We start from the raw sequence: 72,089 nt of genomic DNA, 5'->3' as shown, positions 1-72,089 counted from the left end.
CTGGAGGGACTTGAGGAGTGTGGGAACATGAACTAAATAGTTTTATAGAAAAAAGATCCTGGCAGCAGAGTAAAGAATGAACTGGAGTGGGGAGAGGCAAGAGGCAGGGAGATGAGCAAAGAGGTAGATTCAGTAATCAAGGTGAGATAGAATAAGTACTTGGATTAATGTGGTAGCAGTTTGGATGGAGAGGAAATGGTGGATTTTAGCGACGTTGTGAAGGCTGAATTGACAGGATTTAGTAACAGATTGAATATGTGGGTTGAATGAGACAGATGAGTTGAGGATAATGCCAAGGTTATAAGCTTGTAAGACAAGGAGGATGGTGTTTCTGTCTACAGTGATGGAAAAGTCAGGGGGAGGGTTTGGGTGGGAAGATAAGGAGCTCTGTTTTGAACATGTAAGGTTTAAAGTGTAGATAGTTCATCCAAGAAGAGATGTCTTGAAGGCAGGAGGTAATGTGAGACTGCAGAGAAGTAGAGATCAGGGCTGGAGAGTAGATTTGGGAATCATATACCTAGAGGTGGTAGTTGAAGGCGTGGAAGCAAATGAGTTCTCCAAGGGAGTGGGTGTAGATGGAGAATAGAAGGGGCCCCGGAACTGAACCTAGAGGGATTTCCACAGTTAGAGGGTGAGAGACAGAGGAGGAGCCCACAAAAGGAGACTGAAAATGAGCAACCAGAGAGACTGGAGGAGAGCCAGGAGAGGACAGTGGCAGTGAAGCCAAGGTTGGATAATGTTTCCAGGTCAAGGGAGTGATCAACAGTGTTGAAGACAGCTGACAGGTTGAGGAGGATTAGGATGGAGTAGAGGACACTGGGTTTAGCAAGGAGATCATTTATGACCTTTGAGAGGGTAGTTTCTGTAGAGTGAAGGGAGCAGAAGCCAGATTGGAGGGGGTCAAGGAGAGAGGTGGAGAAGAGGAAGTAGAGACAGCAGATGTACTATACAACTCACTCAAGACTTTGGAGAAGAATAGTAGGAGGGTAATGGGATGATAACTGGAGAGAGCCGTGGGGTAAAGGGAGGGTTGCATTAGGATAAGGGAAAAATGGGCATGTTTGAAAGCAGTAGGATGTTTGAAAGCAGTAGGAAAAAAAAAGCAATGGAGGGTGAATGGTTGAAAATGGAAGTCAGAGAGGGAATAAGAGAAGGTGTAAGTGCTTTGATAAGTTGTGACAGGATGAGGTCAAAGGCACAAGTGGAGGGGGTGGATTTTGAGAGAGGGCAGGAAATCTCCTCTTGAGGTACTGCTGGAAAAGATAGAGTGTTGAAGAAGAGGCAAGAGGAGGTAGAGACTGGAGAGGAGCAGGGGAGAAAGCGATCACCCTGAGAGTTTCAATTTTCTCAAAAAAGGGTGGCCAGGTCATTAGGGACAAGCAACAAAGGAAAGAAAGTTTGAGGAGGGAGTTAAGTGTCTGAAACAACTGGCAAGGACAGTGAGCATGGTAGTCAATAAGGATGGAGATATTCTGTTGCCAGGTGGAGGAGAGGTTAGAGTTAAAGCAGGCAAGTATGAACTTGAGGCGGATGAAATCGGACTAATGTCTGGATTTCCACCAGCAGCGCTCTGCAGCTCGTGCACAGGAACAAAGGATGCTGACTGTGGAGGCGATCAGTGTTGTGGGTTAGTGGTATGAGACTGACGTAGGGATAGGGGAGCGAGTGTGTTGAGTTCAGTAGAGAGGGTGGTATTGAGGGCCTTAATTTGGTCATCAAGGGAAGGTAGTTTGGGAATGGTGACTAAATGGACATGATGACTTGAGAAAACTGGATGGGGTCAAAAGATCAGAGGTCTCTTTGGGAGAACAGAACAGATTAGATATTAGGTGTGAAGGGGGAGGAGGGATGTGGGAGAGAGGACATGAGCAAGGGGTTCATGGAGAGACAGATGAGAGTGATGTACAGTGAGTAGGTTGTTATTAGAGGAGAGAAATGTGTGAGCTGGGTTGTAGTGGGAGAGAGTTGATGGAGTGCCTTAAAAGAGAAAGGTGAGGAGTTTCTATTTGATGTGGAGAGGAACGGGCAATCGATGGAGGTTTTTAAGGAGTGGGGAGATGTGTGCAGAGCAATGCTTTAGAAAAATGATCTAAACAATGAAGTTAAGTATGGATTGCTAAGATGGCCAGTCTGGAGGCAGGGAGGTCAGTGAGGAGATTGAATCAGTAGCCAAAATGGGAAATAAGTGGTTGGACCAGTCTGGGGGTAGTTAAGATAAAGAGGAAGTGATGGAATCTGGAGATGTTACGATACTACCAACAGGATTTGATGATACACTTAATATGCAAGTTTGAGGGAGAGAGCAGAGTCAAGGTTGCAGACTTGTGAGATGGACAATGATGAGAAGCAGTGTGGCTTAGTAGAAAGAATGCAGGCCTGGGAGTCAGAGGACCCATATTCTAATCTCAGGTCTGCCATTTGCCTACTGTCTGACCTTGTGCAAGACGTGTCATTTTTCTGTGCCTCAGTTTCTTTATCTGTGCAATGGGGATTAAATATCTGTTTTCCCTCTTACTTTGATTTTGTGCCACATGTTGGACAGAGGCTGTGTCTGACTGAAACATCTTATATGTAATCTAATTCTTAGTACAGTTGCCAGGTACTGAGGAAGCCCTTAGAAAATACCATTATTTCTATTATCATGATCATTATTGATATTATTATTATTATGGTTTTGTCAACAATGATGGGAAAGCTGAGGGGAGGAGAGGGTTTGGGAGAGGAGATAAGGAGCTCAGTATTAGACTGAGGAAAGAGAGAGGAAGGGGAAGGTGGTAAACAGGAGGGGCAAATTGGGAAGTGAGAAGAGGAGTGAGGGTGTGGGACTGAGAGAAGGAGAAGGAGAGTGAAAGGGAAAGGAAGGGAGGGAAAGATGGAGGGAGGGCAGAGAAAGTTATGAGCCAGCCTTTTCCCTCCTGCAGGACACAGTTTGCTGGAACTAGGAGGGAAGGAAAGGAGCGGATATCTGTGGGCTGATGTTGATCCTTGCTTCCACCTGCAGGGCATTTCTGGTGCCAGTTTGGAAATTCCTCATCACCTGCAGTATGAGTGTCAGTGGGAGGAGCTGAGTGGAGGAATTTGATAAGCCTAGTAGTACCTGTTCTTCCTTGCTGGGGGGGGCAGGGAAGAAGAGAGAGAGAATGAGAAGCTGTTTCCTGCTGTTTCTTCTGCTTCTTAATTGCTTCCAGACCTGGCAAGTTTGGGAGCCTGTGATAAGTGCTTAGGGCTTTCAGGCCAGGGTGGACCTTGCCTCCTGTCTGGTATGAAGCCCATCCATGGCCACTATCATCCTGAGTGGACGCTGAGCTGTAGTGAGAAGAGAGTGGATAAGTAGGATGGAGAGAACTGATCAAGTGCCTTAAATCAAAGGTGAGGAGTTTCTGCTTAATGCAGAGAGGAAAGAGTAACCATTTGAGGTTTTTGAGGAGTGGGGACTGGCTAATTTAAGGAAGAAAAAAGTCAGATTTTTCCTGAACTTTTTAGATTATCTGCCTGAATGGTCCTGATCTCCCTGAATGAATGCATGGCCTTCTATTTTTCTTTCCCTGTGCAACTTACCTGTTTACATAATGTTACAAATTCATTCAATAGTATTTATTGAGTGCTTACTATGTGCAGAGCACTGTACTAAGCACTTGGAATGTACAAATTGGTAACAGAAACAGTCCCTGCCCTTTGACGGGCTCACAGTCTAATCGGGGGAGATGGACAGACAAGAACAATAGTAATCAATAGAATCAAGGGGATGAACATCTCATTAAAACAATAGCAAATAAATAGAATCAAGGTGATGTACATCTCATTAGCAAAATAAATAGGGTAATGAAAATATATACAGTTGAGTGGACGAGTACAGTGCTGAAGGGATGGAAAGGGAGAAGGGGTGGAGCAGAGGGAAAGGGAGGAAAAGAGAGTTTAGCTGCGGAGAGGTGAAAAGGGGAGCTCAGTCTGGGAAGGCCTCTTGGAGGAGGTGAGCTTTAAGTAGGGTTTTGAAGAGGGGAAGAGAAATAGTTTGGCGGAGGTGAGGAGGGAGGGCATTCCAGGACCGTGGGAGGACGTACCCCCGGGGACAACGGCGGGATAGGTGAGAACGGGGGACGGTGAGGAGGTGGGGGGCAGAGGAGCGGAGCGTGCGGGGTGGGCAGTGGAAAGAGAGAAGGGAGGAGAGGTAGGAAGGGGCAAGGTGATGGAGAGCTTTGAAGCCTAGAGTGAGAAGTTTTTGTTTTGTGAGGAGGTTTTTAAGGAGGGGAGTGACATACTCAAAGCGTTTCTGCAGGAAGATGAGCCGGGCAGCAGAGTGAAGAATAGACTGGAGCAGGGAGAGACAGGAGGAAGGGAGATCATAGAGCAGGCTCACACAGTAATCTAGCCGGGATAATATGACAGCTGTAGCAGTAAGGTAGCCGTTTGGGTGGAGAGGAAAGGGCAGATCTTGGCGATATTATAAAGGTGAGACCAGCAGATTTCGGTGACGGATTGGGGTAAAATGGAGTAAGCAGGGTGTCCAACTAGTCCCATAGAGGCAAACCTTGTGTTTAATCTCCAGAGAAGTTAAGCCTTTCAATCCCATGCTGGCTGCTTGTTGAAGACTGATTCCTGAGCCTGCTTCTTGATCCTTCCAGCTCTCAGACCCCCATTGCGACTCCTTTCACCAAAGCCAATTCTCAACCACTCTGCCCCCATCTGCTGCTACCACCCCTGTTTCCATGGAAATGAACATCAGCTCAGCCAAAACAAGGTAACTGGAACTTTAAAGCACTAATTATTTTGAATCACGGTTTCCATGGAAATGGCAGCCAGTGACCAAGTTGTTTTAGGACTTCTTTTTATACATTTCGGCACCACAAACCTGAGGAACAATCTTCAAAGGTCCCACTCCTTTGAACTTCGAAGGGAGAAAATGTGTTTTTTTCTCTATGATAGGTAGACATTCACCAACACAAGGGTAACAATTGTTCTGACTTGGTTAAGGGAGAGGAGAGATTGGATTCACAATAGGGACCCCTGGGCCACGTCCTCCTGCGGTCCTGGAACGCCCTCCCTCCTCACCTCCGCCAAACTGATTCTCTTCCCCTCTTCAAAACCCTACTTAAAACTCACCTCCTCCAAGAGGCCTTCCCAGACTGAGCTCCTCTTCTCCCTCTACTCCCTCTACCACCCCCCCCTTCACCTCTCCGCAGCTAAACCCTCTTTTCCCCCCTTTCCCTCTGCTCCTCCCCCCTCCCTTCCCATCCCCTCAGCACTGTACTCATCCGCTCAACTGTATATATTTTCATTATCCTATTTATTTTGTTAATGAAATGTACATCGCCTTGATTCTATTTAGTTGCCATTGTTTTTACGAGATGTTCTTCCCCTTGACTCTATTTATTGCCATCGTTCTTGTCTGTCCGTCTCCCCCGATTAGACCGTAAGCCTGTCAAACGGCAGGGACTGTCTCTATCTGTTGCCGACTTGTTCATTCCAAGCGCTTAGTAGAGTGCTCTGCACATAGTAAGCGCTCAATAAATACTATTGAATGAATGAATGAATAGGGATGGGGTTTGATCGTCTCTTCTGGTGTTACCCTAATTGGAATGCCCTACTGGCTAGAGAAGCTCCCCTTTGTGAGCCCTCTCTTCAAATGAATTTTCTGTTGAAAATTGAAACTTGATCAATGGCATTTATTGAGCACTTACTATGTGCAGAGCCCTGTACTGAATACTTGTGAAACTGCATGATCCCTGACCACAAGGAGCTGACAGTCTAGTTGGGGAGGCAGACGTCAAAATAAATTACAGAATATGGGAAATGGCAGAGTATAAAGACATGTAACTAAGTGCTGTGGAGCTGGGGGAGCATTGAATATCAAGTGCTTTACAGATATAGGCCCAAATACATAGTTGATACAGAAGGGAGGGGAAAATGAGGGCTTAATCGCACAAGGTTTCTTGGAGGAGATGTGATTTCAGGAAGGTTTTGAAGGTGGGGAGAGTGGTGGTTGGATAATGAAGTGGGAGGGAGTTCTAAGCCAGAGGGAGGTCATGGGCAAGTGGCACCTTCCAAATTCAAGGTGGTGGGGGAAAAACTCATGTGTACTGTCTTAAGGCATATCCAACCTTTGATGTTTTTAACTTGGAATAGCTTGAATTGCCAGTGAGGAGTTATAATCATGATTCTATGATTAAACCTGGGTGTAAAATCCTGGGAAGGACTTGGGAGGGAGCAGACTGAAAGGTAAACAGTGCTTCTTGGTGAAAGTGATCCCAGGGGCCAGAGGGGTGGACTTTATTGGGTCTAAAGCATCCAGACACTGACATAGTTGATGAAGTTATTGGGAATTCAGCCTGTTACTGTTTCCATAGCCTAACAACAATGCCTCCCACTCCTACCTTTAAATTTTATAACACTGTTGTATTGTACTCTCCCAAGCACTTAATGATCTGCACACAGTAAGCATTAAAATACCATTGATTGATTTTTTCCAACCATACCATTTATTGGGAGGTCCCACCAACTTTTCACTGTGGAGCAACTTAACTGAATGACTCAGGTGGCCAAGGCAAACGTGAAGGCTACTGCCATTGATAAGTTCCCAGTTGGTGGAATGGAAAAAGCATTTATTCTGTGTTGATTACTGGGGATCAAGTGACAAAAAGCCAGCAGTCAATGCCTCAAGGACAGTCGTCAGTGGGAATAAAAACGGTTTTCTTTCGATTGTGGCAGCCTGGCCCTATGAGGGTCCTCCAGTTGGTCAGACTCGGCCAGACAAACAGGGAAGAGCCCTACTGACTCTCAGGGAAGTCTAAGTATGGTCCAGCCATCTTGGAGTTTCATTATTACCAAGGCTTGGGGTGGGTCCACTGCCCCTTTCTCTGCCGTAGTCTGTTCGAATACAAAACCCAGCTTCTCTTTTTTAGGCTCCTCTTGCAAGGGACATCATGAGATTGAGGGAGGGGATAATATTGAAGGAATGTGGCCTAGTGGATAAAGCTTGAGCCTTGGAGTCAGAAAGACCTCGCTTCTAATTCCAGCTTCTCCAACTTGTCAGCTGTGTGGGCTTGGGAAAGTTACTTCTCTTCTCTGGGCCTCAGTTACCTCATCTATAAAATGGAAAATGAGACTTTGTGTCCCATGTAGAACAGGGACTGTGTCCAACCTGATTTGTTTGTATCCACCCCAGCGCTTAGTACAGTGCCTGGCACACAGTACTGAACAAATACTTCAATTATTATTATTATTATTATTACATAGAGAATGAAATAATCAATTTCAAAAAGACAGTAATTCTCAAATGTCCCAGGTTCCTTACTTATGCTACCCGACCCCTCCAATTCCTCATCTCCAGGGTCTCAGTTTCTACAGCTAGCCTAATTGACTGGAAGAGGTCCACCTTCCATCCTCATTTTACTTTCCTTTAATATGCCAATTACCCCTCCTGTCAAGTGGCCCATGAGCAGCTTTCCTGTTGCTGCATCTCACTTGTTGTAGATTAAATTAATTCCACCGACTGCAATTAGGGACCTCTGCTTGTCCATTTCTAATTCCTGAGTTACATCGACAGCCTGGTGTGTTTATGATTTCTGCCTACTCTCGCTCTCCCTCAGCTTCTGCTTCATCAAGTTATGTCTGTTCAGCTTCCCCTTTCCATCATAAACCCTTCGAAGGCCCAGAGGGATGGTGTCGAACACTTCTCTCCTTGTGTCCCAAGAACCTAGTGCCTTGCTCTGCCCACAGTAATGGCTCTGTGAAGACTGGTAATGATGTTTCCGGACATTTGGCGAGAAGGGCACATGGGCCTGGTCCTGCCTGTGCTAACAGGCTACCCATCTGACTGCTAAATGGTTCATTTTGTTTTTTCTTTTTCTCTCCAACTATGCCTCTGCTCTGAGTCCTTAAACTTTATTCCATTCCCTCAGGGCAGTAGGAAACTGTTACCCAGCTGGTGCCACTGAATCCTCCCCTGCAGTCAGGGTAACTTCACAGAACATCATTTCCCCTCCCAGGGAAAAAAAAGAAACCCAGAGCAATGGATCTCTCCCAGTTTGGGAAGCTATGTTTCTATTCAAATGTCTATGTGTGCTTTATACATTCCTCCCAAATCTCTCCCCTTAGCAACCCTACCTCAATTCTGGAGAGGGGTCTCTGCTGAAGGAACATTTAATTTGTTGGAGATTTTGTCTAGTAAAATGGAAAGCAGCCTTAGCCCAGTGATAGGAAGCCCCAGAAGCAAAAGCCCAGGTTAGACTGGAAACACAGAGACTAGTCAGTCAATGGAGCACTTACTGTGTGCAGAGCACTACATGAAGTTCTTAGGAGAGTAGAACATAACATTAAGTGGCATGGCAGAGTGGAGAGACCACGGACCTGGGAGTCAGAAGGTCATGGGTTTTTATCCCACCTCCACCACTTGTCTGCTGTGTGACTTCAGACAAATCACTTCACTTTTCTGTGCCTGTTACCTCATCTGTAAAAGGGGGATTGAGAATGTGAGCACCACATGGAATAGGGACAGTGTCCAACCCAATTTATTTGTGTCTGCCCCAGTGCTTAGCACAGTGCCTGGCACATAGTAAGCCTTTAATTACCATATTTTTTATTAAATTATTAATAAATACATACATTCCCATCCCCCAGTGAGCCAATCCAGAAGCCCCAGCAGCAAAAACCCAGGTTAGAGTGGAATCATAACAACTTTAGAAAAAATGGTATTTAAGTGCTTACTATGTGCCAGGCACTATACTAAGCACTGGGGTAGATATAATCAAATCATGTCGGACACAGTCCCTGCCTCATGGAGTTCACAATCTCAGTCCCCATTTTACAGATGAGGTAACTGAAACACAGAAAAGTGAAGTGACTTGCCCAGGGTCATAAATTGGAGAATCTGGGATTAGAACCCAGGTCCTTCTGACTCCCAGGCCCGGGTTCTATCCACTACACCAGAAGCGCCAGCAACAAAACCACAGAGATGAGTCCACACAAGACTGTCCATTCAACTTTCACTGAGGAGGATGCTGTGGGTAGGTATGGGAACAGAGGATAAAGAGCCTTACAGGATTAGGAATGGGATGAGAAAGCAGACAGCCTGAAGGCGGGAAAGAGGAGAAATCTGAAGCCACCTCTATTGTCATTTGGGAAGTCTGTTTTGGGTGGGCAGGACCTATTATACATATTTATGCCAAAAGAACCAGGTCACGAAATTACTCTAGTAACTCTTAAGCATCTATGCCGGTCTGTCTCTTTTTCATCTATGATTCTGTCATTTCTAGTTAATTCATTCATTCGATAGTATTTATTGAGCGCTTACTTTGTGCAGAGCACTATACTAAGAGCTTGGAACGAACAAGTCGGCAACAGATAGAGACAGTCCCTGCTGTTTGACGGGTTTACAGTCTAATCGGGGGAGACAGACAGACAAGAACAATGGCAATAAATAGAGTCAAGGGGAAGAACATCTCATAAAAACAATAGCAACTAAATAGAATCAAGGCGATGTACATTTCATTAACAAAATAAATAGGGTAATGAAAATATATATAGTTGAGCAGACGAGTACAGTGCCAAGGGGATGGGAAGGGAGAGGGGGAGGAGCAGAGGGAAACGGGGGGAAAAGAGGGTTAAGCTGTGGAGAGGTGAAGGGGGGGTGGTAGAGGGAGAAGAGGAGCTCAGTTTGGGAAGGCCTCTTGGAGGAGGTGAGTTTTAAGTAGGGTTTTGAAGAGGGGAAGAGAATCAGTTTGGCAGAGGTGAGGAGGGAGGACGTTCCAGGACTGCGGGAGGACGTGGCCCAGGGGTCGACGGCGGGATAGGCGAGACCGAAGGACGGTGAGGAGGTGGGCGGCAGAGGAGCGGAGCGTGCGGGGTGGGCGGTAGAAAGAGAGAAGGGAGGAGAGGTAGGAAGGGGCAAGGTGATGAAGAGCCTCGAAGCCTAGAGTGAGGAGTTTTTGTTTGGAGCGGAGGTCGATAGGCAACCACTGGAGTTGTTTAAGAAGGGGAGTGACAGGCCCAGATCGTTTCTGCAGGAAGATGAGCCGGGCGGCGGAGTGAAGAATAGACTGGAGCGGGGCGAGAGAGGAGGAAGGGAGGTCAGAGAGAAGGCTGACACAGTAGTCTAGCCGGGATATAACAAGAGCCCATAGCAGTAAGGTAGCCGTTTGGGTGGAGAGGAAAGGGCGGATCTTGGCGATATTGTAGAGGTGAAACCGGCAGGTCTCGGTAACGGATAGGATGTGTGGGGTGAATGAGAGAGACAAGTCAAGGATGACACCGAGATTGCGGGCCCGAGAGACGGGAAGGATGGTCGTGCCATCCAGGGTGATAGAGAAGTCTGGGAGAGGACCGGGTTTGGGAGGGAAGATGAGGAGCTCAGTCTTGCTCATGTTGAGTTTTAGGTGGCGGGCTGACATCCAGGTGGAGACATCCTGGAGGCAGGAGGAGATGCGAGCCTGAAGGGAGGGGGAGAGGACAGGGGCGGAGATGTAGATCTGAGTGTTATCTGCGTAGAGATGGTAGTCAAAGCCGTGAGAGCGAATGAGTTCACCGAGGGAGTGAGTGTAAATGGAGAACAGAAGAGGGCCAAGAACTGACCCTTGAGGAACTCCAACAGTTAAAGGATGGGAGGGGGAGGAGGCGCCAGCGAAGGAGACCGAGAATGACCGGCCAGAGAGGTAAGAGGAGAACCGGGAGAGGACGGAGTCCGTGAAGCCAAGGTGAGATAAGGTTTGGAGGAGGAGGGGATGGTCGACAGTGTCAAAGGCAGCAGAGAGGTCAAGGAGGATTAGAATGGAGTAGGAGCCATTGGATTTGGGAAGAAGGAGGTCATGGGTGACCTTAGAGAGAGCAGTCTCGGTAGAGTGGAGAGGACGGAAGCCAGATTGGAGGGGGTCCAGGAGAGAATGGGAGTTAAGGAATTCTAAGCAGCGATTGTAGACGACTCGTTCTAGGATTTTGGAAAGGAAGGGTAGTAGGGAGATAGGGCAATAACTGGAAGGGGAAGTGGGGTCGAGAGCGGGGTTTTTTAGGATGGGGGAGACGTGGGCATGTTTGAAGGCAGAGGGGAAGGAGCCATTGGAGATTGAGTGGTTAAAAATAGAAGTTAAGGAAGGGAGGAGGGCAGGGGCGATGGTTTTAATAAGGTGAGAGGGAATGGGGTCCGAGGCACAGGTGGAGGGGGTGGCACTTGCGAGGAGGGAGGAGATCTCCTCTGAGGATACTGCAGGGAAGGATGGGAAAGTAGGGGAGAGGGTTGGTGGAGGGGAGAGGGGGAGGGGTGACTTTGGGGAGCTCAGACCTGATTGTGTTGATTTTTGTGATGAAGTAGGTGGCCAGATCACTGGAGGTGAGAAATGGGGTACAGTGCTCTGCACACAGTAAGCACTAAATACAATTGACTGTTGGGATTCAGTAAATAAAATTTAATAATGTTGGTATTTATTAAGTGCTTACTATGTGCAGAGCACTGTTCTAAGCGCTGGGGGAGATACAGGGTCATCAGGTTGTCCCATGTGAGGCTCACAATCTTCACCTCCATTTTACAGATGAGGTAACTGAGGCACAGAGAAGTTAAGTGACTTGCCCACAGTCACAGAGCTGACAAAAATTTATTGAGTGTTTCTGTAAGCCCATCAAAGGGCAGGGACTGTATCTGTTACTGATTTGTACATTCCAAGCGCTTAGTACAGTGCTCTGCACATAGTAAGCGCTCAATAAATACTATTGAATGAATGAATACAGAGCACTGTACACAGTACTTAGGAAAGAGCAATATAACAGAATTGATAGACATGTTTCCTGTCCACAGTGAGCTTACAGTTTAGATTCAGTATCTGTTCTCCCTCCTCTTTAGAGTGTGAGCCCATTGTGGGTCAGGGACTGTTTAACCTGATTATCCTGTATCTACCCCATTGTTAAGTATAGTTCTTGCCACATAGAAAGTGCATGAACAAATGCCACAGTCATCATCACTTCTGGGGTAATGTGATCCAAGCCATGTTCTGGTGGAGGGGAGAGGGAGATATAGAAAAGCAGCAAGGCCTAGTGAATAGAGCAAGGACCTGGGAATCAGAAGGACTTGGGTTCTAATCCTGGCTCCTCCACTTGTCTGCAGTCTGAAATTGGGCAAATCACTTAAATTCTCTGTGACTCAGTTACCTCATCTGCAAAATGGGGATTAAAACTGTGAGCCCCATGTGGGACAAGGACTATGTCCAACTGGATTAGTTTGTATCTACCCTATAGCTCAGTACAGTGCCTGGCACATAGTAAGTGCTTATCTTATGCCATCGAGTCATTTCCCACCCATAGCAACACCACAGACACATCTCTCCCAGAAGGCCCTGCTCTCCATCTGCAATTGTTCTGGTAGTGTATCCATAGAGTTTTCTGGGTAAAAATACGGAAGCAGTTTACCACGGCCGCCTTCCACGCAGTAAACTCGGGTCTCCACCCTTGACTCTCTTCCATGCCACTGCTGCACAGCATGGGTATGTTTTGAGTTCTATCAGATTGCCTTCTACTCCCTAGCCACTGGCCAAGATAGGAATGGAATGGGTAGGCCTCTGCTTGACTCTTCCCTCCTTTAGCCGAGATTGGTAGAGTACTGGAAACTCTCGGTGAGACTCTGAGAGGGGAGCAAGTGCTTCAACACCATAAAAAAGGTGGAGCCTATTTCCACTAACTCTGTCTCTACTTTGGTAATAATAATAATGATGACAATGATAACAATAATAATAATAGTGTTTGTTAGGCACGTAAGTGCCAAGCACAATACTAAGCATTGTAGTGGGCACAAGATAATCAGGTCACAATCCCTGTCCCACATGGACCTCACATTGTAAGTAGGAGGAAGAAGAGGTATTGATCCTCAGGTGAGGAAGCTGAGGTCCAGAGAAGTTAAGTGACTTACCCAGGGTCACACAAGCTGACAAAGTGCAGACCTGGAATTAGAACTCATGTCGTCTGATCTCAGTCCCATGCTCTTTCTACTAGACCACACTGCTTTGAACTCTGCCCTTATCTCCTTCTCTCTCCCTGAAACCAAGGTATCACATTGCACTCCTGGGGCTTCTATAGACAGCCAACATCTCACTCAGTGGTTCAGTAGATTTGGAGAGAGCATGATTTTGGAATGGCCCATTAAACCCTGAGGGCCCCCTGTACCCCAGCCTCGAGGGACAATTACATCAGCACCGATTCCCGAGTGGCATCATTTGTTATTCTTCATTTCTGACTTCTAAAGATAGAGGGGGAAGGACGAAAAGAGGGGGAAGAGAGATGGCACTGCAAATTCCCAACTCAGGCCTCCCAACACAGTAAGTACTCAATTTCAATTGAATGAATAGTAGTAGAAACGAACCCAGGTCCTTCCTAGCTCACTGTGACTGTAGGCACCTGTGAGGAATGAGCCTTAAGTGGAGAATTGATTACTCTTGGAAAGAAGCCAGCAGCAGGACCAGGTATCAGATTTCCCAGAGATGACTCAAGAGCATATTGCTTCCTCAGCTCCCTTGGATCTCTGGCTCAGAATTGCCTGTCAATTATCTGCCAATGTTTTGGGAGGTTCAAAACTCCAGGGTGCTGTTTCCATTTAAATATTGTGACCTTTGTAAACCCAGTAAAAGTCATCCTTCTCAGCCGTTTCTGGCTAAAAAAAACAAAAGCCACAAAAATATAGCCCTCAAATTCAAGCAACCAGTCCTCTACCTCAATCAATAAAAGATCTCCTTAATAACTAGAGTGTCTGGCTTCTCTTCAGATTGAAAACTGTGGAGAGGGGTTCAGAGCCCCATTAACCCATTTTAGGAGGTGGATTGGATTTTAATTTTTTGGGTTGGTCTTAGAGACACCCCTGATGTATTGGAAAGAGTGTACTCAAAGAAATGTCAAAAACACAGTCTGTTTTCCTTAAACCCAGGGATTTGCATTCACATGTAACCTCGCACGAGGGAGAAAAGGCACTGTAGTCCTCCTGTCTTGTCCAGCGCTCCTCACAGGCACACAACCATTTCTTCCAACACTGCTCTGCGTTCTTTCCGGACAGACGGACACTGTTGGAAGAATGTTCCCTAATTCTTCAGTCGTCGTCTTGCTAAAATGAGGAACTAAAGCATCTATTTTCACAGAACCGACTGGAACACACTTTTTGGTCAACACTCAAGCAGTCAACTGTATCGGTTGAGCACGGCAGGCATTCCATATTAGGTACTGTGGGAGTTAATCACTGGTTCCTTAGAACTATCACTCAATCATATTTACTGAGCACTTACTGTAAGCCAAACTAGCTTGTCGCCTGGAGCATATTCAGTGTCTTGGAAACATAATTTGCGCACAACAGCACTCCTAGATTCACCCTAGAGCCTCCAGAGAATAGGGTGGCTTGGATCTTAACCAGCAGCGGTGAAAACCCTGGCCTAGCCCGGACAACTCTGTAGGGATGGAGACAGCAAGATGGACTCATTAGCTGACATTGCTACTTTGAAAACTGAAAAAAATCCGAGTCATTCTGGTTCTTTCAACTTCTGAGTGGCCCAATGCCCCCATCCTTTCAGCCCTGAGTTGGAAGAGATCATGAAGCACAGGCCCCTGCCTTCGAGGGGGATGGCATTCCCTGGAAATATGGAGTAAGGGGATGGGATCCTTTTGCTCTGCTCTTGAGGAATTTACTGTCCAGTAGCAGCAGCAGCAATTGGAGTTGCAGCAGTAGCAAAAATAGTTTTCATTACACACCTGTGTGCAGAGCACTGAACTATGCACTGAGAAGGATTGCTCAGTTTTGGAATCAAACTGGTGGTATTTGTTGAGCACTTATTATGTAAGAGTGTTTTGATGTCTATCTCCACTCTTCTAGACTGTGAGCACATTGTGGGCAGGGATTGTCTCTGTTGCTGAATTGTACTTTCCAAGCTCTTAGTACAGTGCTCTGCACACAATAAGCACTCAATAAATATCACTGAATGAACATGGCAATGCACTACACTAAGTGGTGGGAGAGCACAACACAATTAGTAGATAGGTTCCCTACCCATAATGAGCTTACAGTCTAGGGGGGTACATCCTCCCTCATCGACACCCATTCCCGTCACCCCCGCCGATTGTTCCTGACCTTTAACTCTCTCCTTAGACCACCTGTTCCTCCCCCTCCCTCATCTCTCACCCCCAGTGATCTGGCCACCTATTTCCTCACAAAAATCAACACAATCAGGTCTGAGCTCCCCAAAGTCACCCCTCTGCCTCTCCCCTCCCCCCACCAACACTTTCCCCTACTTTCCCATCCTTCCATGCAGTATCCTCAGAGGAGATCTCCTCCCTCCTCGCAAGTGCCACCCCCTCCACCTGCTCCTGGGCCCCATTCCCTCTCATCTTATTAAAACCATCGCCCCTGCCCTCCTCCCTTCCTTAACTTCTATCAGGTCTAAGCTCCCCAAAGTCACCCCTCCCCCCTCCCCTCCCCACCACCAACCCTCTCCCCTACTTTCCCATCCTTCCCTGCAGTATCCTCAGAGGAGATCTCCTCCCTCCTCGCAAGTGCCACCCCCTCCACCTGCGCCTGGGACCCCATTCCCTCTCACCTTATAAAAAACATTGCCCCTGCCCTCCTCCCTTCCTTAACTTCTATCTTTAACCACTCAATCTCCAATGGCTCCTTCCCCTCTGCCTTCAAACATGCCCACGTCTCCCCCATCCTAAAAAACCCCGCTCTCGACCCCACTTCCCCTTCCAGTTATTGCCCTATCTCCCTACTACCCTTCCTTTCCAAAATCCTAGAACGAGTCGTCTACAATCGCTGCTTAGAATTCCTTAACTCCCATTCTCTCCTGGACCCCCTCCAATCTGGCTTCCGTCCTCTCCACTCTACCATGACCTCCTTCTTCCCAAATCCAATGGCTCCTACTCCATTCTAATCCTCCTTGACCTCTCTGCTGCCTTTGACACTGTCGACCATCCCCTCCTCCTCCACACCTTATCTCACCTTGGCTTCATGGGCTCCGTCCTCTCCCGGTTCTCCTCTTATCTCTCTGGCCGGTCATTCTCGGTCTCCTTTGCAGGCCCCTCCTCCCCCTCCCATCCTTTAACTGTTGGAGTTCCTCAAGGGTCAGTTCTTGGCCCTCTTCTGTTCTCCATTTACACTCACTCCCTTGGTGAACTCATTCGCTCTCACGGCTTCGACTACCATCTCTACGCAGATGACACGCAGATCTACATCTCCGCCCCTGTCCTCTCCCCCTCCCTTCAGGCTCGCATCTCCTCCTGCCTCCAGGATGTCTCCACCTGGATGTCGGCCCGCCACCTAAAACTCAACATGAGCAAGACTGAGCTCCTCATCTTCCCTCCCAAACCCGGTCCTCTCCCTGACTTCCCTATCACCGTGGATGGCACGACCATCCTTCCCGTCTCTCAGGCCCGCAATCTCAATGTCATCTTTGACTCGTCTTTCTCGTTCACCTCACATATCCTATCCATTACCAAGACCTGCCGGTTTCACCTTTACAATATCACCAAGATCCGCCCTTTCCTCTCCACCCAAATGGCTACTGTACTGCTACGGGCTGTTGTTATATCCCGGCTAGATTACCTTGTCAGCCTTCTCTCTGATCTCCCTTCCTCCTCTCTCTCCCCACTCCAGTCTATTCTTCACTCCGCTGCCTGGCTCATCTTCCTGCAGAAACGATCTGGGCCTGTCACTCCCCTTCTTAAACAACTCCAGTGGTTGCCTATCAACCTCCGCTCCAAACAAAAACTTCTCACTCTAGGCTTCAAGGCTAGAAGGGGCATCACTTTGCCCCTTCTTATCTCTCCTCCCTTCTCTCTTTCTACTGCCCACCCCACACGCTCCACTCCTCTGCCGCCCACCTCCTCACCGTCCCTCGGTCTCGCCTATCCCGCTGTCGACCCCTGGGCCACGTCCTCCCGCGGTCCTGGAATGCCCTCCCTCCTCACTTCCACCAAACTAATTCTCTTCCCCTCTTCAAAACCCTACTTAAAACTCACCTCCTCCAAGAGGCCTTCCCAGTCTGAGCTCCCCTTCTCCCTCTACTCCCTATACCGCCCCCCCTTCACCTCTCTGCAGCTAAACCCTCTTTTCCCCCCATATCCCTCTGCTCCTCCCCCTCTCCCTTCCCATCCCCTCAGCACTGTAATCGTCTGCTCAACTGTATATATTTTCATTACCCTATTTATTTTGTTAATGAGATGTACATTGTCTTGATTCTATTTAGTTGCCATTGTTTTTACGAGATGTTCTTCCCCTTGACTCTATTGCCATTGTTCTTGTCTGTCTGTTTCCCCCGATTAGACTGTAAGCCCATCAAACGGCAGGGACTGTCTCTATCTGTTGCCGACTTGTTCATTCCAAGTGCTTAGTACAGTGCTCTGCACATAGTAAGCACTCAATAAATACTATTGAATGAATGAATGAATACTAAGAGCTTGGGAGAGTATATTATGAATATAACAGATTGATGCCCTACTCAAAACAAGCTTAAAGTTTAGAGGGGGAGATAGACATTCATATAAATATATACATAAGTGCTGTGGGGCTGGAAGAGTATAAAATGGGATAATTCCCATTTTACAGCTGAGGAAATTGAGACATAGGGAAGTTTAATAACTTGCCCAAGGTCACTCAGCAGGCAAGTGCGGATCTGGGATTGGATTTCCAGGACCAAGCTCCTTCCATTAGGCCAAACTTTTGCTTGGCATGGTATCTTTTCATTCTACTGATAGCACACTTGTTTGCTATCCTTCTCCCTTCATTCTCCTGTTCCTAACACAGTACTGGTCAGGGGATAGACTGTTTATTAATGGGATTAAAATAAGTGGCCATCCTACTCTTTTGTCACATGATGGTGATCATTATGGCTTCGGTGACCTGGGAATTGTCTCTGTTGCTGAATTGTACTTCCCAAGTGCTTAGTACAGTCTTCTGCACACAGTACGCCCTCAATAAATACTATTGAATGAATGTAATCCATTTTATGGGCTATTATATCTCTTGAGCAATCTGGTAAACCATATTCTATTCAGTGAAATGTTCAGGCAAAGATGTTTCTAGATAGAAGAGGGTGAGAAACTGGTTTTCCTTTTGGATTATCAGAAGGTTGGATTCTGAGCACGTTAGACCACAGGCTGTATCATTTTAACATGTGTTGAATTACTGCATAATGACAGAGGCGAAAAATATGATCCAAATTTCTAAAATCCCAGTCACGATTTTTTTCAAAGACACTTTCAAGATAGCTTGACAGTGGTAGCTAAGGTAACTAACAACTAAAATTCTTATAAAGTTAGTGGACACTCCAAAAGGATTAATTATTAACAATGCTTATTTGTGCATAAACAACCATTAAAATTAGGGTTGAAAGTCACGTTTCAAAATCAGTGAGTAGCGTAATTTTATTCACATCTTTCTTACCAATGTGATATTATTACTATACACTAGTTGTTAACACAATTCTAAATTTAACCTTCCCCACTATTCCTCCTTGAGGCCAGGGAGTGTGTTTACTAATTCTACTGTTCTTCCCCAAGTGCTTAACACAGTGTTCTGCATACAACCAAGAGTATTGAGTCACTGATCTGTCACATTTCTAATTTGCACCAAGATATTTTCATAGGTCACTCACAAAGTTCTAAGATTTCAGGTTTGAGGTTCAGGCCTCATTCCTGATGGGAGAGTCCTTCCACCATGCACAGACACACAAAATGTGTTCCTCTCCCAGATTTTTAATTTTCTTTTCTTTCAGCCTAATCACCCCTCACAACCCTGAACTTACGAGAGACTAGGCTTGCCAGAGTTAGTTTTAGCAATAAATCATTTCAGCAGGCCAATAATTGCATAATTCTTGGCAAATCTATACTGTAGGTTTTTCACTTGCAACATATTTTCCCCCACTTTTAGGAGCTACTTTTTCACTTGCCATTTTTCATTAATCATATTTCCTCACCATCAGTAATATTTTGCACAAAACAATATACTGAGAATTACAAAGAATAAGACACCATCCCTACTCTTAAGCTACAATTTAACTAGGAATATAGGCACCATCATACATAACAAATAGCAGAAATACACAGAGACTGTCATAAATTACCAAAATCCACACATAAACTTTCAAAGATATACCTAAATAGGGAGGCAACTAAAGTAACAGCCACAGATAGGGAAGTGATAAGATTAATCTGGTAAGGCTAATAATAGTGGTGGTATTTATTGAGTGCCCATTGTGTGGAATGCACTGTGCTGAGTGTTAGGAAAATACAACAGAAGGCAGAGACACAATATCTGCCTCTGAAGAGCTGGCACTCTAAATGTAAGATAAAGATTTTTAGTAGCCAGTTGTAGAGTGCTGCAGAATGGTTTTAAATTATATTGAGTTCCTTAACCATATATATGGTTATTTGTAATGAAGAGGTAATCTTGGTGTTTAGTATATATCAGTTTGGGAAAATTAAGTATTTTTTAAAGTACCCCTGGTTCCACTGCCATCCTAATGATCAAAGGTTAGAGAATTTGCCAAAGCAGGCAGTGTAGCAGTTTAGCAGCTGCAATTAGAAGGAAAGAAAGTCTAAGTTTTCAGATGTTCTAAAACTAAAAAAAAAAATTAAAAAAAAAGAAAAAGTTATCTTCCTCTCCCTTACATAATATTTCAGGAGCGAGTATCAAGGGGAAGGAGGGGAGAGGGAAATCTAGATTGCATACCTTGAACTCAACAGATTTTCAGGTGAAATTTCCATAAGTGGAATATCTTTAGAGAGCTCCTTTTGTTGCTTTAGTACTGTGGTATGGAATAAGTTGACTCAACCCCAGACATAGCCCCAGGGTCATGCATAGTTTGATCTCATAAGAAGCTATATTACAGTTTTCGTGTTTATCCTATGTCATAGCGGACACTGTGCTCTAAGATCTTGCATGCCTAGAACAGCTGTAGCAGTTGCTCGTGAAAAAAGACTGAGATTTCTGAAGCTAGCAGTAAACAGAAGAATCTAAAAAATGAATTGACTCAAGACCCAAGAAAAGGTAAAAGTGAGTCCAAATCAAAACTGCAATACTACCAGCAGGTACGGACTTCTCTTTTACTCCTTTGCCCTGAGTAAGGAGCCAGAAGAAAATCTTTATCTTTGTAATTAAAATACATTTTGTTTCTATTCTATGATGATCAGTGTTTATGACTCTCAGTTAAACAAACTAGCAATAAACCTATGGTATTTACTGAGAGCTAACTGTGGACAGAGCACAGCTCTAAAAATTTAGGAGAATATAATACCACAGGATATTTTCTTAATAGTCTGAGTGTATCTTCCTTGTGGCTTAGTCAGGGAAGGCTTCTTGAAAGAGATGTGCCTTCAATAAAGCTTTTAAGTAGGGGAGCGAAATTCTCTGTCTGATAGAAGGGAGGGAGTTCCAGGCCAGAGGTAGGAAATGAGCCAGAGGTCAGTGATGAGATAGACAAGATGGAGATACAGTGAGAAGGTTAGCATTAGAGGAATGAAGTGTATGGGCTGGGTTGTAGTAGGAGAGTAATAAGGTGAGGTAGGGGTCAAGTGCTTTGAAGTCAATGGTGAGGACATGAACTTATTGAGTGCTTTAAAGCCAATGGTAAGGAGTTTCTGTCTAATGTGCAGGTGGGTGGTCAACCACTGGAGGTTCTTGAGTGGGGAGTTTTGACCTGAAGTTTAAAAAAAAAAAATGAACCAGGAAGCAGAGTGAGTAAGGACAGAAGTCAAGAGAGACAGGAAGCCAGGAGGTCGGCAAAAAGGCTGATGCAGTAGTCAGGGCAGGGCAGGATAAGAGCTTGGATCAACATAGTAGCAGTTTGGATGGAGAGGAGAGGAAAGATTTTAGCAGTGTTGTGAAGGAAGGATGACAGGATTTGGTGAGAGACTGAATATGTGGGTTGAATGAGAAGATGAGTCGAAGATAATAGCAAAGTCATGAGCTTGTGAGATGGGAAGGATGGTGATGCTGTTAGAAGTGATTGGGAAGAAGGGGAGGACAGGGTTTAGTTGGGAAGATGAGTTCTGTTTAGATATGTTTAGTTTGAGGAGTTGGTAGAGACATCCTAAAGGCAGGAGGAAATGCGATACTGCAGAGAAGGAAAGAGGTCAGGGTTGGAGAGCTAAATTTGGGAATCTGCCACATAGAGGTGGTAGTTGAAGTTGTGGGAGTGAATGGGTTCTCCAAGGGAGTGGGTGTAGATGGAAAATAGAAGGGGACCTAGAACTTCGCCCAGAGGGGCTCCCACTGTTAGAGGGTGGGAATCAGAGGAGCAACTTGTGAAAGCCTGAAAAGGAGCAGTCAAAGATATTGGAGGAAAACCAGGAGAGGAGACTCAGTGAAGCCAAGGTTGGTAATGTTTCCAGGAGAAGGGAGTGGTCCACAGTGTTGAAGGCAGCTGACAGGTCAAAGAGGATTACGAAAGCATAGAGGCCATCGGATTTGGCTGTTAGAGATCCTATCTATCCTGTGCTAAAATATCTCCAGGAAAATAGATTCTATGGCCTATTTCTAAAATCCTGTCCAGTATCTAACAACCCTCATGTCAGGAAATCTATACTACGGGGAATTGCTTGAGTTCTAAAAAAGTTGTAATAAAGCATTTTACTGGAGTTGAGGACTCTGCAGTGTCAATTTGACCTGCTGCTTAGGTAGTCAACTATGTCCTCATAGAGATTGAACTTTGTTGTATTTGTGGGCAAAAATACATCCTCTTACACTTTCCCATCAGGCTGTTTGAAGGATAATTTATTACCAGATTTAACCACCTTACACTGTATTGATGCCATCTTGTGAATGGAGAGGAAGAAAACTTCAGTACTTCAAATGCTTGAAATATTAGCACACATAATACTGAGGTAAAGGGTGGGGAACACGTTGAATGTCTCCTAAGAATAAATTTTTTCTCAATAGTATTTATTGAGTGCCCATAATTCTTGTAGACCCAGTTTTTCTATAGTGAGTGGCTTGTGTTCCTGCAAAATCTGATGTTCAAGAAAACTCATGCTGTGGTAATGACTGTGACATAGCTCCCTCTAGACTGTAAACTCATTATGGACAAGGAATGTGAATGCTAATTTCTCTTCTAGTGTACTCTCGCAAGCTCTTAGAACTGTGCTCTGCACATAGTAAATGCCCAGTAAATACATTGATTGCTTAAGCACTAACTACATGCCAGGCACTGTGCTAAACACTGGGATGAATACAAGCTAATTGGGTTGGAAAGAGTCCCCGTCCAACACAGGGCTCATAACCTCAATCCCCATTTTACAGACAAGGTAACTGAGGCACAGAAAATTGAAGCAACTTGCCCAACATGATACAGTAGACAAGTGGCGGAGCCGGAATTAGAATCCAGGTCCGTCTGACTTCCAGGCCCATGGTCTGTCCACTAGACCACACTGCTTCTCCTAGCCATGCAGCTTCACATCCATTCCCATGGCATACGCCTGTGCTTGGGTTTTTTTCAATAATGTTGTAAACTGAGCCTATTGTTGGAAGAAGAGTCCCTAATCCTCCAATTTTAACTAATTTCAAAATGGGTTGTGAAAACCCACATGATGCTAAAACTGAGTATGCTAGGCACTTAGGAAGGTTTTTTAAAAGTAAAGACTGGGAAGTAGCATGGCCTAGTTGGGAAACCTTGTGACCTAGTGGATAGAGCACAGGCCTGAGTCAGGTCATGGGTTCTAATTCTGGCTCTGCTACTTCATAATAATAATAATACTTATTATGTTATTTGTTAAGTGCTTACTATGTACCAAGCTCTATTCTAAACACTGGGGTAGATACAAGGTAGTTAGATTGGACACAGTTCCTGTCCCAGATGAGGCTCACACTCTTAATATCCATTTTACAGATGAAGGAACTAAGGCACAGAGAAGTGGAGTTACTTTCCTAAGGTAACACAGCAGACAATTAGCAGAGCCGGAATTAGAATCCACGACCTCTGACTTCCAAGCTTGTACTTACCACTAGGCCATGATGCTTCCCATATTGCTTCCTGATGTGTGACCTTGGGCAAGTCACTTTATTTTTCTGTGCCTCAGTTACCTAATTTGTAAAATGGGGATTAAGAGTGTGAGTCCCATATGGGACATGGACTGTATCCAACCTGATTAGCTTGTTTCTACCCCTGTGCTTAGTACAGTGCCTGACTCATAGTAAGCGCTTAACAAATGCCATGAAAAAAAAGCATGCCCCACTCTCAATCAATAGATTGTATTGTCTAAGTGCTTACTATGTGCAGATGATGGTACTAAGCACTTGGGAGAAAACAGAGGAGTTGGTAGACTTGATCCAAGCCCTCAAGGATCTTAGCGGGGATCTTATACTTACAAGGGGAGTAGGAGGGGAAAAAAAAATCTAGTTATAATGCTAACATCAAGAATAAGGAGAAATGAGTTAAGCACCCATTTACATATTCATTAAATCTACGTATGAGTTCTGGAGGGGCTGTTGGGATGACATAATCTGGGCAAATGGAAATTTGTTATTAGATTAAACTGTTTGTCCAGATATTTTGTTATGGAATTTGTTATGGTATTTGTTAAACAGGCACTGTCCTAAGCACTGGGGTGGATACAAGCTGATCAGGTTGGACACAGCCCATATGGGGCTCACAGTCTGAATCCCCAGTTTACAGATGAGGTCACTGGGGCACAGAGAAGTCGAGGGATTTGCCCAGGGTCACACAGAGAGTTAGTGGTGGAGTCAGGTTTAGAACTCAGTTCCTTCTGAGTTCCCTCCACTTAGTAACAAGTTACTGATTGGCCTGTTTTACTGCAATGGTGTGATATTCTGGGTTAAGGCAGAATTTTGTAGATCACAAGTGCATTCAGCCAGGTGAAACTATTGAACTCTATTGGTTGTCTAGCAGGAATTGTCCTTTAGAGCATATCTCTATAGGGACTATTGGTTTATGATGCTTTTACAAGCAGGGAGAAAAGGGGCTTTGGCAAAGAACATATGGAGGTAAAAGCTGCTTGACAAAGATCAGGCCAGGACAAAGCTTGGTCCTTATATAGACCACATTGTTCTGCTACCTTCAGTATTCAGGAGATATATCTCCTGAATACCTACTTGGTGGTGTAGTGGATAGAGCAAGGATCTGGAAGTCAGGAGGTCATGGGTTCTATTCCTGGTTCCACCACTTCTCTGCTGTGGGGTCTTGGGCAAATGACTTCACTTCTCTGTGCCTCAGTTACCTCAACTGTAAAATGGGGATTGAGACTCTGAGCCCCTCCTGGGACAGGGACTTGTCCAATCTGATTTGCTGATATCTACCCCAGCACTTAGTACCTAGCACATAGTGCTTAACAAATACCACAATTATTATTATCACCTCCTTTCCCTGGGACTTTGAGCCTGAACATAAATTGCTTTCTTTACTATTTAGCTAGTGGAGTAAGACAGGGTAGTCATCTCCACACTACAGAGCTGGAAACAGGCACACAGAGAGGAGTGATTTATATACCAGACATCCTTCAGATCAGGGGATGACATCACTGATGGTGAATCAGAGAGACTTACAAACCTGACTCTGGTAATGCACGTGAATATCTCTGAATACATATATCAACACCTAGTGGTTCTTTTCCACACTTGGTCCCTGTAAATATCATGTTTGATTTGTGGATGCAGTCACACCAGGCCTTCCTGGGCTCTATTTTTGAGTCTACCTCTTTCACTCAGGATACTGAAAGGTTTTGCCAAAGAGAATTCTTCCCTTCCTTCCTTCCACCTCCTGCTTACGACTGGTGTTCCTTGCAGCAGCACCCATCTATGCTACCGTATTTCAGGTTGGACTTTATTGTTTCTTTAAATCATTTCTTCTGTCCTTTTTCCTGATGGTATTTGTTAGGCACTTAGTATGTGTCAAATGCTTTTCTAAGCAATGGAGCAGATACGAGTTAATCAGGTCAGACTTAATCCCTCTCCCACATGAGGCTCACAGTCTAATTAGGAGGGAGAACAAGTAATGAATCCTCATTCTGCAGATGAGGAAACTGTCAGTGATTTGACCAAGGTGTCACAGCAGAAAGTGCCAGAGACAAGATTTGAAGTCAGGTCCTCTGACTTTCAGGCCCATGTTCTAACCATAGGCCACCCTGCTTCCCAAGGTGTGTAATATCTCTTTATTGATTTCATTTATTTAGCCATTTATTCAGTATTTACTTTTGTGTTTATCTGTTTTTACTCTTGTTCCTCTTGAATGTATACCATAGCTGCGTTTGCCCGTTTCCCCCATTAGATTGCAAGCTACTCAAGGGCTCGGACCCTGCCTTCCTCCTTTATTGTATGCTCCTAAATTCTAGAAAAGTGTTCTGCTCTCTATTAATCCTGCTCGTGCAGTCTCAGCACCCCAGGAGGCTTCTCATTTGAGGCTTGGTTCTGTTCAGATAAAATGGGATCAAGCAGGGGGTAGGGGAAAGGACTATTATTCTTGGAAGGTAGTGATTTTTCTGCAGCCACCACCCGATACTGAGATCTTTGAGATACAGAGTACCACGAGGGTACTGGACACACAATCCAGAGAGAAAACCCAATCCCTGTGCCCTTCCTGGACTCCTCTAGACTGTAAGCTTGTTATGGGCAGGAAATGTGTCTGTTTATTGTTATCTTGTACTCTCCCAAGTGCTAAATACTGTGCTTTGCACACAGTAAGTACTCAAAAAATTCAATTGAATGAATGAATCTTGGCGTCCATAATTACCCATGGTCTTGCCAGCTTGAGTCAGGACTGGAGGATGGAGAGGATTTCAGGATGAGCTGCCTAGTCAAAAATCAGTAACATTTATTAAGTGCTAATTATCTGCCAAGCACTGTACTACGTGCTTGGAATTGTATAATGTAATAGACATGGAACACAAAGATCCCTGGCCACAAAGATCTTAGTCTGGAGGAGGACAGAGACATTAAAATAAATACAGATGGGGAAATGGGAGTATAGCAAGATATGTAAGTGCTGTGGGGTTGAGGTTGGGATGAATATTAAGTGCTTAGAGGTCCAAGTTCATAGGGGGTTCCCACCTCTCTAAGGAGAGCCCTACTGAGCTAGTAACAGTGTTTTTCTCCAATTCTGGCTATTCCTCCTCCTGATTCTGGAGATCACAGGTTTTCACTTTCACGTTTTTCTAACTTTCCCAGTTTAGCTATCCTGTCAGATGGCATCCATCATGCCTCCTTTCAGAACTCAGTGGTAGTGACCCGATCCATTGTGATGTGTAAGGGTGTGACCTGGAAGCTATAAAATGAAAAGAAATCTGCTGAATTCCCCCAAAGAAATTGAGGGCTGTGCTGACAACAGGGAATATTTCAGAAAATATACAAACAAATGCTCCAAGAAGGCCTCTTGTCTCTGGTGCTCAGTTTTTCACCTCTAATTTCTGTCAGCTTGACTGGCAGATTGATTTGATAATAATAATTGTGGTATTCGCTAAGCGCTTACTAAGCAGCGTGGCTCAGTGGAAAGAGCATGGGCTTTGGAGTCAGAGGTCATGAGTTTGAATCCCAGCTCTGCCACTTGTCAGCTGTGTGACTGTGGGCAAGTCACTTAACTTCTCTGTGCCTCAGTTACCTCATCTGTAAAATGGGGATTAAGACTTTGAGCCCCACGTGGGACAACCTGATTCCCCTGTGTCTACCCCAGCGCTTAGAACAGTGCTCTGCACATAGTAAGTGCTTAACAAATACCAACATTATTATTATTATTATGCCAGGCACTGTTGTAAGTGTTGGGGTGGAGACAAATCAGGTTGGACACAGTTCCTGTCCCACATGGGGCTGAGAGTCTTAATCCCCATTTTACAGATGCGATAAGGCACAGAGAAGTAAAGTGACTTGCCTGAGGTCACACAGCAGACAAGTGGCAGAATTGGGATTAGAACCCAGGTTTTTCTGACTCCCAGATCCATGCTCTATCCACTAGGCCATGCTGTTTCTTCCTGATTGCTATTGTTGACATCACATCACAATTTAGTTAATAATAATTTAGACCCTACAACTGTTAATAACAATTTAGAGCACTGAATTAGCACTGGGATACCACAACCCCTGTACTTTGGGAAACTTGAAGAGAATGGGGACATGAGGATCCAAATCCATCCGTGAACCTGAAGTGTTTTCATTTCTTCCAACATCCTCAAGTCTCAAGAGCTATATCAAAATTCAACTTTTTAAAAAAATCTGTCACATGACAGGCAAGTGACAAATCCAAGAATGGAATCCATGTGCTCTGATTCCCAGGTCCCTGCTCTTCCCCTAGAAGGCATTGCTCCTTGGAAATGAGTTGACTTTCTCAGTGTGGCAGAATTCTGGGCTAGATGGAAGTGTCCAATTCCCAAATGAGATTTCTTAGAGCCATATGTCTCCACCTGTACCAATGCACTTCTAGGCTGCTGTGATTTTGATTTATTTTACTTCTTATATTCACTGTCTGCATTAATCACCTTTGAATTAATCTGTTATTACTAGGTGGTAAAGAAGGAGGATGCCAACATAAGATAATTGCAACTATAAAATTTGTTCTTTTATTTACTTGTTGTAGGTTTTCATTTCTTAATAGCCTCTGGAAGCATTTATATGTGCCCAGAATAAAGACTACAGTCATTATTGCCTGTAGTGCATGGGAGAGAGTTGAGGGCAGAGACTCGAGTTTACTGCTCTGGAGAAGGCAATAGTAATCCACTTTCATATTTTTACCAAAAAAACCTCTATGGATACACTACCAGAATGATTACAGATGGAAGTGGGGCATTCTGGGAGAGATGTGTCCCTAGAGTCACTATGGGTTGGAGGCAACTCGACAGCATGAGAAAAGACTTATTAAGCACTTAATATATGCCAAACACTGTATTAAATTGTGGGGTAGGTACAAGGCAATCGGATTGGACACACTCCCTGTCCCACAAGGGGCTCATAGTCTAAGAAAGAGGTAGTAGGTTTTAATTCCCCTTTTATAGATGAGGTAACTGAGGCACAGAGAAGTTGTGACTTGCCCGAAGTCACTCAGCAGACAAGTGGTAGAGCCAGAATTAGAACCCAGGTCTTTTGACTCACCGGCCCATGCTCTTTTCGTTAAGAACTGCTATTTCCAGAGCAGTTAAGCAGAATACATCCAAACTGCACTCAGCCCCCACATGTCCACCTTGCCAGGGACTGGCTCTTTTGTCCCTTCCAGCAGTCGTGTCCCTTGCTTTTCCTAGGCAATGACCCCAGGCAGAGGGATGTTCAGATGCAGGTGGCTCCACCCATATTGACTTGTGCAGGTGGGAGCTACAAGAATGGGGAGAGAAAGGTTGTGCTGATTAGATCAGCACCCAGTCAGATCTCTCAGAAAACTCTCCAGCAAACCTAAAGTGTCTCTTCAGGGAAATGAGAGAGATCAACAAGTAGGTGGACAAGATTCTGTCAGTCCCCATGCTCCAAGCAAGAAATGTTATATAGGTAGAAGTTTAAGGTGGAGGATTTTATACTTGAGGAACATTAAAGAATGACTAGGAGAGAGAGATAGATTGAGGATTTTATCTCCACCCCTTTATCCCCATTAAAATATGGAACAGGAGACCAATAGGATGGAAAGTTTCCCATATCCTGGACATTGCTGATTAATGTTCCAAATTTCACTTTGGAAGGGGGTGAGCCCTGAGATGGCCTTAGATTATGGAATCTGTATGGCCTAAAGGAAGGAGCATGGACTGGGAGTCAGAAACCTGGGTATTAATTCTGGCTCCATAACTTTCCTGCTATGTGACTTCAGGCAAATCACTGAACTTCTCTGGGCCCAGGTATCTCATCTGTAAAATGGGATTTGATGCCTGTTCTCCCTCCTCTTATACTGTGAGCCCTATGTAGGACAAGGTCTATGTATGATCTGATTAACTTGTATCTACCCCAGTGCTTAGAACAGTGCTTGACACATAGTAAGTGCTTAACAAATACTATTATTATTATCATCATTATTATTATTATTGGAAATTGTTAAACAGCTCAACAACATGGAGTCCTGGATTGATCCCAGCTGGAGAAGTCTTTGTAGTTGCCCTCAAAATGATGTGCCTGAGGCAGGGGTGAGCACGATATCTTCAAATGTAGGTTGGCACCACCCCTGAACTCTGAGGTGGGTGGGGGGGTGGGGAGAGAGAGAGAGGAAAAGAAAAAAGCAGAAAAGCCTGGGAGCAAAATAAGGTGCCTCTAAATAGTATCTGGATGCTTTACACACTCAAGAACTACTACTAATAGTAATTATGGCATTTGTTAAGCACTTATTGTTTGCCAAGCACTGTTCTAAGCACTGAAGTCTTGTCATGCCATCGAGCCATCTTAGACCCATGGTGATGACATGGACACATCTCTCCCAGAACACCCCACCTCCATCTGCAATTATTCTGATAGTATATCCATAGAGTTTTCTTGGTAAAAATATACAAGTGGTTTACCACTGCCTTCTTCCAAACAGTAAGCTTGAGTCTTCACCCTTGACTATCTCCCATGCCACTGCTGCCCAGCACAGGTAAGTTTTGACTTGTAGCAGACTGCCTTCCATTCACTAGCCACTGCCCAAGCTAGGAATGGAATGGGTAAGCCTCTGCCTGACTCCCCTTCCTGTAGTTGAGACGGGTAGAGTACTGGGAACTCTCCAGGTGTGACCCTGAGAGGGGAAACCCTGGGGTAGATATAAGGTAATCAGGTTAGACAATCCCTGTCCCACATGGGGCTCACAGTCTTAAACCCCATTTTACAGATGAGGTAACTGAAGCACAGGGAAGTTAAGTGACTTGCCCAAGGTCACACAGCAGACAATTGGCAGAGCTGGGACTAGAATCCATGACCTTCTGACTCCCAGACTCGTGCTCTATCCACTACACACACCATGCTGTAGTAGAAGTATTCATTCACTCATTCAACTGTATTTATCGAGCTCTGTGTGCAGAGCACTTGTACTAAGTGCTTGGAAAGTACAATTCGGCAACAAATAGAGACAATCCCTAACCAACAATGGGCTCGCAGTCTAGAAAGGGGCAGACAGACAACAAAACAAGTAGCAGTAGTAAAATTCATTAAGTTCGTACTATTTGCAGCACACTGCACTAAGCACTGAGAAAAGAGTATACCAGTGGGAATTAGGCATTGACTCTGTTTCTCAAGGGGCTCACAATCTATGAATTTAAGTGTCAATCAGTAGCACCCATTTACCCAGTTGATCACGGGGAGATGGAAGTGATATTTCCTCAAGGAGCCCAGTTTAATTCCTATAGAGGGATTTCCTGTGAGAATCAGTGAAAGGACAACAGAGCAGGGATCTGGGAAAATGCCTGAGTTTGGAGAGAATTTACTTCCAAGATTGCTGGTTACAGTCCCTCTTGGAGACAAAAAGAGCTTTGTTTTTCACCAAAGTTGCATCAAAACCGACCATGAGAGAAAACAGCAGCATCGTCCAGAGTCATAAAAAACTTCAGTGGTAAGTTTCAGGCGTGGGTAGAGATTTATGTTCTTTACTGGTTCTGCTCCCTAATAAACAAGCAAGGAGCAATCACTGAAGTTCAGAGGCTGACGCCAAATACTAAATCTCTGGACCCCAAAGAGGAGTGGTCAAGTTTAGTCAGACTGACTCACACAAGGTGCTTTTGACTTTCTCCCCTTCACCATTCCCTCCAGTCTTCCTGATTCATTGCGCACAGCGGCAGCCTGAGCTGAAATGAGCTCCAGTCTTCTGGAACTGCTCAGGCAGGACTGAAAAAAAATCTGTTACAGGAAGAGAACTGGGACTCGGGGGCGAAAAATGCACGTTAAATGTTAATGACTCGATGGGAGCTTGTATAAAGTTGCTCAGAGTCTGTGTTTGATGTAATGTTTTGACCTTTCCAGAGTCAGAGTTACATGGCTCTAAAAGAACCAATTTGGGTAGTCAATAAATAGCAAGCTTGGCATTCCACAGAAGCACACGTGGATGTGGGAGTTAAAAGAAAGGATCTTTAAAGAAGAAATCAAAGTTTTGGTCGGTGAAGGTACTGGTGGAAGAGGTAGTTGAGTGAGGGGAGGGGTCCACAGGATAAGTGGAGCAGAGAAAATTAAATGTCAATTTCATTTATTCAGTTCATGCTATTGTATTTACTGAGTGTTTCCTGTATGTAGAGTGCTGTACTAAGCACTTGGGAGAGTACAGTGCAACAATAAACAGGCACATTCCCTGCCCACAATGAATTTTCAATCTAGACGGGTTGTCTGGAGTTGTTTTATATATACCGAGAATCTCCTTTTTAGAAGAGGAGGGTTGAAAAAATGGAACTTAACTTGTGGGAGAAAATAGATTGTCCTGCCCTGGTGCACCTGTAGGTGGATTTGGAGGTGGGGTTGCCTTGATCAGGGTTTGGGGAACTGCAGAAGATCTAGCCATTCCTTCTTTTCCCCCTCTTCCCTACCACTATCCTAGCCTAAATTAAGTGAATGGGAAAGCTGAATTTATGCCCAACAGCCATGTTAGATTTCACCAAACCATTCCATGGGTGCCAGGGTTGTGCTTGGAGTTAGCCTCCTGCTGAGCCCACTGAACTGTGATGAAGTGTTGAATTAGCAAATATCTGGCACGTTTGGGCTTTGTCCACCACCCATCTAATGTTGTTTGACCCACATGACTTGGCCATTTGGGGCTGTTTACTAGGTTTTAGAATCAGGTCTTTTGCCAAACTTTCCATTCAGGGTGAGAGTACAACAAGATTTGAGAGTTCAAATCTTCGCACAAACTTTGAGTTGAACTTGGAAATTTTTTCAAAGTTTTTAACAGGCTGACATTCTTTCACCTCTCTCCAGGTTCATCAGGCTTTCTCACCCCTCCTCTGGGCCTGGGTTGGAGTGCAATCGAATCTGATGAGCCATATTGTTCTGAGCTGAGCTTGGCTTTGTCCTCACTCCCCTTGACCTCTCAGTTGCCTTTGCCCTTAGAGCCTACTCCCCCCTCCTTGAAACACTATCTGGCCTTGGTTTTGCTGACCGAGTGCTAACGGAATTCTCCTTTTACCTCTCTGAACTTTCCTTCACAGTTCTGTTCCCTGACTCCTCAGCCTCTCATCTCCTCCCCTTAGTGTAGGTGTTCTGTAAGGTTCTGGGCTGGGTCCTCTCTTCACCCTCCACTAACTCTCTTGTGGAACTCACCCACTCTTCTCCTGTTTCCTACCTTGAACCTCACTGACGACTCCTTTGTTTCCCCACATCAAAAGCCCCTTCCATCTGCTACAAGTCACATTCATCTACTGCCGACTCTTTGTTTTCCTGAGCAACTTTGTCACCTTCTGCCCTCCCTTTTTTTTCTTCTCCCCTCCCCTGATCCTCAGGTACTTCAGGGGCTGCTCCCAGTGACCCCTATCCCTGCCTTCCTCTCACCCTTCAGCTCAACAGACCTCCTACTCCATCCCACTTCCTCTCACACCAATTTGGGCATACACTTGCTTTGCATATAATAAGCGCTTAACAAGTACCATCATCATCATCATCATTACTGGTCAGTGTATTGTTGTAGACTGTAAGCTCTCTGTGGGCAGGGATCATGTTTACCAATTCTGTTGTATTTTTCTCTCCCCAGCGCTTCTGGATCGGAGTTTCGTATGTAGCAGAGCAACTCCCTCCCTGTGATCTATTGAAATCTGCCTTTGACACAAGCTTTTGTCACTCATCCTCCTTCCCCCTCCCCTTCGACCACTCCCTTAAAATCAGACCCTCAACAATGCCCTCCTGGGGAATCTCAACTGGCCAGAGGCCCCCTGCTCATCCTCATCCTCATCCATTAGCCTTCATATGTGAAAGGGGAAGGAATTTCAGGCAGGAAGGAGGGTGTGAGCAAAGTTGATGCCACTACTGAAGTAGCGTGGCCTAGTGGAGAGAGCCTGGGCCTGTGAGCCAGAGGACCTGACTTCTAATCCCAGCTCTTCCACATGCCTCCTTTGTGACCTTAAGTAAGTCACTTGGAGAAGCAACATGATCTAGTGCATAGAGCTGGGGCTTGGGAGTCTGAAGGACCTGGGTTCTAATCCCGACTCTCCCACTTGTCTGCTATATGACCTTGGGCAAGTCACTTGTCACTTCCCTTCTCTGGGCCTCAGTTAACTGATCTGTAAAATGGTGATCAAGACTGAGAGCCCCATATGAGATATGGACTATGCCTAACTTGTGTCTATCTTGTAGCTTTTAGCTGCCCCAGTGCTTATTATGTGAAGCAGCGTGGCTCAGTGAAAAGAGACTGGGCTTGGGATTCAGAGGTCATGGGTTCAAATCCCAGCTCTGCCACTTGTAAGCTATGTGACTGTGGGCAAGTAACTTCACTTCCCTGTGCCTCAGTTACCTCATCTGTAAAATGGGGATGAAGACTGAGCCTCACGTGGAACAACCTGATTACCCTGTCTCTACCCCAGTGCTCAGAACAGTGCTCTGCACATAGTATGGGCTTAACAAATACCAACATTATTATTATTATTATTACAATACTTGATGCTGTAATCAAGATGGAATACAAGTGCTTAGAGCAATGTGGTGGCAGTTTGAATGAAGAGGAAGGGGTGGAATCATGTATGACTCCACTCAAAAATTGATTGTGTTTGAGTGCTTACCGTGTGCAGGACATTGTACTAAGTGCTTGGGAGAGTACTATCCAACAGAGTTGGTAGACACATTGCTTGCCCACATTGGTAATCATCTTTATATCAACAGAAGCTCCTTGATTATTGACTTTAAGGTACTCTGTCTTATCTTGATTTAAGCCATTGAGTCGTTTCTGACCCACAGCGACACCACAGATACATCTCTCCCAAAATGCCCCACTCTCCATCTGCAATCGTTCTGGTAGTGTATCAATAGTTTTCTTGGTTAAAAATCCAAAAGTGGTTTACCACTGCTGCCTTCTGTGCAGTAAACTCGAGTCTCCGCCCTCGACTCTCTCCTGTGCCGCTGTTGCCCAGCATGGGTGAGTTTTGACTTGTAGCACATTGCCACTGCCCAAGCAAGAATGGAATGGGTAGGCCTCTGTTTGACTCTCCCATCCATAGTTGAGACTGGTAAAGTACTGGAAACTCTCCAGGTACGACCCTGAGAGGGGAAGGCACTCTGTTAGCTCTTATTTATTCACTCTCTCTTCCTTCATACCAGCTTTCAATCTCCATTTCCTCTCCATTCACCTTCACCCTGTGCCCCATCTATAACTCTCCTGCCTCCGATTCTGGGCCCATGCCTTCCTCCTGCCTGGAACTCTGGAACTCATTGTTGGGCAAGGAATATTATACTCTCTCAAGAGTGTTTTGCACATGGTAAGAGCTCAGTAAATACAATTGATTGATTCGTCTTTTAAAAAAGTACGTAAAAGGCTGTGTACTCGCTCGTCACAATTCATTCAATAATATTTGAGTGCTTACTATGTGCAGAGCACTGTACTAAGCACTTGGAGTGTAAAATTTGTCAACAGATAGAGACAATCCCTGCCCAGTAACGGGCTCACAGCCTAAACGATGTTGTTTGTTTCTGGCCATCTCCACCAGCGGGGCTCTGAACATTACCATTACAGTGTACATGTTCTGAAACCTGGAGAGCAGTGTGGCCTAGTGGAAAGAGCATGGGCATGAGAATCAGAGGTCCTAATAATAATAATTCATAGTAATTGTGGTATTTGTAAAATGCTGACTTATGTGCCAGGCACTGTACTAAATGCTGGAGTGGATACAACCAAATTAAGTTGGACTCAGTACCTGTCCCACATGGGGCTCACAATATCAATCCACATTTTACAGATGAGGTCACTGAGGCACAGAAAAGTGAAGTGACTTGTCCAAGCCCACTCAGCAGAGAAGTGGTGGAGCTGGGATTAGAACCCATGATCTTCTGACTCCCAGACCCTTGCCCTATCCACTATGCAATGCTGCTTCCTGGGTTCTAATCCCAGCTCTGCCACTTGCCTGGCATGGAACTTTAGGCAAATCACTTAACCTTTCTGCTTCAGTTTCTTCAACTGTAAAATGGGAATTAAGTCTGTGAGCCCCACATGGGACAAGGACTGTACCCAACTGGATTCATTTATATCTACCCCAGTACTCAGTACAGTTCTGTGAGCTCATTATGGGCAGGAAATGTGTCTGCTAATTCTGTTGTATCGTACTCTCCCAGTGCTTAGTACGGTATTCCACACATAGTAAGCACTCAATAAATACCATTGATTGATACATAGTAAGAGCTTAACAAATAACATCATCATTAAATTAGTGTAAATTACATTGCTGGTAAATGGCATTCTTTCCATCTGCTTGGAAAAAATTAGATGCCTATATGAAGAATTGCAGCATATCGAAGGCATTTTATTAAACATTATCTCCTAACCATAATCAAAAACATGTTAAATCAAATTAAGAGCAGATGTTCACTGCAGCATCTAAAAGTCACTTTCCCTACTTCTCTTTTCTTCCCTCACCTAAATTGGTCTGGAAAGAGAAAGGGTAGAGCCCCAGAACTCTGTCTGGTGGTTGCAGTATCTCTTGACTATAAAAACTTTTTTTTTTAGAATTTTTACAATATATCACAATATTTAAGCTCTTAGTTACATAGACTACAACTAATCTTTTCATGGAGGAATCGTCCCAGATCAGTTATCTTGATTTCTGCCCTCTGCCCACTGAAGTTGTCAGGCAAACAAACTGTTGTAAGATTTAAATGCATCTGGTATTCTTTTCAATCATCGAAACCCAAGGTATAGGCGCTTGACTGTACTTTTATGGGAATATGGGAAGCAGCGTGGTTTAGTGGAAAGAGCTCGGGCATGGGAGTCAGAGGATGTGGATTCTAATCCTGGCTCCGCCACTTGTCTGCTGTGTGACCTTGGGCAAGTCACTTAACTTGTGTGGCTCAGTAGAAAGAGCCCAGGCTTGGGAGGCAGAGGTTGTGGGTTCGAATACAGTCTCTGCCACTTGTCAACTGTGTGACTGTGGGCAAATCACTTCACTTCTCTGTGCCTCAGTTCTCTCATATGTAAAATGGGGATTAAGACTGTGAACCTCACATGGGGCAATCTGATTACATTGTATCTACCCCAGCGCTTAGAACAGTGCTCTGCACATAGTAAGCGCTTAACAAATACTAACCTTATTATTATTATTCTCTGTGCCTCAGTTACCTCATCTGTAAAATGGGGATTAAGACTGTGAGCCCCATGTGGGACAACCTGATTACTTGATATCTGCCCTAGCGCTTAGAACAGTGCTTGGCACATAGCACTTAACAAATACCATTATTATTATTACTTTATTTTGAGCCTTATGATTTCAGAATAATTTCTAATGAAATGATATAGTAGATTACCCCAGAGAAACCATATACAAATTTTTTACTGGCAGTGCAGAACTAAAAGCTATGGTAGAATTCTGCTACCTAGACAGCAGGCAGACCAAAGATGCAATGAGTAACAGGCAAATAGAAAGCAGAATCCACTGGAAGATGCAGAGTGTGGCAGCAGCTTGGTGTCAGTCTCCAGACCAAATTACAGGTCTACAGAACTGTAGCGTTGCCCAACCTTCCCTACGGCTGGGAGACCTGGACCACAGACAGGCCCCATATCTGATGCCTTGTGCAATTTCAAGTGTTGCTTATGGCCACACTTAATATCAGATTAAGACAGGATCATGGATAGTGAATTTCTGGAACATGGTCAGTATCCTAGCCCTGAAGCTATGATCATCTTGCACAGCTGCACTGGTGGGACCTATGAGGAGAATGAGCGACCACAGGATATCCGAACAATTGTTCTATGGAGAACTGAAATTGGGAAACCCAAAGCAAGGCTTCTGATTAAGCAAGCTTTGAAAGCAAAGTTTGAAAAGCATTGGCCTAATGGATGCAGCATGGCCTCGGATTCAGAAGGACCTGGGTTCTAATCCCTGATCTACCACTTGTCTGTTGTGTGACCTTGGGCAAGTCACTTCACTTTTCTGTGCCTAAGTTCCCTCACCTGTAAAATGGGGATTAAGACTGTGAGCCCCAAGTGGGACCTGAACTATTTCCAGCCTGATTACCTTTTATCTACTCCAGTGCTTAGCACAGTGCCTGGCACACAGTAAGCACTTAACAAATACCATTTAAAAAAAAAAGGAAGGCAGAGGAAGCATTTTAAGGATGCAGTTAAACAAAGGCTGCATTCAACTGAAAACTGGAAGTCAGTTGCTGGAGATAGACCTGTATGGTGCATCGCCATCAAGGAGGAGCTAGTTGTTTTTGACATAAAGTTCCATAGGGAAAGGGAGACAAGGAGGAATAGCAAACATTAAGCACAGCACAACAAGGGATCACCTTTGGTATGCCCTCTGTGGCAGGGACTATGTATCCCTCCCCAACTCTAGACTGTAAGCTTGTTGCAGTCGGGGAATGTGACTGTTTATTCTTACATTGTACTCTCCCAAGCACTTAATACGGTAAGTGCAGTAAGTGCTCAGTAAATATGAATGAATGATTCCCACACAGTACACAGGTCTTCTCAGGCAAACCTCACCGTCAGTGGTATCTTTTTCAAATCCGAAAGACAACTATATCTAAATTCACCACCTCTATATCCAAAATGTTGTCCAGATGTTTGCAAACCTTTCTCTGAGTGGACACTCCTCTTCCTTTTAAGCTTCCAGGTGGAAAAGTTTGGTTAGCGCTTTGAAAAGAGTTGCCTCTATTTACGACCCCAAAGAAAGGTTTTGTTTCAACTGCAACAATTGACACATTCATTTCCCTTCTGGAATCATTTGCTGCTGAAATAAACATTTTCTTTTGGAAAGGAATGTTTTTGCTGTTGAGACAGTGCCAAAGAAAACTTCTCATTTAGAAAATTTTCGCAAATGGAAACGTAGCCTGGTATGATTTCCTTGGCCCCGGAAGACAGTGCCCTTTCTGATCCCAGGCTGAACATTCCAGAATCAAACTGGAACAGTGTTCAATCCATTGGTTTTTTTTTATGGCTTTTGTTAAGCATTTACTATGTGCCAGGCACTGTACTAAGCACTGTAGAAGATACAAGCTAATCAGGATTTACACAGTCCATGTCCCACATGGAGCTCACAGTCTTAGTTTTGGTTTTACAGATGAGGAAACTGAGGCACAGAGAAGTAAAGTGTCTTGTTCAAGGTCACACAGCGGGGCTGGGATTAGAACCCAGGTCCTCTGACTCCCGGGCCCATGCTCTATTTTCTGGGCCATACTGCTTCTCTAGCTTCTCTGTCTTTATCTTGGAAGGGCCAGGTTCCCTTGAAGCTGAGAGACCTGGATTGAATCTCAAGAGCTCAGTCAACTGTTTCCAAGGGAACTTCTTTAGCTACTATTCTTAACTCTCCTCAGATCTTTTTTATTTCTCTCATGTGAGTCCCAGAGGCCTGCTTTCTGCTTTGGGTACAAGCAATATTTAATCAAAGCAATATCAATAGTAGGGGTTAGCCAATGAGAAAATAGTTTTCCAAGATTAGTTGGAATTTCTTTTCACTGCCCTCCACTCATCCTTCACTTTGCAAGCTTCTTAAACCAGTATCTTTATTGGCTAAGGAATATCCTACTGTAAAGAATCCTCATGGTTTTTCTGTGCCTGGGGCGATTTCCTCTGAATACATGTGCACAAAAGAGAATGGACCTTTTTTTTCCCCCCAACATAGAGGTTGTGGATTTTATTCCTAATACTCAAAGAAAACCATGGCACACCAGGGTCCCTAAGAGCCAGCATACAAATCTCTTCCAAAAGCATCCAAGGGTAGAGGTAGTGAGCTTTAATATTAATAGGCTTCTGTCTGGATCTCAGAAGGAGCTTTTTAAAGGCTCATTTCCTTCTTTTCCCTCTGAAAAAAAAAAAATGGTTTGAAGAAATGTTTGGATTCCTCCAAATCAAATGTGGAAAGGCAAAATTGCCTCTGAGAGCACAGTTTGTATGTCCCAGATCGTTAAAATCAGTAAAAATTTGCAGTGCCACTAGAACAAATTTCAATATAGTTTCTTCCCCACTTCCCTGGGAAATGGAGATTCATGCATATGTGGTTTTGAGATATGAGGGGAGTTGTCTTCTTCTTGTTCAGGGCATCTGAACCTGAACTGTTGTAAAATAAGAGTTCAACCCAAGCCAGGCTCTGTTTATAGGTCCCAAGGTTTCTTGAGCTTGTAATGCTGGGGGAGCAAGCACTGAACCCAGGTTAGTTGAGTTTGGGCAGACTTGGACAGCTCCCAATTCTCCCATAGTCTTTTTCTCATTTTTGAGGATCTTTATTCAGAATATTGCACCTGAGGGATTGTGATAATAATAATAATAATAATAATATTTTAAGTCTTTCCCTCTAGACTGTAAGCTCATAGTGGGTAGGGAATGTTGGCTAATTGTGCTGTATTGTATTCCCGCAAATGCTCAGTACAGTGCTCTGTTACTATCTGAAATGTATTTATAATTATTAATATAATAATATAAATATAATTTATTTGTATTAATGTCAGTCTCCCCCTCTAGACTGTAAGCTCGTTGTGGGCAAGGAATGTGTTTGTTTACTGTTATGCTGTACTTTCCCACGGGCTTAATATGGCGCTCAGCACACAGAGCTCAGTAAATATGATTGACTGACTGTTCTGGCACATAGTAAGCGCTCAATAAATACTACTAATTGTCTATGTGCCAAGCACTGTACTAAGTGTTAAGGTAGGTACAAGGTAATCAAGGTCAGACACAGTCCCTGTCCCACCTTGGGCTCACTGTTTAAGTAGAGGGAGAACAGGTATCTTACCTCCATTTTACAGATGAGGAATCTGAGGCACAAAAAAGTGAAGTGACTTGCCCAAGGCAACAGCAGGCAAGTGGCAGAGTCAGTATTAGAATCAAGGTCCTCTGAATCTCAGGGCCATTATTTTTCCACTGGGCACATAGATGGAAGTTTCGCATTTGAACACGTTTGGGGAGACAGCAAGACTAATTGTAAGATCAAAATACTGGGAGTTGAAGGGTTTACATTCTAGTCCCAGCTCAATTACTGACCTGTTATGGAACTTTAGGTAACTCTTGGTGTCTTGGTTTCCACAGCTGTAAAATGGGGATGATGCCTGGTTTCCCTCCCTCTTAGGTTATGAGTCACAGGAGGGATAGACAGCACTTAATGCTGAACACATAGCATAACCGACTACATCTCCCAGCAGCCCTAGGAATAAGTGCACGTGTGCCTAAGTGTCTCCAGAAGTGAATCATTCCAGTTTGAGGTAGGCTTGCTTCCTTTCCATTTCAGTTCATTCCTCTTGTACCAGGCCAGATTGGCGTGCACTAGAATGATTCTAGCACAGATATTTATAATAATATTTTAAGGTCCATTAACCATATTTCATTTTATTGAATATGGAATCTTATTATTCACAAGAACCATTTCCAGATTCTGATCCCTGTGACCAGTCTGATCCGTTCTCCCAGGATAACAGACACCAACCCAGAATATCTGCTGTGTGACTTTGGGCAAGTCACTTAACTTCTCATCTGCAAAATGGGGATTAAGACTGTGAGCCTCATATGGGACAGGGATTGTTTCCAACCTGATTAACTTTATCTACCCCTGCGCTTAGTCCAGTGACTGGTGCATAGTAAGTGCTTAACAAATACCATTTAAAAACAAAACAAAACACAAGCCAACAAAAAATGACTATCTTATGGATGTAACCCCTGACTCAGCTTACCTAACTGAAGTTTGGTCACAACCTTCCTTTCCTAATTTGTCACTGAGGCTGTCATGAGAGATGAAATGAAAAGTTTGATTGATGTCTAGATAAAATCTACTGCTTCTCTCTTGGCAATTTGGCCTTTCACTGTATCATAGAATGCAATTATTTGTCTGACATGATTTGCTTTTCACAGTATCTGGTAGTTTCCACATGTTTTCTGTTTCTTTAATGAACAGAGAGTCATTTCTCTCTGCAGCGTTAAAGGCCAACTCTCTGTGGGACTGCAGAGCCCTTAGAGCTTTTCTCCAGTTTTTCCATCTTCCATTTGACACCAATAGCTCCATTTTGTCCACTTACTTGTCTGCTCCTAGAGGGTGGCAAGTTCATTTTAGGGAGAGTGCTTCTTAGACATCATAGTTGCTCATTAAATTTTGGCTGGGGCTGGTGTTTCAGGCAGTGCAACATCCTGACTAGACAATCAATCAATTGTATGGCTGGACATCCAAGTAGAGAAGTCTTGAAGGCCGGAGGAAATGAGAGACTGCAGAGAGGGAGGGAGATCAGAGCTGAACATGTAGGTTTGGGAATCAACCACATAGAGGTGATACTTGGAGCCATGGGAGAGAATGAGTTCTCCAAGGGAGTGGCTATAGATGGAGAATAGAAAGGGACCCAGAACTGAATCTTGAGGGACACTCACAGCTAGGAGGTGGGAGGCGGAGGAGGAGCCAGGGAAGGAGACTGAGAATGAGTGACCAGCTCACCTTGCAGGGGAAGTGTTCATGTTGCTCTAACTGAAGAGTGACTCACCAGCAAAAATCAACAGGGCACAGTGTCCCTTCTTGAGTTGCCCCTGGTAGGGACCAGGGAGGAAGGAATCTCAGCAAGTGGGAGGCTGGGAAGACAGAGTATCTTGCAATTGGGATCTTGTCCCCAAGAATTCTGTTAACCATTGGGGCTGAAAACCAGGTTTCCTCTCCCTTAAAAGAAAATGAGGTTCCTCAGACCTAGGATAATAATAATGGTGGTATTAGGCGCTTACTATGTGCAGAGCACTGTTCTAAGTGCTGGGGTAGATACAGAGTAATCAGGTTGTCCCACGTGAGGCTCACAGTTAATCCCCATTTTACAGATGAGGTAACTGAGGCACAGAGAAGTTAAGTGACTTGCCCACAGTCACACAGCTGACAAGTGGCAGAGCCGGGAGTCGAACTCATGACCTCTGACTCCAAAGCCCAGACTCTTTTCCACAAGACATTCTGCAAGATGACAAGGGGGTTTGAGTTTCTTGGGCAGGGAATGTGTCTGTTATAGTATTGTACTCTCCCAAACGTTTAGTACAGTGCTTTGCAAACAATAAGCACTCAATAAATACAACTGAATGAATGAATGGATGAAATAAGGGTCAGATCCCTGGTCCAGGTTCTCTTCTGTGATTTTATTCCCCTACCTCAAGTTGGAAGTGGTTTCATATTAATGTTGTTGCCTTATATTGTTGAGTCATGTCCGACCCATAGCAATACCATGGACACATCTCTCCCAGAATGCCCCACCTCCATCTGCAATCATTCTGGTAGTGGATCCATAGAGTTTTCTTGGTAAAAATATGGAAGCAGGTTACTATTGCCTCCTTCCATGCAGTAAATCTGAGTCTCCACCCTCAACTCTCTCCCATGCTGCTGCTGCCCAGCACAGGTGAGTTTTGACTTGTAGCAGATTGCCTTCCACTTACTGGCCACTGCCCAAGCTAGGAATGGAATGGGTAGGCCTCTGCTTGACTCTTTCTCCTGAAGTCGAGATTGGTAGAGTATTGGAAACTCTCCAGGTGGGACCCTGAGAGGCCGTTTCATATTACCCAGATGGAATTACCTGCTTTTTGCCAAGCAGCCAGGAAGTAACAACCAGACCCCTCCTACCCTCTCCCCAGACCATAACTTTCCTGTTCCCTTTTCTTGTATCCCACATTCACTCCTCATCTCTATGGTCCTGCTGCATCCCCTGTTCTATTCCTACTTTTCTAGCACATTTTTTTCCAACTTCTGTTATCCCTGTAAGGTTTTCTTGGCTGGAGGTTCCTCACTGCTGTCACCAACAGTGAAAGAATAGGGGTTGGGGGAGTGAGCCCTGAGGAAGCAACTGACTTATCCTACTCCCCAGCCCACCTGACCTCTCTCATCCTACCTCAGTCTGGTCCAGGGGGTCCAGCTGTGCAGTTCTGGAAAATAGCCATATTGATGGTGGTGATCAGTAGTAATTCCAGTAGTATTGAATAGTCATTGATCAATCAATCCATAGTATTTATTGAGTGAGCCCTCTCTGAACTAAGTGCTTAGGAAGGTATAACAGACAAGCTTACAGTCTCATGAGGGATGCAGAAACTAAAATAAGTTACAGCTAGTGGAAAGCAAAGTACTTTAAAGAAATGTAGTTGTGCTACAGAGAGGGGTGGCACCCAAATGCTTAAGTGGCTCAGAAGTGCTGAACTGGAAGTAGAGAGGTATAGAATCAATCAATTACTTGTATTTATTGAGGGCTTACTGTGTGCAGAGTACTGTATGAAGCACTTGGGAGAGTACAAAATAGCAATATAATGGAGTTGGTAGACACATTCCTTCCCTACAACGAGCATACAGTCAAAAGAGGTGAGAGACTGAGCAGGGAAGACCTCCTGGTGGCGGTGTTCTCCCTCCACTTTACATTGAACCCCGAGTGGAGCAATAACTCTCTCATCTGATTATCTTGTATTTACCCCAGTGCTTGGTATATAATAAACACTGTGCTTACTGTATACTTACTGGACACAACATGGTCTCATGGAAAGAGCACGAGCCTGGGAGTCAGAGAACCTGGGTTCTAATTCCTACTCTACCACTTGTCTGTGTGACCCGGGTCAAGTCACTTAACTTTTCTTTGCCTCAGTCCCCTCATCTCTAAAATGACTAAGTCCTCCTCCCTGTACTCAACCTTATTATCTTGTATCTACCATAGTGCTTAGTGGAGCACCTGTGCCTAGTAAGCTCTTAAGTACCATTTTTAAGAACACTTTACAAATACCACACTTATTTTATTAGGATGTAAGTGGGAAAGGAATGAAGGGGGCATTTTTACCCCACTCTCTGGTCAAGCAGGCTAGGATCTTCATTGTGGCCGGGTGGAAAGCAGCTATTCTCAGGTCAGCTGGGGGCAGGGGCACCCAGCTTGACTTGACCGTGACTGGTAAGGCTCTCTTTCCTCCTCCCCTTCCAGAGCCACATCCTGGTAAATCCCTGGGCACCATGTACAGTGACAGGGCCAGGCAAACCCATGACAACATTTGATTAAAGCAGGATCAGCTGGAAGCCACGTAGAGTGGCCAGAGTCAGGGAAGGCTCCTGAGTCTCACGGGAGCCAGGTAAGGGGAATGAAAAGGGATACGACCCCCTCACTCCTGTCCATGTCCTCAAATCCCTCAGGGTCCCTGCTCCTGAAGGGTTGGAGGACGCCATACCCTCATTAAACACTCGTTTTCACGTGCCAAAAAAGCCAATTCTAACTCTCCAACTGCCTTTCAGCTGCCTTGAGAAGTAGCATGGCCTACTGGATAGAGCAAGGACCTGAGAGTCAAGAAGGTCATGGGTTCTAATCCTTACTTGGCCACTTGTCTATTGTGTGGCCTTGGATAAGTTACTTCACTTCTCTGTGCCTCAGTTACCTCTTCTGTACAGGGGATTAAGACTATGAGCCCCACAGGGGACAGAGACTGAGTCCAACCCAGGGAATGTGTCTGTCTATTATTGTATTGTATTCTCCCAAGCGCTTCGTACAGTGCTCTGCACACAGTAAGCGCTTAATAAATACATTTGAATGAATGAAACTGATTGGCCTGTATTCCCATCCAGTGCTTAGTAAAGTGTCTGGCATATAGTAAGCACATAACAAATACCTCAATTATCTGTTATTATTATTATTTTAAAAGACCACTTCAAACGTGGTCTCTGCTCCCTCCGAAGTGAGCCGTTACCAGATTTAAAGTCCAGATCTTTCTCTCTCCTCGCTCCTACCCCTCCTCCAGGAGATTCATTCCTTCCCCCATTCCTGGCCTCCAGAGGCAGGGGATGGGGCAGGGAGGGGGGGCTGCAGGCTCTCAGGAAGCGTGACCTCGTGTTGTGGCCGCTTTTCCGGCTCGAGCCAATGGGCAAAAATGCCGTTGATCCTACTGCTCCTGTCACCCCTTCCCCTGCTCCAAGCTCCCTTCTTCGGAGGCAGACGACAGTGCCCCCTTCCCACCAGCTGCTAGAGAGGTGCTGTGGGCACCCGAACTCTATGAGTTGCCATCACTTGGCTTAAAATGACTTCACAAGAGGTCACGAATGGCTGGGATGGAAGGCTCGTGGCAAACATGGACAGATTCTAACTGGGCACGAGTGCCACGCCGTGACGGGGGCAGGAATGGAGGATTAAGGGGTTCCCTGACTAGATGTGAAAAAAGGTCATATGTTTTTGATGAGTTTTCTGTTTTTTATGTGTGTGGTTTGTTTTCACGTTAGAGAAGTACAATATGATTTTCATCGCTGCCTTCACTCAGTCCAATTTGCTTTAATGTAATTGTCTGTTCAGATCCACTGATGGTGAAAATTGCATTTGTCCTTATCAGTGGAAAGATTTCACAGATACGAAGTTCAAATAAGGCAGAGCCTTGAAACTGGAAAAATATATTTATTATTTTAGCACTATTGCCATAATCTTATCCTCTGAGAAAAAAGAAAGGTAATCTCTTCAGAGAACCGGGCATAGATTATTTATGACCACCCCAAAATAGGGGAGTGTTTTTAAAAGTTTGTGTCACTGAACACCCCTTGCAATATGATGGCACTTTAGAAAGGTGTCAGACCTTTTTGAAGTGTTGGTGAAGAATTTGACATCTGGATCTTTTCAAACATCCTTGGCTGCTGCAACAGGGACAGAAGCAACATGGCCTAGTGGAAAGAGCATGGGCCTGGGAATCAGAGGACCTTGGTTCTAATCTTGTTCCACCACTTGACTGCAGGGTAACCTTGGTCAAGTCACTTAACTTCTCTATGCCTTTGTTCCCTCATCTGTAAAATGGGGATTAAAACTGGGTGCCCCACTTGGGATGTGAACTGAGAGCAACCTGAATGACTTACCTACCCCAGTGCTTAGTACTGTGCCTGGTGCATAATAAATACACCCTAAAATTGAAAAAAAAATTGGGTTAGATGGTACACTGCTCTAAGACATAATGCTGCTTAGTTGGTGTGTTTGTATAGGCATTGGTCTAGCTGTACTTTATTTCTGACTCTCTCACTTCCATCCTCTTGCTCTTACTGTTGCCCTGTGTGGAATGTCCTCCCTCCTTAAATGTGTCAGAATACTGATATAGCTCAGCTTGTATTCAAAGTCCTGCTAAACTCCCATGTCCTCTAGCAAATTTTCCCCACTGATTTCCTAACACCTCCAAATGTACAAAACCACCTGCCATTTTCAGCACTTAAACATTTATTTTTTGCCTATTCTTAGCACAAGTAAATATGTTTATTCAGTTGAACATTTGATTATTTATTTTGAATATTCCAACAGCAAATATTTTAATGTCTGTTTCTCTCAATAGAGAATGAACTCCTAATGTGCAGGAATGCTTCACTTGTTTGTGCTGAGTTTTCTCATGGGCTTAGGACAGTGTATTTTACCCAGTGGAGCACTCAATAAATACTAATTCTACTAGTCTCTGGGTGCCTTCATTTTTACCACCAATGCTCTTTCCGTGGCTGTTTCTTCTCTGATTTCACTAGTTGTCAAGGACAGGGAACAGGCAGGTAACAGGGTTTTCAGTTTTAAGAGGACTTGTCACCATTGCATTTTTGATAGAAAAAAGTCCTTTATTCATTCATTCAATCATATTTTTTGAGTACTTACTGTGTGCAGAGCACTGTACTAAGAACTTGGGAGAGTACAATACAACAATAAACATATTCTTTGCCCACAACTAGCTTACAGTCTAAAGTGTGGGAGACAGACAAATAAATTACAGATATGTACATTAGTGCTGTGGCACTGGGAGGGGAGAGGAACAAAAGGAGCAACTCAGGGAGATGCAGAAGGGAGAGGGACAAGAGGAAAGGAGAGGGGCCTTCATCTGGGAAGGCCTCTTGGAAGAGATGTGCCTTCAGTAAGGATTTGAAGGAGTAGAGAGTGATTGTCGGATTTGAGGAGGGAGGGCCTTCCAGGCAGAGGCAGGATGTGGACTAGGGATTGGCAGTGAGAGAGACAAGATCGAGGCACAGTGAGAAGGCAAGTATTAGAGGAGCAAAGTGTGTGGGCTGAGTTGTAGAAGGAGAGTAGCAAGGTGAGGTAGGAAGGGGCAAGATGGTGGAATGCTTTAAAGCCAGTGGTGAGGAGTTCATGTTTTACTCGAAGGTGTCTGGTCAACCACTGGAGATTTTCAAAGAGCAATGTGACGTGTTCTGAACATCTCTGTAGAAAAATGATCCAGGCAGCAGAGTGAGTATGGACTGGAGTGGAGAGAGACAGGAGGCTAGGAGGTCAGCAAGGAGCCTGATGCAGTAATCCAGGCGGGATGGAGGAGTGATTGTATTAATAAGGTAGCAGTTTGGATGAAGAGGAAAGGGAGGAGTTTAGCAGTGTTGCGAAGGTGGGACCGACAGGATTTAGTGATGAATTGAATATGTGAGTTGAATGAGAGAGATGAGTCAAGGATAATGTTAAGGTTATGGCCTCGAGAGGAAGGGTAGTGGTGCTATCTACAGTGATGGGAAAATCAAGGGGAGGACAGGGCTTGGGTGTGAAGTCAAGGAGTTCTGTTTTAGACATGTTAAGCTTGAAGTGATGGGGGGGACATCCAAGTAGAGTTGTCTTGAAGGCAGGAGGGGATGTGAGACTGCAGAAAGGGAGAGAGATCAGGGCTGGAGATATAGATTTGGGTATCATCGCATGAAGGTAGGTAGTGGAAGCCATGGGAGCAAATGAGTTCTCCAAGGGAGTGGGTGTAGATGTAGAATACTGAACCTTGAGGGACCCCCACAGTTTGAGGGTGTGAGGCAGAGGAGGAGTCCGTGAAGGACACTGAGGATGAACGGCCAGAGAGATGAAGAGAACCAGGAGAGGGCGGAGGTGTGTATGCTGCTTTCATTTCCAGGAGAGTGTCGAGTAAATTTATGGGAGGCTTTCAAATAGTCAAACAAGAGCAATTCTAGCCAAAGGCTCAAATCCAGAACTGGGAATTGTAACACTTGGTTTCCCTTCCGGTTCTACTCTAGTCTTGGCAAGCTGTTTCCACTGGTGCTGTGATTTCTCCCCATTGGTAAAATGAGAAAAATAATTCATAAAAAGGGAGTTTAAGAAGAATAATGTGGCATAATGTGCAAAGAACTCTGGGCTTCTCCAAGAAAGGTACTTTATAGGCATGTGGAATGGTGCTTTTATTATTTCCGTCATTTTTATTATTGTTGTTAAAGCCAAACCTTCTGGAAGAATGCTGAAAGTAAGAAGAGAAAGAGTTTCCCAAGTACTGTGAGAAAGGTTCTGTATGCATCCATGTGTGACTCTGGGCTGGACTCCATATAAAGGAAATGAAACAGCCTCCAAAGCTTACAATCTCAAACAGCAACTAAAAATATCATTGACAAAGTGTTCTTGAAATCACAGGGTGGCTTCAAATCACAGTGTGGCCCAGTAGTTATATTTTCGGCACATCGGATACAGGGAAAGTGCATGGAACTATTCCAAAACCACTATATGCATTTCAAAGAACCTATGAAAGCATTTATCATTACCAGATATGGACTCTGGGTATTAGTTGGCAAATCTGGCTACTCTGTAATGTTCATTAAGATTCTAAGACTACTTCATGATGGCATAGCTGGCCATGTCTCAACAGGGAATGTCTTGCCCAATCCAGTCCCTTATTATTGCCAATCAGGTAATAAGGGAGAAGCAGCATGGCCTAGTGGATGGAGTATAAGGCTGGAGTCAGAAGGACCTGGGTTTTAATCCTGCCTCCGCCACATGTCTATTGTGTGACCTTGGGCAAGTCACTTCACTTCTCTGTGCCTCAGTTACCTCATCTGTGAAATGGTGATCAAGACTGTGAGCCCTGTATGGAACATGGACTGCGTCCAACCTGATAAACTTGTATCTACTCCAGTGTTTAGTACAGTGCCTGACACATAGTAAGCACTTAACAAATACCATAAAAAAGGTAAAGCTGGGATGTTTTGTGGATCTGGTCCTGTTGAATTTATACCATGATGCCAGACTCGAAGATACTACAAGAAACCCGGATGGTGGTGTCAGAATGTGTTTCCTCTCTTCCGAGGAAGTCTTCCAAATCGAACTTTAAACAACATCTAAAGCTCTAGAGATAGTCATTCAAGAACTGCTGTCAGAAGATGACTGCCCAGGAAGGAAATTAAAGTATGTATGCTTGTGCATACATAGACGTCACTTACAAAATCTTGAACCACAAAAAATACAGTTTTTCATTATATAGATTCTGCCTTCATTCTTTTTATTTGGAGATGATTCTGCTGATAATGAACCTTATCACCATGTGAGGATTTGGCTGAAAAGACTAATGTACATTTAACAGCCCCTCTCAGGGTCGCACCTGGAGAGTTTCCAGTACTCTATCAGTCTCAACTATGGGAAGGAGAGTCAAGCAGCGGCCTACCCATTCCATTCTTAGCTCGACCAGTGGCTAGCGAATGGAAGGCAAACTGCCACAAGTTAAAACTCCCCTGTGCTGGGCAGCAGCGGCATGGGAGAGAGTTGAGGGCCAAGACTTATGTTTACTGAGTGGAAGGAGGTAGTGGTAAGCAACTTTCATATTTTTACCAAGAAAACTCTATGGATAGACTAACAGAATGATTGCAGATGGAGGTGTGGGGACGTCCGGTAGAGATACGTCCATGTATCGAACACTTAGGATACTATGGGTCGGAGGCGACTCGACAGCATAAGACAAGACTGTCCTTTCCACTCTATGAGCATGTATAGGGAAGCAGCATGGATTAGTGGAAAGAGCACAGGCTTGGGAGTCAGAAGGCATGGGTTCTAATCCTGGTTCTGCCACTTGTCTGCTGTGTGACCTTGCGCAAGCACTTAACTTCTCTGTTCCTCAGTTACCTCATCTATAAAATGGTAATTAAGACTGTGAGCCCCACATGGGACAACCTGATTACCTTGAATCTACCCCATTGCTTGGCACATAGTAAACACTTAAATACCATAATATTAATAATTATAAGTTGTTCTTGAACCTTTGCAGTTTCTGTTTAATGCCTGGCACTGTTTTTTGTTCCACTTCTTCATACTGACCACCTTCCCATAGTCCTTGTTTAAGGAAAACTATTTCTCTCCGGATTGTTGCATATCAGCCCAGCCAGTTGCTACTTCCTGCCCCTTACAGTGGAAGACATAGTTCTTCACCAGGAGGACTATTTAGAAACATCTCTCTTGTCTTCCCCATTCTCACTCACCATGCAGCAGTGTTTGGTTCCTGGCTCCGACCTCGTTACACTAACTGCATCCCATGGCCTCAGTGTTGATGAGACACCCTTGCCACTTGCTGTGGGGGGTACACAGATAGTATACCAACTCTGTTATACTGTATTCTTCATTCATTCCATAGTATTTATTGAGCGCTTACTATGTGCAGAGCACTGTACTAAGCACTTGGAATGAACAAGTCGGCAACAGATAGAGACAGTCCCTGCCGTTTGACGGGCTTACAGTCTAATCGGGGGAGACAGACAAGAACAATGGCAATAAATAGAGTCAAGGGGAAGAACATCTCGTAAAAACAATGGCAACTAAATAGAATCAAGGCAATGTACAATTCATTAACAAAACAAATAGGGTAATGGAAGTATATACAGTTGAGAGGACGAGTACAGTGCTGTGGGGATGGGAAGGGAGAGGTGGAGGAGCAGAGGGAAAGGGGGAAAAGAGGGTTTAGCTGCGGAGAGGTAAAGGGGGGGTGGGATAGGGAGTAGAGGGAGAAGAGGAGCTCAGTCTGGGAAGTCCTCTTGGAGAGGTGAGTTTTAAGTAGGGTTTTGAAGAGGGGGAGAGAATCAGCTTGGCAGAGGTGAGGAGGGAGGGCGTTCCAGGACCGCGGGAGGACGTGGCCCGGGGGTCGACGGCGGGATAGGCAAGACCGAGGGATGGTGAGGAGGTGGGCGGCAGAGGAGTGGAGCGTGCGGGGTGGGCGGTAGAAAGAGAGAAGGGAGGAGAGGTAGGAAGGGGCAAGGTGATGTAGAGCCTTGAAGCCTAGAGTGAGGAGTTTTTGTTTGGAGCGGAGGTCGATAGGCAACCACTGGAGTTGTTTAAGAAGGGGAGTGACATGCCCAGATCGTTTCTGCAGGAAGATGAGCCGGGCAGCGGAGTGAAGAATAGACCGGAGCGGGGCGAGAGAGGAGGAAGGGAGGTCAGAGAGAAGGCTGACACAGTAGTCTAGCCGGGATATAACGAGAGCCCGTAGCAATAAGGTAGCCGTTTGGGTGGAGAGGAAAGGGTGGATCTTGGCGATATTGTAAAGGTGAAACCGGCAGGCCTTGGTAACGGATAGGATGTGTGGGGTGAATGAGAGAGATGAGTCAAGGATGACACCGAGATTGCGGGCCTGAGAGACAGGAAGGATGGTTGTGCCATCCACGGTGATAGAGAAGTCTGGGAGAGGACCGGGTTTGGGAGGTCATCAAGTGCAGATTTGGCTGAAAAGACTAATGTACAAAACTAATGTAGTAGATTCTCTCCACACAGTAAATACTCAGTAAATACGATTGATCGATTGAATGATTGATGAAACTGCTTGAATAGCTAGATGTGATACCTCTGGTAAACTCAGGTCTCTCGGTCCTCAGCATGGCCTAGTGGATAGAGCCCAGGCCTAGGAGTCAGAAGGACCTGGGTTCTAATTCCGGCTCTGCCACTTGTCTGTTGTGTGATCTTGGGCAACTCACTTCCTTTTTCTGTGCCTCAGTGACCTCATCTGTAAAATGGAGATGAAGACTGTGAGCCCCATGTGGGATGGGGTTGATGTTCAAGCCTATTTACTTGTATCCACCCCAGGGCTTAAAACAGTGCCTGGCACATCGTAAATGCTTAACAAATGTCACAGTTGTTATTACTGTTTTTATTATTATTCAGGTTGGTCTGATGCCTGCTGCCATATTCTAACAAAACTCAGTCAATCTCCTAAAAAAACACACTGCCTTTTGCATTTTTCTTCCTATGGTACTTGGATGTTCGGTGCAGCATTGGCTTCAGTGCAGCATTGGCCTACCTCTGGAGCAGAATTTTTAGATTACACTTTAAGATTTGTGTTGCCAGTGGAAAAATCTTTTTGTGCTTCCTTAATGCACTCTTAACATCAGTTCATAGTAGCATGGGGACTCTGTGAAGTGCTTTATAATAATCGTCTGGATGTTTCTTTTGTGGGTGCCTCCAGAGCATTCATCAGCATCCTTGGTGACTTTATGCAAGTCTCAAAGACTTTGGAAAATGTTCATAGCCTGATGTGTTAAAAGCTTTTCTCAGAGGATAAGTGTATTCTAACAATGTCTTCCTGGTCGCATGCTGTGTCTTTATGCAGATGAATAACTTTGGCTCTGTTTTCTAGTAAATCAATCAATCAGTAGTATTTATGGAGTTTCTACTAATTGCAAAGGACTTTACTAAATGCTTGGGAGAGTCCAATCAACCCTTTGTAGTTATTGAGTGTTTACTGTATACAGGGAGCTCTTCTAAGTGCTTGGAAGAGTTCAATATAACAGAGTTGGTAGACAGGTTCCCTGTCCATAATGAGCTTGCAGTGGAATTCATAGACTGTTTAGGCTGTTTTAGATAGAAAGGTCATAGGCCTGGCAGAAGGCCAATTCCCTCCTGAATCTTTTGGAACATTATGGGAAGAGGATAACTCCTCTGCCAATAGTGGGAAAGTAAGCACTTAGTAAGCACTTAATAGATACCATAAAAAATTAGAAATGAATCGAGAGAGGCTTCCTTGAAGAGATGTAATTTCAGAAGGACTTTGAAGCTGGATAGAGCAATGGTCTGTCATCTGTCAGATGCTAAGGAGGAGGGATGGAAAAAGGGATTGAGTCTGGGAGAAATGAAATCAAGACACAGTAGATTAGCTTGGGAGGAGCTGGGATGCAGTGGGAGCAGAGATGGGATAAATACAAAAGAGAGAACTAAGATTGAATGTCTTAAAGCTGAATGGTAGAAGTTTTGCTTGAGGGAGAGAGGAATGGGTAGCCAGTGGAGGTTTTTAGGAGTGGGGTATATGTAAAGAATGATGATTTTTGAAAACTGATCCAGGTAACAGAGTGAAGTCTGGACTGGAGAGGGGAGAGAATGGAAGCAGGTAGAGCAATGTGCCAGCTAATGTACTAGTTAGGCTGAGCTAAGAATATAGACTGCACCAGTGTGGAAGTCATTTGAATGAAGAAGGGGCAGCTTCTGCAAATGTTTTGGAGGAAAAGCTGACAGAATTTGGTGATATACTCAATATGAGGGTTGAAAGGAGGAGTCAAGGATAATGCCAGGTTTACAGGCTTGAGAGCTGGGGAGAATGATGTAGTTGTCAATTATGGTGGGACAGTTAAATGGAGGAGAGGATATGGGAGGGAAGATGTGGTCTAGTTTGGGATATATTGAATTTTAAATGTGAGAGGGACTTCTATAGAGAGCAGCCTTGGAGGCATGAAGATATGCAAGATTGCAGAGAAAGAGAGAGGACAGACTTAGTGAGCGATTTGGGAGTCATTCACATAAAGATGGCAATACACAAGGAGACTAGAACTAGTGTTGACTAGGAGAGAGGCAAAGAGAATGTTTCTGAAAAATCAAAATATCTTGCCTGGAGCTGTGTCCCCTTCCCTATCCCCAGTCTTGTTGGTCTATCACACATAAAAAAAATCAATCAATTGCATTTATTGAGTGCTTACTATGGGCAGAGCACACAGTACTCTACTAAGTGCTGTACTAAGTGCTTGGGAGAATGCAATATAACAGTTGATAGACACGCTTCCTGCCTGCAACAGGCTTACAGTCTAGAGGGGGATACAGACATTAATATAAATAAATTATGGTTATGTACATAATTGTTATGGGCCTGAGGGAGAAGTGAATAAATGGTGAAAATGTGCAAGGGTGAAGCAGAAGGGAGTGGAAGAAGAGGAAATGAGGGCTTAGAAGGGGAAGCCCTCTTGGAGGAGATGCATTTTTAATACCAAGACGTTTAACTCCCTCCTCAAATCCCCTGTCCCACTGCACCCCCCCCACCATCTCTTGTCCCTAATGACCTGGCCACCTACTTTATTGAGAAAATTGAAATTATCAGGCATGAGCTCCCTAAAATCTCCCTGATCCTTTCCAGTTTCTCCCTCCTCCTGCCTCTTCTTCAACTATCCCATCATTCCCAGCAGTATCTCAAGAGAAAATTTCCTGCCTCCTCTCAAAATCCACCCCCATCACTTGTGGCTTTGAACCCATCCCTTCATACCTTATGAAAGCACTTGTTCCCTCCCTTCTTCCCTTCCTTCTTCCCTCCCTTACTGCCGTCTTCAACCATTCACACTCAGTTGTTTATTTTCCTCATTGTTTTCCAACATGCCAATGTCTCCCCTATCCTAAAAAACCCTCCCTTGACCCAATGACTCTCTTCTGTTATCACCTCATCTTCCTCCTACCGTTCTTCTCCAAGCTCCTTGATCTGAGTTGTCTACACCCGATGTCTCAATTCCCCTTCTCCAATTATCTTTGTGACACCCTCCAATCTGTCTTCTGTCCCCTTCACTCCACAGAAACCATCTTCTCAGAGGTCACCAATGATCTTTTTTTTGCCAAATCCAATGGTCTCTACTCCTAATCCTCTCTGACCTCTCAGCTCCCTTCAACACTAACACCCCCTTTTCCTGGAAACATTATCCAACCTCGGCGTCACTGACACTGTCCTTTCCTGGTTCTTCTTCTGTCTCTCTGGCCGCTCATTCTCAGTCTCTTCGCAGGCTCCTCCTCTGTCTCCCATCCTTTAACTGAGGGAGTCCCTCAAGGTTCGGTTCTGGGTCCCCTTCTATTCTCCATTTACATCCACTCCCATGGAGAACTCATTTGCTTCCATGGCTTCAACTGCCATCTCTATGTGTATGATTCCCAAATATACCTCTCCAGCCCTGATCTCTGTCTTTCTCTGCAGTCTCCCATTTCCTCCTGCCTTCACCATCTCTACTTGGATATCCTGCTGACACCTCAAAATGAACATGTCCAAAACGGAACTTCTTATCTTCCCACCCAAACCCTGCCCTCCCCATGATTTTCCCATCAGTAAAGACAGCACCGCCATCCTTCCTGTTTCACAAGCCTATAACCTTGACATTACCTTTGACTCATCTCTCCTTCAACCCAAATGTTCAGTCTATCAATAAATCCTTTCAATTCAATCTTCACATTGCTAAAATCCACTTTTTCTTCTCCATTCAAGCTGCTACCATGTTATTTAGTCAATCACAGTTCATTCAATTGTATTTATTGAGCTCCTACTGTGTGCTAAACAGTGTACTAAGTGCTTGGGGGAGTACAGTTATATTTCTGCCCACAGGAGCTCACAGTCTAGAGGACTTAATCCAAGCATTTACCCTATCCCACCTTGATTACTGTTTCAGCCTCCTTGCTGACTTCCCAGCCTCCTGACTCTCCCTACTTTATTCCATTCTTCACTCTGCTGCCTGGATCCTTTTTCTACCACAACGTTCATTCCGTGTTTCCTCACTTCTCGAGAACCTCCAGTGGTTGTCCACCCACCTCCACATCAATCAGAAACTCGTTTCCATCAGCTTTAAAGCATTTAATCACCTTACCCACTCCTCCCTCTCCTACCTCACCTCGCTGCTCTCCTACTACAACGCAGCCCTCATACTTCACTCTTCTAATGCCAGTATACTTACTGTGCCTCAATCTTTCCTGTCTCACAGCTGATGTCTTGCCCATGTCCTGCCTCTGGATTGGAAAATCCTTCCTCTTCATATAGACAGACAATTATTCTCCCCACTTCAAAACATTCAAGAAGCCTTCCCTGACTAAGCTCTCCTTTCCTCTTCTCCCATTCCCTTCCGCATTTCCCTGATTCACTCCTTTATTTCTCCCTCCCTCATCCCCATAGCACTTGTTTACATTTATATTTATCATTTATATTAATCTCTCTCTCTCCTCCTCTAGATTGTGAGCTTGTTTTGAGAAGGGAATGTGTCTACCAACTCTGTTGTATTGTACTTTCCCTCAAGCACTTAGTACAGTGCTCTTCACTCAGTTAGCACTCAATAAATATGATTGATTAATTAATATGGCTCCTCCCACCCAGGTGTGGGAGAGCCGCCAATATCACTGACACTCCCACATGAGTGTCACAATCCTGCCACTGCCCCAGACAGAAAGAGAAGAGGACCAGGATGAGAAACCCAAGACAGAGCCCACCAGGCTCCTCACAGAGGTGTGTTTGTGCTGCTACTCGGGAGAGGGACCACTTCTGTCTTCCCCACCTCCTCAGAGATGTTGTGTTTGCTCCACTGCCTGGGAAGGGAACAGAGAAGAAGTGGAGGAAGACTCCAGAAGGGGTCTTGTAGGTGGAGGGGGACAGGGAGGCAGGTGGGGTAGAAACCAGGTTTACGGGAATGTCCCACCTCCTGTTTCCTGGCTCCATGCCCTTGTGTAATGTAGTTTAATCCATTTAGAGAGTGGATGAAGTGATAAAATGCTAAGGCAGTTTATCCTGAGATTTTGGAGGACTTGCGTCCATTTATAGGGAGGCAGCGGGGCTGGGAGTCAGAAGGACATGGGTTTTAATACCCATTCTGCCGCTCGTCTGCTGTGTGACTTTGGCTAAGTCACTTCACTTCTCTGTGCCTCAGTTCCCACATCTGTATAATGAGGATTAAGGCTGTTAGCCCACTGTGGGATAGGGATTCTGTTCAATGCGATTACCTTGTACTTGCCCCAGCAGTTAGTACAGTGCCTGGCACATAGTAAATGCTTAACAAAAACCATAATTATTATTATTACTGGTTCAAAATAATGATAATCCTTTGGGGAACCCTTAACAAGTATGGACTCAAGTCCATGAATGACGCAGTAGGGAGGGTAATCCAGTGGGGAGTTGAGAGATTAGTCAATTGAGAGATTAGTCAGGAAAGGCCTCCTGGAGGAGATTTGACTGCAAGTAGGGCTTCAAAGATTGTTGACTACTGCTCACCCACTCTTTAAAGTCCATTCCAGATCACATTTCCAGAAGGCCCTCCCCAACCAACTAGAGTTCTCCTCAGGTTACATCCCTTTACCCTACTGTGCCAACTACCCACTTGTGTATTCCCATCATTTTTGTACGTATTGTACATACACTATTATTTAACATTAGTTCATGCACCTATTCCCTTTTCCTTCTTCCTCCTAACTGTATTATATTTTAGTGTCTGTCTTCTCTGCCAGTTTGCAAGGCCTCTTCAAAGTGAAGAGAAACATTTGAGTAAAGCAGCGTGGCTCACTGGAAAGAGCACGGGCTTTGGAGTCAGAGGTCATGGGTTCAAACCCCAGCTCTGCCACTTGCCAGCTGTGTGACTTTGGGCAAGTCACTTAACTTCTCGGTGCCTCAGTTCCCTCATCTGTAAAATGGGGATTAAGACTGTGAGCCCCACGTGGGACAACCTGATTCACCTGTGTCTACCCCAGCGCTTAGAACAGTGCTCGGCACATAGTAAGTGCTTAACAAATACCAACATTATTATTATTATATAGAAGTAGTTTTGTCATTATTTTGGAAAGACATGAGAAGAGTTATGGAAAGGTCATTATGTTGAGTTTTTAATGTAATCAGAAAGTTCTAGTTCTTTGTTTTCTTCTTGACTAGTTATCATGACAGGCTCCAAACCATGAAGAACTAGATCTTTTTTTCCTAAACCTTCCTGAATTTCATTTTGGATATGCTTGTGTATTGTTGTGTATGTGAGGGTAAGTACTCCTGGCCCAGGTCCTACCTCTGGCCTGGAATGCCCTCCTTCCTCACATCCACCAAACTAGCACACTTCCCCCCCTTCAAAGCCCTACTGAAAGCTCACCTCCTCCAGGAGGCCTTCCAAGACTAAGCCCCCCTTTTCCTCTGCTCCTCCTCCCATCACCTCGACTCCCTCCATCTTTTCTACCCCCCTTTTCACCCCACAGCCCTTGTGTATATATGTACATATTTATTATTCTATTTATTTTATTATTGATGTGGATATATAAGCCCGTCAAAGAACAGGGACTGTCATTATTTGTTACCGATTTGTACATTCCAAGCGCTTAGTACAGTGCTCTGTACATAGTAAGCACTCAATAAATACTATTGAATAAATGTATCTATAATTCTATTTATATTGATACTATTGATGCCTGTTTGCTTGTTTTGATGTCCGTCTCCCCCCTTGTAGACTGTGAGCCCGTTGTTTGGGTAGAAATTGTCTCTGTTGCTGAATTGTACTTTCCAAGTGCTCAGTACCCAGCTCTGCACACAGTAAGCGCTCAGTAAATATGATTGAATGAATGAATATTTGAAGATGGAGAATTTTACCCGTCCTTGTGGGTGGGGTAAAAAGTTCCTATAGTGTGAGGTAACATTGTTCACACTATTCAGATCATTAAATGGAAAGAGATACAGCTGGGTTGTAAGAAAAGGAGCTCCTGAATACGGGAGGTCTATTGACCTCAACTTTTCATAGGCTTTATCTCGGCAGTGATCATCCCATGTTCCATTTTGTAGATGGCTCTCCCTTCTACCTTAGTTGAGTTTTGAGCTGCAAATAATAAGAGCATGGTTTTTCATTCATCTGTTGACCATCAGGTATTTAAAAACTCCCTTCGGTTATAAACTCTGAAACCTTTATGGTCACAAGTGAGCTGTTTTCTGTAAATATTTTGAAAGTTTATTAAGGTAAAAAGAAGAATGCAAGTCCGCCGGACCCTTTGTCACCCCGACGAATAATTGTAACTTGCTCCCAGCTCAGACACCCACAGGAATAGCTGATGCGGATATTCGTGAGACCTTCAATTTGAAACCCTTTTGTACTTCCATTGACTAATTACTTTAAATTGAATTTTTCAACAACACACTGGTTTCATTATCTTCAGCTCGGGCATGCTTCATGGACTGTGCCGGGGAAGGTCTTGAATTTAAAACTCTTTCTTGGATTGAAGGCTTCCTCCTTAGTAATCTAAAGCACAGCAGGCAGGTTTTCTTTCCAGCTGCCAATGTAATGAAGATGCTTTCTCTCCCAAGAATGCTACACCTACCTTTCGAGGATTTGGGGCCAGGATGATCACTATCAGAAATTTCTACATGGACCTGTTTTAGCCGAGGCCAAGGAAAGCTTTCATTTGGGTTCAGGTACCCGCTCAACCTCTGGTCAGAGGCTATGACAGTCCTTCCTTTGTTTCCATCCTTGAAGAACCCTCTAAACTGTGAACTCATTGAGGGCAGGGAATGTGTCTGTTTATTGTTAAATTGTACTCTCCCAAGAGCTTAGTACAGTGCTCCTTACACTGTAAGTGCGCAATAAATACTAATGAATGAATGAATGAATGGCTATCGTCCAGATTTCATCCTCGGAGACCAAAGGGCCAGATGGAGCCAGTGAGAGTGCACTGCAGAGGGCAAATAGCAGTAATCCATCAATAATTAATATTTATTGAGCACTTATTTTGTGTAGAGCCCTGTACTAAGAGCTTGAGAAAGTACAATGCAACAGAATTAGTGACACATTCCCTTCCCACAAGCTTACGGTGTAGCGGGAGAGATAGACATTCATATAAATAATATATATTATATAACCTAAAGATCTATGCACAAGTGCTGTGGGACAGGGGGTGAGACAAATCTCAAATGTCCAGAAGGTCACAGATCCAAGTGGTAGTAGTTAGCATTTATTAAGTGCCCAGTTGGTGGAGTGGACTGTATTAGATGCTTGAGCAGAACAGAATAAAGTGACATATTCTCTGTCCTCAAGGGGCTACACTTGAAACCAAGGCCATGTACCTGATGAAACCTTGAAACAAACCAACTTCCCCCTTACCTGATTGCTTGGAATAATCCATTTTCATATGAAATGGAGTGCCATCTCCCCTGCTACAGGTTCTTAAACAAGATTGCATTATGTCTGGAGTGTAGATGTGCTGACCTCCAATTTGTTGATCAGGACTCACCTGTGAGTACTGAGGAAGGAAGTGGAGGAATTAATTTTCTCCCTGACAAGAATTATCTACACAAGTGTTATAGGTATAATTCAAAAGCTCCAACCCAAAGAAAGCTATTTAATAAAGAATCTCCTCTTGAACTTGCTTTGCTTTTTTCAGTTTCATGGGTGAATGATCATCATATATAAACGCAGGAAATGCATTCTGTCTTTGTTATTGCTGAAGAGACCATTTTACTTCACCATGTCGTCCCTAATTTACATTAGAAACTCATTAACATGGCTGTTTTCTGTAAGAAAAATTGCCGGACCCCCTCCAGGCCTCCAATATGGCTTGTTGCTGTGCATACTAGGAGGTATCTGAGCTTGATTTGCAAAATTGCTATAAATCCCAAGGAGGGCCCATTCAAAGATGTAAGTTTTGTTCCTGGAGACTCTTTTCATGATGCGTCCTGCTGAAACAACTTGGGCGGGAGAAGAAGATGGAAAGAGGGAACGGCCTGGCTCATGTTGAGGCTGCCATGCCTTCAAATACGAGGATCTGACCTTTCATAGAAAAGAGAAGCAGCATGGCCTAGTGGAAAGAGCACAAGCTGGAAGTAAGAGGACCTGAATTCTAAGTCGGGATTCATCATTTTTCTGCTGTGTGACCTTTGGCAACTCACTTAACTTCTCTGAGCTTAGATTGCCTCATCTGTAAAATGGGAATTAAATACTCCTCCCTCCTACTTGGACTGTTAGCCCTACGTGGGGAAAGTACCAGTGTCCAACCTGATTATCTTGTATCTACCCCAGTACTTAGAAGAGTGTTTGACACAGTTCAACAAATACAACTTGAAACAAAAACAAACAACCAAGTGCCATTCATAAGTTGGTGAGAGGACTACAAAGACCTACATTTTGGGGCTGAAAAGCAGGGCCATTGCAGCTTTGTCCTCTAGTTCTGAATAACAGGTGATTTGGCAGGAATCTGAGAGGAACTAAAGTGAGAAAAAAAGCTGAAAATGAATCAGTGGTATTCGAGTGTTTACTGTGTGCCAAGTATTGTACTAAGCCTTGGGAGAGTACAATAAATAGAGTTGTTAGACATGATCCCTGCCCTCAAGATTCTTACAATCTAATGGCAAATTAGCAGAGTTCTTCAGTAGTTTCAAAGAGCGTGAATGTGAACAGTTAAAGTATCCTGCCTTTGTTTATAGGAAAGACTTCAGCACTTTAGTTTACCCCCTGCATCTGCAGAGTCTTTTTTCTAAAATGCATTTTAGGGATTGGGTGGATACTCATGTCTTTTAATAAAGCGGGAGAGCCCCAAAGAAAAGAGGAAGAGAGCAAGATTTCTTCAGTACTAAACAAATTATCCAGCAGCCTTGTGAATAATTTTAATTCAAAACTACCCCCGCTTCATCCTTGATGCTGAAATGAATGATACCTGCAGCCTCCTGCAGGAAAATGTCACATTGGCTAAATGCACTCACTCATTGAAATTTCAGTCATGTTCCAAGAAGCAAATGATTTGATTGACAGCCTAAATCACTGGGAAATCTCTTTAAGGTTAGAGTCGGGTTTTGTTGATGATTGAACTGTCGTCAAATAAACATTAAGTGATTGATTTGAAAACAGCTAACCTTTAGGCCTTTGCTGCTCAGTGATTTGTTTATTCACATGGCGTGAATTATTCCTCATCTTAGGTGTGTCTGCGAATGGCAGTTTCTAAAAATGATGTAGAGTATGAGTTAGAAGGTCAGATTGAACCTGAAACTTTGATCCCATATTCCTCTTGAGAGATTAGCAGAATTCTTCTTTAGTCTCAAAGGGTTTGAATGTGAACTGTTCAAGTATCCTACCTTTGGAGGAAGGAGTGCAGTACTTTCAATCAATCAATGGTATTTATTAAGCACTTACTGTGTTCAGAGCACTGCACTAAGCACTTGGGAAAATGGTCAGTCAATCATATTTATGGAGTGCTTACTTTGTGCAAGGTACTGTATTAAGCACTTGGGAGAGTACAATATAACAATAAATAGACACATTCCCTGCCCACAATGAGCTTACGATACAACTGAATTGGGAGAAAAAATCCCTCAGGGAGCTTACAATTTAGGTGGGTAGACAGTCAAAATAAATTTGAGATGGGGAAGGAGCCCAATTCAATATAAACATACATTTTTCTAAACAATAGAAGTATGATGATAAAACTGAAAAGGTCCGTTAATCACAGTGCCATATTTTGATATCCCTTTAACCCTGTTTTAGAATTGACGATGGAAATATTTTGCGGCTGAAGGGATAGTTTGATATTCTTTCTGATTTCCAATAATCTCTAGTCATTTTAGAGGCCCTAAAGCTTGTTTCACGTTTCTGCCAAATAATGCTACTGATTCATATCAAATAGTTATCCTGGCCCCCAATTTTCTCATCCTCAGTCACTCTTTCAAGGCAATTTTCAGGTTCATTAAAATCTCTTCAACTCTTCAAAATGCAAAAAACTTTTTTCTATATCTCTCTAAATGTCTTTCAATTGACTCTAATTCTCAACATGGCAGGCAATTGTATGAGTGACTTTTTAATTATGCATATTAATGGATTCAAAATAATAAACAGTAAAGATTAAAAAAACTCCTGAAAGCCCAGATTTTGGAAGATTATTACTATCTTGGGGCATGCCACAGTCACACAGTTTATCTTGTTCCACAATCTTACTACCTCAAGTAGAATTTTAGTATAATGAGCTTTCCCCTCATGAATGCATATTTTCTTCTCTAATGTGCATCTTGAGAACAAAGCAAGAGAACCTCAGTAACAAACCCTATGCTTTCTCTGAACACTAATCAATCAAACAATCCTTGTAGATTATTTTTTGAAAGGCAACAGAGAACTGTATTATTGTTCTTAGGAGAATACAATAGAGATAGAAAAGACTATCCCTTGCCCCCCAGAAGCTAGTAATCTAACAGAGGAGACAGACACAAAATACTTTACGCAGAAACGGGAGATGGGAATGGAAGATGGATACGTGTTGAAATGGTAGAGTTCTTGTCTAGTCAGGTAAAAACAAGCTGTGTTTAGGGTTGGGACTTAATTGCTTTCTGGATGCCATTCCCTCTCCAGACCCCTCACCTGGGCATGTGGAAAGGCAGAATTGCCTAAGAATGTCTCACATGAAGCAGATTGGATTTTTTCATTCTTCTATTGTGATTTAGGGAGGTAAGTAAATGTGATAAAGCTACCCTTAGAAGTAGGAGAAAGATTAGTAAAATCTAAGTCACCCTATATTATGCTTCCCTATGGCCAGAGGAGGTTAGTATTTGGGTATTTTTCCATGTGAAAGGGTTCTGTGAGTGGGAGAAACCTCTCTCTCTCTCTCTCCATACACTCAGCTCACAAATCTGGGCCTCTACGAATTCCCAGTGTCTTCAGGCTAAACTTTTAGGGTTTGTTGTTGTTGTGTTCTTAATGATATTTGTTAAGCACTTACTATGTGTCCAGCCCTGGGGTAGATAAAAGCTAATCAGTTTGGATGTCATACCTGTCCCACAAAGGGCTCACAATCTAAGTAGGAGAGAGAAGGTTTTAATTCCCATTTTACATATGAGGTAACTGAAGCGCAGAGAAGTGAAGTGACTTGCCCATGGTCACATAGCAAGCAACCGGCAGAGCTGGGATTAAAACTCAGGTCCTCTGACTCCCAGGCCTGTGCTTTTACTACTAGGCCATGCTGCTTCAAAATGTTCTAAGCTGAGATGAAGAGAAGGATCCTTAGCATAGTGGCTTAGTGGATAGAGCACGGGCCTGGGAGTCAGAAGGACAGGGGTTTTAATTTTGGCTCCACCATGTGCCTCCTGGGTGACCATGGGCAAGTCACTTAGAGAAGCAGCGTGGCTCAGTGGAAAGAGCATGGGCTTTGGAGTCAGAGGTCATGGGTTCAAATCCCTGCTTGGCCACTTGTCAGCTGTGTGACTTTGGGCAAGTCATTTCACTTCTCGGTGCCTCAGTTACCTCATCTGGAAAATGGGGATGAAGGCTGTGAGCCCCACGTGGGACAACCTGATTGCCCTGTGTCTACCCCAGCGCTTAGAACAGTGCTCTGCACATAGCACTTAACAAAATACCAACATTATTACTTAATTTCTCTGGGCCTCAGTTGCCTCATCTGTAAAATGGGGATAACAGTGTGAGCCCCATGTGGGAAAAGGACTGTGTCCACCCTGATTAACTTGTATCTACCCCAGTGCTTAGAACAGTCCTTGGCGTATAGTAAGCACTTAATAACTACTATTACTATTATCAGTATTATCTTGCTTACACAGACAAGCCAGTCAGAAAATGGGAATGTAGGTGAACCAAGATTGACTTCCATTTAGAATCATCCCCCCAAATGGCTCAGCACCAGGGAAGAGCCAATCAGAAAGGGTCTGCGTCTATCTCTAATCTATTTTTCTTTTAAAGATCTGTCCGACTTAATTGTAAACTCCAGGAGGTCAGGAATCATGTCTACCAACTCTACTGTATTGTGCTTTCCTAGTTCTTTGCAAACAATAAGTGTTCAATAAACACAATTGATTGAATGGCGTTAAATTGGTGGGTAGGTTTGCAGGACCCTGGCCAGTCTCTTTACCAAAGCCATTTACAAGACCCCAATTTACCCATCCCTCCTATTCTTCCCTTTTATGTATAGGCCTACCAAATGATTTAAGGATCAGAAAACGCATGGGAGAGACATAGACTGCATATTCATAAGACTGTTTGAGTATTCATTGCCCTAGTCAACTAAAAAGCAAAGAAAACCATGTTTAATTATCAATAGCTGTATCAAGACCGACTTTAGCTGTGTTGTTTTGGACTGAGCATTACTGCTTTCTACTCTGATATTCTAGAGATCTCCAGAAGTCTGTCATTTAAATAATGGTACTTTGCTTTAGCTTTGTATGTTCTTGCAGCAAGAACATTTGCAAGTAGGATTGTTATATTAAAAAGGGCTTCATTTAAACTTTCTAAGAATACCAGTGCCCTGCTCACAACTCTTCTGTTTTTATTGGTCACACACAGGAGAACATGGCAAAAAGTAGGTATTTTTCTCTTTTAGAAACACAACAGCTTGAGCAAACAAAAAACTGCACTAGAAAAAAGTGTCAGTAAATGGAATGAACTTATAAAAAGCATATGACCAAAAAAAAAAAAAAAAGAGACAGAGACCAGGGGTCGAGAGAGACAGAGAGAGAGAGAAAGAAGGAGAAGAGGGCTATGAATATGAGAGACAATAGGAATATAAACAGGAGGGAAGATGAAAATGTGCAACAAAGACCACCAGGTTACTCACTGAAAGAATAAAAATAATAATGGAAAAAAACGAGAGCACATTTTGGCTATGCTGTCCTCTCCACATCCCTATCCAATTCACACCAGATCCAATTTTGGCAGGGCAGTTCTAACCCTGGAGACACATTCTTTCTCTGTCACCTTCGGGGTCTCCTTTCTCACAGCCAAACCTGCAATTTCATGCTGGCAAAATCCTAGATCTGCAACATTGGAGAGCATTTAATTGACTTAAAGCTCCCGTAACAACAGAGTCCTGTCCTGATAATGAATAAGGACCAAAGGAAAACAATGCTGCTATCAAGTGCAGAGTAAATAAGACCAACCACAGCTGCTGCAGGAGACTATCAGCTTGAAATGACATCAGCAGTCACTTCAGTTTTATCCTCTGAAAAAAAATATCCTTCATTACTCTTCCAGGAGGAAATTTATTAAAAAAAAAAAGAGAAAAAAGGAAAAGGGATGGTGTTTGGTTGTGCAGATCCTTTAGCCAAACACATGTCCCGTTTTATTTTTGAAGAGCCTGATTACCAGTCTTAGGAATGCTTTAGGAAAATATTTCAGGGGACCCTGATCATTTGCCAAAGAAAGTGTGATAAGTATTTAGGTGACGATTTCTTGCAGATGTTTCACCAGGGTTGGGGAGGGCTTGTATTATGGTAAGAGGAGAAAATAAAGAATTAGATTTTGTTGAACAAGGGAATCATTTTGTTTGAGGGATGCTTTTTGGCCACTGGTATGGTGAAGCAGGTGCAGAGCTTTTTTTTTTTTTTTTAAACATTAATGACTTTCTCAGCTGCATATTCTTTCCATGTGGTGTTGGGAGAAGAGTCGTCTGGGAAATATGAGGCTTTTTTTCCTGAATAAATCTTCCCTTTTTTATTGCTAAATCTTGCTGTGTAGACACTATTTCTCTCTGAAGGGCCACAACACCTTTAGACTGCAAGAAGCATGCAGGGGACTCGCTTGATTCCCCCATGTTCTGTCCTTCCGAGAAATGTTCCCTCCTTTCTGTGTCTTCTCATCTATTAGGCAGTGAGTAGTACAAGTGAGCACTTGCAGGATAACAAAGGCAGGACTGAATCCTGCACTGAACTCCCAACAGTTACAGAGCACCATCATAAAAGAGAAAAACTACATGGCCTTGAGGAGACTCTTTCAATCACTCAGAGGGAGGAATCTCCTGAAATTAATTCCCTGTGAAAGTTAACCTACGTTTGACTTTCACAAGATCGACCACATACATCTCCAAAATTCCCAGGTCAGATAACTTCTGGATGGAAAATGAATATTTATGATAGAGGTCCTATGTCAAAAGAGTGACTTTTCTGCTTGGGCAAAAGTAAAATCATTCAATCAGTGGTATTTATAGAGCATTTACTGTGTGCCCAGCATAGTACCGAGCCCCTTAGAGATTTCAATAGACTTGTGAGGCATGATCCCTGCCATCAGACAGCTGACAATTGAGTGGGGGAGACAGATATTAACATAAATTACGCATAGGGAATGCAACGGAGTATAAGGAGTAAGGAGATATATGTAAGTGTTGTGGAGATGGAGGTGAGCTGAGATTCAAAGTGCTAATTGGGCATCCTCATAATGTTTTCCAGCTGGCATGCTGCCGTCAATTGTGGCACGGTCAAGAGGACATGGTGTAGGGGAAATGTGTGTATGTGTTTGTGTGAGAAAAAGAGACTCTAGACAGTAAGCTTGTAATGGGCAGGGAACATGGCTGCTAATTCTTTTGTACCGTATTCTCCCAAGTACTTAGTACAGTGCTCTGCACATAGTAAGCACTCAATAAATACAAATGATTCAAGTGATACAATTGAGAAGGGGTAAACCTGCTGCTAGGAAAGGCCCAGATCACCCCTCCAGGTTCCCAGGCTGGGTGGGAGCCATGTCACACCCGCAGAAGGCAAGGAGTACTTTCCCAAGCATTTAGTACAGCGTTCTGCACACAATTAGTGCTCAAAAATACCACTGACTGATTGATGGAGGGGAGCCATCACCTTGACTAGAGAAGCAGCCTGGTTTAGTCGATGAAGCACGGAACTGGGAATCTGGGAACTGGTCAAGGGTTCCAATCCTGTCTCTACCACTTTTCTTCTGTGTGATCTTGGACAAGTCATTTCACTTCTCTGTGCCTCAGTTACCTCATCTGTAAAATGGGGATTGAGACTCTGAGCCCCACGTGGGACAAGGACTGTGTCCAACCTGATTTGCTTATATCCACCCCAGCACTTAGTATCTGGCACAAAGTAAGCACTTAACAAACACCACTATTATTATTATCTCCAACTCTGGCCCTTTTTGCTTTCCAAAGTTTACCAGGCACTCAGCCAAGGGTCTTGAGGTGGAATCAGAATGGGAGAGGTGGGGCAGCAGAGCCTGATGACCAAGAGACAGCAGGGCCTGGAGCCGGGAGAATGACCAGCCGTCCCATTTTCTTCCCAGCCCAGACCCATTTGGTGGAGGTGGAAGAGGGAAAGAGGCACTGCCTCTGCTAAAAAACAAAGAAACCAAAAATACTTTTTATACCAATATGGCTGTTGTGGGTGTTTTTCTTTTATCAGAACTGAGCCTGTTCCAGCTTACTTTCATCTCTGCTTTTCTTTGGGAATATTCTGTTGTCTACTCAGCAGGAAGAGTTGAAAATGAAAGAAAGGCCATAAACCCATACTCTCCAACTTCATCTTTGCTAGACATTTTCCTAGTTTCCCCTATTAATGAGAAAAATGCTTTTGATAGAACACCAGCAGAGAATCATTTGGAGCTAATACAAAACTCGCTTTGACATGTCTTGTGTAGTTTTTTTTTTTTCAGAACTGTATAACAATATTGGAAATGTCCCAAGGCTCAATTTGGTCCATCTTCAAAGTTTGTGGACATACAGTATATATAGTAATGGTATATGTAAATGGTGTATGTGTGTGCCTATGCTCTTTATATACTGTAATGTATATAGACACACACATTGCTATACCTATATACTGCTATATATACTATATACCCACAAACTTTGACATACATGTGTATATAGTAGTATAGTTAGATGTATAGATATATTCTTCTCAGTCACTGTTAAGTGGTATATCACTTCTGAGCTCACTATCTATGGAACTGTCCCTCATTCTTATGGTGTTGTACTGTGTAGGGATGCCAATAAAAGGTGATGGAGTTTCTTGTCATAAAGAACGAATGGGCCACAGCCCCGACATCAAGACTTTTGGGCTGAGAATCGGCATGAAGGAATGGATTATAGAGCTAGTGGTTTGTCCAGAGCCAATTATAAAGGGTAGTGGATGGGTAAATAGGGAATATATTTATTATTTATCATTATGGCATTTGTTAAGCATTTACTATGTGCAAAGCACTGTTCTATGTGCTGGGGCGGATACAAGGTGATCAGTTTGTCCCATATGGGGCTCACAGTCTTCATCCCCATTTTACAGTTGAGGTAACTGAGGCACAGAGAAGTTAAGTGACTTGCCCAAAGTCACACAGCTAAGTGGCCAAACTTGGATATGAACCCATGACTTCTGACTCCCAAGCCCATGCTCTTTCCATTGAGACCCTTCCAATATTTATCAGAAGTGAACTGGTTTTACATTCTAAATCCAGAATTTCGGTGTGGTTTATATTTACTGTACTGACTTGTTTGATCATTTATATCAGCTTTTCCTCCAGGAGTATTATGATAAATCTGAAGTGGTGGAAACATATATAATTATAGGAGCGCTCTCAATCTTCCCTGTCACCATCGATTCTCTTAAGTGAGAAACAATTCACTTGGGGATGAGTTTATTTTTCTCTCCTGTTGATAGGATATCAGTTAGATTATAGATTTCTTGGGCTATCAATAAGATAAGTCAAGAAGATAAGTAATCAAGAAATGCAGTTGCTAGTAGCCGTCAACAGAGGAAATGTGTTGTCCTTAGTATAGAATTCAGGCAGCACTTTGTACTAACCTTTGTTGATGCTTCGAAAGGAGTTTATTTTTCCTCTTTTCTGGAAATTTTTTATGGTCATTGAGTAGACATGAATAGGTTAATTTTGCCTAGATACTCTCCTTTGCTGATGAAATTACCAGCGTTTCCTGTTGAGATCCCACAAAGGATATTAGCTTTCAACACCCAAGCTGGGCTTTTCCAGTATTTACTCACCTTAATTCTTCCCACCTTTAACCAGTGCATTCGGAAGAGACTTGAGCATTCATGTTTACTACTATACTAGTAAAGAAATATTGATCAACTGAGTTGGTGGTTACCTGCAACAGTGGGGAATTGGAGGACAACCTTCTTTATGATGGCACAGTGCTTTGGAAATTCAACATAAGGAAAATTCCAGCCCCTAACCAGGCCCTTAACTATCACTTGGAGCTTTCCCTAGCAAACCTTCTTAATTAGCCCCGTATCATGCCTTTGATATTTAAATCTTTCACTAAATCATTTTTGTTCTACCTTCACAAGACTGCTAAAATCTGCTCTTTCCTCTCCATCCAAACTGGTATCATGTTAATCCAAGAATTTATCCTACCCGCCTTGATTACTATATCAGCCTCCATGCTGACCTTCTTGCCTCCTGTCTCTCCCCACTCCAGTCCATACTTCACTCTGCTGCCAGATCATTTTTCTGTAAAAATATTCAGTCCAAGTTTCCCCACTCCTCAGGAACCTCCAGTGATTGCCCATCCACCTCCGCATCAAATAGAAACTCCTTACCATTGGCTTTAAAGCATTCAATCAACTTACTCCCTCCTACCTTACCTCGCTGTTCTCCTTTACAGCCCAGGCCACACACTTCACTCCTCCTTCTCTCTGCCCACTCTGATCCTTGGAGACTTCAACATCCATATGGATGTACCCGACGACTCCTCTGCCGCCCGCCTGCTATCCCTCCTCGACTCTGCCGACCTCCTCCTCCACCATACCGCGACCACTCACCGACTCGGTCACACCCTCGATCTCGTCATCTCCTACCGCTGCACTATCTCCTCCCTCACCGACTCTGAAATCCCTCTCTCTGACCATAACCTTCTCACCTGCCTCATCTCTCACACTCCCTCCCCCTGCAAATCTTCGCTACTGCCCCACAGAGACCTCCGCTCTCTCAATCCCATCCGTCTTTCCAATAGCATCTCTCCTCACCTTGCCGCCCTGTCCTCTCTTCCCACTTTCGACGATCAGGTCTCCGCTCTCAACTCCACCCTCTCTACTCATCTCGACTCTCTCGCCCCCCTTTCCCTCCGCTGCTCTCGCTCCACTAACCCACAGCCCCGGATCACCTCCTCCGTCCGCCTCCTACGCTCCTATGCTCGAGCTGCTGAGCGCTGCTGGCGAAAGTCCAAGCACCAAGCCGACCTGACACACTTCAAATTTATCCTTTCCTGCCTTAACTCTGCCCTCTCCTCCGCCAGGCAAAGCTTCTTCTCCTCCCTCATTGACACCCATGCCCGTCACCCCCACCGATTGTTCCTGACCTTTAACTCTCTCCTTAGGCCCCCTGTTCCTCCCCCTCCCCCATCTCTCACCCCCAATGATCTGGCCACCTATTTCCTCATGAAAATCAACACAATCAGGTCTGAGCTCCCCAAAGTCACCCCTCCGCCTCTCCCCTCCCCCCCCACCAACCCCCTCCCCTACTTTCCCATCCTTCCCTGCAGTATGCTCAGAGGAGATCTCCTCCCTCCTCGCAAGTGCCACCCCCTCCACCTGCGCCTTGGACCCCATTCCCTCTCACCTTCTTAAAACCATCGCCCCTGCCCTCCTCCCTTCCTTAACTTCTATTTTTAACCACTCAATCTCCAAGGGCTCCTTCCCCTCTGCCTTCAAACATGCCCACGTCTCCCCCATCCTAAAAAAACCCGCTCTTGACCCCACTTCCCCCTCCAGTTATCGTCCTATCTCCCTACTACCCTTCCTTTCCAAAATCCTAGAACGAGTCGTCTACAATCGATGCTTAGAATTCTTTAACTCCCATTCTCTCCTAGACCCCCTCCAATCTGGCTTCCGTCCCCTCCACTCTACCGAGACTGCTCTCTCTAAGGTCACCCGTGACCTCCTTCTTGCCAAATCCAATGGCTCCTACTCCATTCTAATCCTCCTTGACCTCTCTGCTGCCTTTGACACTGTCGACCATCCCCTCCTCCTCCATACCTTATCTCACCTTGGCTTCACGGACTCTGTCCTCTCCTGGTTCTCCTCTTACCTCTCTGGCCGGTCATTCTCGGTCTCCTTCGCTGGAGCCTCCTCCCCCTCCCATCCTTTAACTGTTGGAGTTCCTCAAGGGTCAGTTCTTGGCCCTCTTCTGTTCTCCATTTACACTCACTCCCTCGGTGAACTCATTCGCTCTCACGGCTTTGACTACCATCTCTACGCAGATGACACGCAAATCTACATCTCCGCCCCGTCCTCTCCCCCTCCCTTCGGGCTCACATCTCCTCCTGCCTCCGGGATGTCTCCACCTGGATGTCGGCCTGCCACCTAAAACTCAACATGAGCAAGACTGAGCTCCTCATCTTCCCTCCCAAACCCGGTCCGCTCCCAGACTTCTCTATCACCGTGGATGGCACGACCATCCTTCCCGTCTCTCAGGCCCGCAATCTCGGTGTCATCCTTGACTCGTCCCTCTCGTTCACCCCACACATCCTATCCGTTACCAAGTCCTGCCGGTTTCACCTCTACAATATCGCCAAGATCCGCCCTTTCCTCTCCACCCAAATGGCTACCTTACTGTTACGGGCTCTCGTTATATCCCGGCTAGACTACTGTGTCAGCCTTCTCTCTGACCTCCCTTCCTCCTCTCTCGCCCCGCTCCGGTGTATTCTTCACTCTGCTGCCCGGCTCATCTTCCTGCAGAAACGATCTGGGCATGTCACTCCCCTTCTTAAACAACTCCAG

At 44.4% G+C, this 72,089-nt stretch overlaps 2 non-coding genes across 2 annotated transcripts; one reads left to right on the top strand and one right to left on the bottom strand.

The window, feature by feature from the left end:
- Positions 1–29,493: 29,493 nt before the first annotated feature.
- On the bottom strand, positions 29,494–29,631 carry LOC114815331. The gene has a single exon (XR_003763094.1). It is a non-coding gene; the product is annotated as a small nucleolar RNA SNORA7 (small nucleolar RNA).
- A 19,616-nt stretch (positions 29,632–49,247) lies between these two features.
- Positions 49,248–49,385, top strand: LOC114815345. The gene has a single exon (XR_003763108.1). It is a non-coding gene; the product is annotated as a small nucleolar RNA SNORA7 (small nucleolar RNA).
- Positions 49,386–72,089: the final 22,704 nt, after the last annotated feature.

This window comes from Ornithorhynchus anatinus, chromosome 11, assembly GCF_004115215.2.
Source record: "Ornithorhynchus anatinus isolate Pmale09 chromosome 11, mOrnAna1.pri.v4, whole genome shotgun sequence".
NCBI lineage: Eukaryota > Metazoa > Chordata > Mammalia > Monotremata > Ornithorhynchidae > Ornithorhynchus > Ornithorhynchus anatinus.
This window is presented reverse-complemented; position numbering and strand designations above follow the sequence as displayed.